Here is a 72,089-nt window from a genome sequence, read left to right on the forward strand (position 1 = left end):
TAAAACAGGCATCCCGTCAGTGGTACCAGAAATTTGATCAAGTGGTTACCTCATTTGGATTTAAAGAGAACCCCGTTGATCAGTGCATATATGTCAAGTTCAGTGGGAGCAAGTCTGTTATACTTACAACAGAGTCCACGGCTTGAACTTGAAATAAAGGAGATGGAGCAATTCCCATATGCGTCAGCAGTGGGAAGTCTCATATATGCACAAGTTTGTACTCGACCAGATATAGCATTTATAGTGGGGATGTTAGGCAAATATGTTAGTAACTCAGGACCATCACAATGGAAAGCGGTAAAGAGAGTGATGCGATATTTGCAAAGAACTAAAGGACATATGCTCATGTATCGGAGATCAGATCATCTGGAGGTGATTGGATATTCAAACTCCGATTTTGCTAGATGCTTGGATAGCAGAAGATCTACTTCAGGCTATATTTTTATGCTTACTGGAGGGGTTATATCTTGGAAAAGCGTCAAGCAGACGCTAATAGCCACTTCTACTATGGAGGCAGAGTTGATAGCATGCTATGAAGCGTCAAATCACGGGATTTGACTGTGGAACTTCATCACAGCATTACAGATCGTTGATGATATTGACAGGCCACTGAGGATCTACTGTGATAATAAAGCCGCAGAACTTTATGCCAAGAACAACCGCAGTTCGTTGAAATCTAAACATATAGACATCAAGTTTCTAACGGTTAAAGAAAGAGTTCAGAGTTGTCAGATTATGATAGAGCACATCAGAATAGATTCCATGTTGGCCGATCCACTCACCAAAGGCTTAGTGCCTAAGGTGTTTCATGCGCATGTTGTGGATATGGGAGTCATTCTTATAGAAGAAGAACTCATCTAGTGAGAGTCTGTATTTATTTTTATTGCTCTACATTTAATAATAAAGACAAACATTTTGTTTTGATTATTGTACGTACTTAAAGTTCAAAACATTAATGGGAATTTATATGTTTGTGTGACACTCTGACTATGAAATCATATTTACTACTGCTGTTTAGCATTTGGTGTTTGTAAATATGATATAGATTCCTTTTGGAATCATACAGTTTGGATCATGATTTGCTATTGTAGTTTAGCATAAAGTATTTTGCAAATATGATCTGACCTCTTTTGAGGTCATCTTAGGACCAGTTGGAAATTGACATGTATTGATCACATTTCATGTAATTTCCACTCTACACATCCATATCTTGATCTATGTCATTAATGATATTGGTATTGTGATTACTGTTATGACTTGTTACAATCATATACAGTAGCTATGACCTCTTTAGTCCTATACCAATAAAGTTAATGGACCAGATTGTTTACAGGGGTATTATATACCAATAAAGTTTGATATCAACTAAAGTTTTACTTGTATTTCACGTACAACTCATATATAGCCCAAGTGGGAGATTGTTGGATATAATTATCCCTATTAGGTGAGCTAATTTGTAAGTTGCACACGTGAATACGATCCGAACCCTTTAAAGTGATCTAACTTATGCCTAGTGGATTTCGGGTAATTGGATGTGGATTTCATATGTGTAGAACATTTAGTCCCGCATCTATTATCATCTATATACTGATAATAAATGTTCAGTATATATGGACTTATAGTCCCACATCTATTATTATCGATGGGCTGATAATAGATGTCCACTATATATAGGGTTGGTCCTCAAGGGCTTAGGATGATCTTGAGATAGCTTTTCGTTCCCCATTGATCTAAAGTTTTTTGGCGCCGTCATCCCCTAAGTCCATCGGAAGACCTACCTTTTTCTTTCCGCTAGCTATTTCTTTTTCCACAGGATCTTCTGGACGACGCTAAAAGACAAAGATATAACTCTTCAATTAAGTTCTTTATCATTATGTTTATGTATTATTAATTTCTTATGTCATGTTCTCGACGAAACCAAGATTCATGCTTATATATTCTTGTTTTTCCTATTTGAATTCTTATTTCGGTTGTTTAGAATTCATGCGGCTTAGGTTTTACAAGAACTTTCAGACCAAGTGTTGATCAGACATTTGGTAAAAAAACTCTTGCAAATCAAGATTAACAAGATGTTAGGCAATAAGAATTCCCAACTAGTTAAAATTGACTAGAGATTGAGCAAAGGAACCTAAAACTCGGATTAAGAGATTTAGAGTTAGACAATCAATTAGGATAATTAATTGATCCAAAATAATCGATTAGGATAAGCGATTAAGAACATTTTCGTAACAACACGGATGTCAGAATCAATTTGACAATCAAGTCTAACAATCAATCCGTCTTCAAATTTCTATTACAAATCATTATGAATAAACGAAACGAGCTATTCATCCATTCTGTCACTCTTTACACGTTCTAACAGACCATGTGCTCGATTACTAGTATGTCAAGCAAAGTATTAGAGTAGTCATTGGTTGACAAAAGAAGAGTTTGAGTTTCGTTGACAATCTCTTATTTTATATTGCACTTTAGTGAGTGGAAATGAGAGAATGCTGGTGTGATTTACGTTGAGGGCAATAAGTAAAATTTGGAGGTGCTATTTGAATAATAGATAAAGAGAAAAAAGAATGCACTTCTAAAAGGAGTAATAACAATTGTATTATATCATTTTTTTTTTCTCCAACTATTTTGTTTTGTAATGTTTATAAAGGACATGTTGATTGGATTAATTAGTTGAGGAATATAAATATTTATGAGAATAAATAATTGTACCAGCTAAAAACCATATGCAAAAGCTGTGAACACGAATTAGACTCGATCGCCATGATATTTTGACTGTTGAGTTTTTTTATAAATAAATTATTCAATAGATTGCATTATTAAGCAAAATGTGTTATCCAACTGTCAATCTGATTGGCAATGATGCACAGCTGGATTCACCAAACACGTGGGACCGATTTTTCTTCTTCGCCCCCTCAAAAAAGGAAAATAATAACTTTGGTGAAGTGATTCTCTCCCGTTTTTACTCAATATTTCATATTGGGTAAATTGTAATGTTGTTTAAATTGGGCTATGCAATCGGCTGTGATCCTAAGTAGTGCAATGGAGGCCCTTTATTAATTGGGCCGAAAGTCCATCTATCATCCCCATAACTAGATCGGACGGGCATCGATGGAGAAGGTCGTGGATTTGCTAAGGACGATGAAAGACCAGGCGTCGCGATCGCCCCTGTCAAAATTTGAAAAAAAAAAAAAAAGCGCTTGTTATCGAACTATATAGATAAGTTTTTAAAATTATTAAATTATATAGGTAGATTTTAAAATTATTAAATTACGTATATATTTCTGATTTTACATAGTCGATGTTTCAGTGTAATCGAGTCGATTTAGCTAGTATCCAAATGCGAAATTTTTAATAAGTTGATGGATTCACTTTTATTTATTTATTTTTTTAATCAAAATTAATTTTAGATAAAATTGGTTGATAGACTAAATGACCTCGGATTGACATAAAACTAGTTCCTATGTGTGTCTCCTGATTATATTCATGTACTCAAACGTCAATTTGACATATGATCATTGATATGAAACTAGTTTCTATGTGTTCCTCTACCTCTCCTGATTATATCTATGCCCTCAAACGTCAATTTGAATCAATATATTAAGAGCAATAATTTTTTAAACACGAATTTATTTGAAAATTTTAATTCATATTTACAAAATCCGACTAATAGATCAAATAACCTTGGATTGATATGAAATTAGATCATACACGTTCGGCTAGTTCTCTTGATTATATCCATACCTTCAAACTTAAATTTGACTCAATAAGTAAAAATTCTAAATCCAAAAAAAATTCTAACTACCTATTTCTATCCCTTTGATAAAAAAAATAAGAAAAAATATAATAAAGTGTTAAGCAAATATTTTTAGGGGTATAAAAAAGCTTTCATTTTAACACAAATAATATAAAATTTACTTTTCTATTTCTAAATACCTTAAAAATATTTTTCGAACCTAAACAGGATAAGTTAGATTAGTGGAAAAATTCACACAAAGAAATACTTTGTATTTGAAAAAAAACAAATTATTTCAGTACATAAACTAATTTTTAAAAATAATTTTTTTTTAAAATATTTTTTCAATTTTAAAAATTTTATTATTTTTCGTGGATGTATGAGACATATTGTTTAATGGCACAAAAATAAAATTTTTAAAATTTCTATTTTCTTTTAATTTTAATATTAATAATTATCTTTTTGAAAAATAATTTATAATAAATCAGACATTATTTGAAAAAAATCGATAATATTTGTAACGATAGAGAGTATTATGTTTTATCACAGAAAAATTATATTTTTAAAAATTTTGTCTGCAAAATAAATTTAAATTTTAAAGTATGATTTTTATTAATAATTTTCTAAAAAAATAACTCAACAGTAAATAAAATTTGAAGAATTTTTTGTTTGTAGATTAAATCATCATATAACAGAGAAAAAAATTTCAACTTGAAATATAAACAGAAAAAATAATAAAAAAATATTTTTCTAATTGAGACAATTTCTATCCTAATAAAAAGAATTGGAGTTTTAATCTAAAAAAGATTTTAGAACCCAATATAGGTTCTTACCTACTAATTTACTAAAAAATTGAGAGGTACATAATTTTTAAGAATTTTCTTAATTTATCACCAGTGATTTCTAATGTATCAGTTGATTCTATCATAATTTCTAAATTTTAGTTTTTTAAAATCATTTGAACATGCATGGTCATTTTTCAACTTTTTAATCTCTATTTTAAAATTTTCATTTTCTATCTTTAAATTATCAAATATATCTAAGAGACATGAATTTACTAAGTTGAATTTTAACTTAGCATTCTCTCTTTCTAATTATACTATATTCTTAGATATTGTTTTAATAAATTTAAAAGATTACTTGGGAGATAGCACATGTACCTCACTTATCGGGTGTTCTGATGCTCTCCCTTCATCACAGTTTTCTTCTGAAGATCTTCCCCCTTCGTTGATGCTCATCTCTGAGGAACTTTCGGCGTCCCTCTGGTGGTCTGCCATTAGGGCTAGTCCGGCGTAAGCTTCAATCTCGGACTCGGAGGACGACGTTTCATCCCATGTGGCTTTCAAGATTTTGTACTTTGATTTTGTTGGGCTGTTAATCTTTCTCCTTCTTTAGTTTAGGACAGTCATTCTTAATGTGTCATTCTTCTTGGCAATTGGAGTACTGAACCTCCCTTTTACTCTAAAAGTGCTTTTTCACCTGTAACTTATTAAATACATTAGATCTAATGAACTTACTAAATTTTTTTACCAATAATATTGCTTCATCTTCATCGATTGATGCTTCGGAGTCTGGATCTGATTCGCCTTTCTGGTTAGCCTTTAGAGCTATGTTGTGGGCTATCTTTTCTTCTTTATTTTGTATGTCTACACATCTTAATTCGTGAAGTTCAAAAAGTGGAAAATAGATTTTCTAATTAACTAATTTCGAGGTCTTTAGATATAAAAAATGAGTCAACTATAGGTGTCCACTCGAGTGTCTTAAGAAATGCATTTAAAGCATACCTTAATAAATCTTGGTTTGTTACCTTTTCTTCGAGATTCGTGAGTCCGATGATGAGTTATTTGATCCTTGAGTGCAGATGTGCGACTTGTTGGTGTAATATTCCCTAGGTCAAGGTTGACTTGGTTGACTACGCTTGAGATGGCTCAAGCTTGAGTCTTGATGTTTGGGTTTCGATGTTTGATAATACATGGAGACTGACAATACATGGAGATTGCAAGTGCAATCGTTCATTTGGGGAGATTGTTGGTACAATTCTCCTCTGGTCAAGGTTGACCAGTTAGGTGTGAAGAAGAGTCAAGTAGGTCAAGGTTGACCGGATACTTGACTGGGAAGTCCTGGTGAGTAAAGCCAGGCAGTTGAGAGATCTTGGTGAGTGAAGCCAGGTGAAAAACCTAGTGAGTGAAGCTAGGTGAAGGTCCTGGTGAGTGAAGTCAGGTAAAAGACCTAGTGAGTGAATCTAGGCAGTTGGAAAAATCCTGGTGAGTGAAGCCAGGTGAAAGCCCTAATGAGTGAAGCTAGGTGAAAGTCCTGATGAGTGAAGCCAGGCAGATGGGAAGTCCTAGTGAGTGAAGCTAGGCAAATTGAAAGACCTGGTGAGTGAAGCCAGGCACGTAGAAATCCAGATGGGTCAAAGGTTGACTAGACACCTGGTATTGAGAAGTCCAAGTAGGTCAAAGGATTGACCGGATACTTGGCACAAGGAAATCTAGATGGGTCAAGGGTGATCGGACATCTGGTGGAAGGAAGTCTAAGTGGGTCATGGAGGACCGGACACTTGGCACGAGATGGTATATCTAAGTGAGTCAAGGAGGACCGTACTTAGTGATCAGAAGTCCAACGAGAAGTTGGCAAAGAGAAAGTCCATATGGGTCAAAAGTTGACCAAACTCTTAGCGGTCGTAAGTCCAATAGGGAGTTGGCATAGAACTAGGAAGTTTGGACGTAGTAAACTTCCGAAGGTCATAACTTTCGACTTGGATATCGGAATGAGATGATCTCAGATGCGAAACGAAGCTAATTTCAAGCTCTACACAGTTTTCTACTTGCCAATCAATTGGGGGGTTCAATTGATTGGTCAATTGATTGGTTGACATGATTTTGTGCAGAAAAGGTCTGGATCGATTGAGTAATCGATCAAAACTTCCCCAATTGATTGGGAGAGTTTCTGAGCGAACAGTGAGCTTCTGAATCGATCAGTTGATCGATTGAAATCTCCAATCGATTGGGAGGCTATAAAATCGCACGATAGTCCTAGAAATCGTGCGAGACATGTTGAATCGATTGAGCAATCTATTCAAGCAATTTCCAAGAGCACAGAGGTGCTCTGGATTGATCAACCGATCGATCCAAAGCCTCCCCAATCGATTGAGAGCAATTCAATCGATTTGGATCCGACCGTTGGCGCTGGATAAAGCTGTTGCGAGCGTTTTCTTCAACACTACTTCGCTCGATCCTTCTCGACACTTCACTGCGACATTTCCAGAGCTCACTGTTAGTTCTTGAAGCTTCTTGGAGCAAGTTGTTTTTGCACTTCCATGGTCAAGAGGCGTTCCAAACAAGAAGGAGAAGCTAGCTAGGGTTCATTGTATAAAATCTTGTAAGATTTACTTGTATTTGCTTCTTCTTTTCTTCTTGTTGTTGTGTGAGTTTGTACAAGGCTTCTCCGCCTTTGGTAGTTACTGTAAAGGAGTGTTTTTACTAGTGGAGTGGGTGTCGCATGTGAATCCTTGGAGTAGTCACCTCTTCTTGAGGTGGATACCAAGTAAATCCTAGTGTTAGCGTTGTATTTGTGTTTCTTGTTCTTTCCGCTGCGTATCATCACCAAGAAGCAAGCAACGACGAGCGCGACGAGCTATTCACCCCCCTCCCCCTCTAGCTACATATCAACCCTAGCACGACTATTTCACCTTCTTCCATCCGGAGGTTCATCAGTTGGTTCTGGAGCAAGTACCGTCTCGCGAGCTTTGCTTCGGAGGTTCCTTCGTGTAGCTCCAGAAATTTCTCCTAAAGTTCCTTTGTTGATTCGTAATCTCTTATCTGATTGACTTCTTGGGGTGGAAGTACGTTGAGCAGGTGAAACTCAGCTCGTCTGTTCGCTATGAAATCAGCTTGGTCTTTTTTGTTCCACTAGCACTCTTTTTTTTTCAATTCCTTGTTGATCCTTGGGGACTACAAAAACATATTTAATAATTAAGAGTAATTTAAAATCTGTTTTGAAAAATACCTCCATGCATTTTTTCCATGTTGTAAATTCCCCCTCAAATTTTGGCAGGTAGATTGTCAGTCTGGCCATTGTTTCAATGCTTCAATCGGAAATTAGTCCTTTTGAGACGTTATGACTCTGATACCACTTGTTGGCACAAATAGGCGGGCAAGAGGGGGGATGAATTGTCTGTCAAATAAAATATACCTTTCTCGATCTTTCAACTCTAATTAGTAGCATAATTATACTAAATTAAATTAACAACTAAAAAGAAGAGGCAAAAAGAGTTACTTGGTTACAACCTAGGTGGTTGTTAATCCAAGGTAAATAAATACACTAAAAAGTGTCCTTCGTTGAAGGCAGAGAAGCCTCTTACACTCGTTGAACGGTCAGAAAATTGCAAGAAAATGAATACAGGAGTTGTTGCATATTTCCTAGCTCCAGGGGTCTTTTTATATCCCCTGAAAAACTCTATCCGCAGCTTAAAGGTGCCTTCAACATGGTCCAAGGTGCCTTCCATTAGCTAAGTTTTATCTGTTGAGGATAAAACTCTATCTGCGGCTAACAGCTACTGGAAGGTGCCTACAAGAGTTGGAAGGTGTCTTCGCATTGTTCATTAAAGGCTCTTTCCATCCATTGAAGGCGACTTCCAAGTGGTAGATCAGCTCCTTAGTGGATGATCTTTTCACGTGGGCAATTCTCCGGCTAACCGAAGTTGAGCTCACTCGAACCCAACTCCGTCCTTCTCCTCGAGCAAGCTTCCTCCCCAGGTTCTCATTCCTCAAACGTTGTGCACATCCTTCTCGTCCACCGATGTACTCTTCCACAGCATCTCATCCCTCAGATGTACCGAGCTCATCAACTCCTTTTCTAGTATTATCCTTCTCGCAAGTCGTGTCTTCTGCTGGATTTCTTGTATTCCTAAGCTCCTGTACATTTAGACACAAGGATCAAATATAACATGACTTAATTAAACTTGGTTGACCATATCAAACTATTCCGGGTACTTACAATTAAATCTTATTCTTGATGATCTTAGGTTAGGGTCAACAATTGTTTCTTCTGATTCACTTGTTCTATGTTTAATTTTACTATCTTCTTCATCATCTATCTTTCTTGTATTTTAATTATTATTTTCATTGATTAAATTAGGTAGGTTATTTTCTTTATCAAAAATTACATTGGTTGTTTCTTCAACTTTTAGAGTATCCTTGTTATAGACTCTGTAACGACCACCCTCCTTACTACTACTCTCTAAGGGTGGACGCTACTTAACTACTCATTCTACTTAACTGATATTGCTTACTCTAAAGATAGTAACACTTAACCCCCTTTAACTGCTCCGGAAAATAAGAACAGAACATGTAACTTACAACAACTAATGCATGCAATTCAAGTGTAATGACTGTATCATATTAAAATTTCCAGGCAACCTTAGCTAACAATAAGGAAAATAGTTAACCCATCAATGAATCCCCTAGCAGCACGAAATAGAAAATCCGATTCCAAAATTTTCTTATCAACTTAAATAAGGAATTAATCTTAATAAATTCTTTAGCAAGGTCCCAAGGCTTCCATAGTCCAGACATCACACATTCATCCCACACCTCCTTGTCGCCTTCCTTCACTGTAGCTTTCCTTTCCCTTTATCTGTAGTAAGAGGAAATGCAACCATAAGCGGATGCTTAGTAAGTGCTATCTAACTCACAAAACCCGGATATGCATGTATACAAAAAGGAATCTAGAAACTGAATGCTTTAAAGGAGAAGCTGCTCATGCTCATCTAATAGCAAAGGAACCGGAATCAAAGAAATCAAAACAGACTGAAATGCTAAATATGTAAGGCTGCTCATGCATGCAAATAGCAGTAAAAAAGTCTATACAGCATGCTAGAATAAAAGAGCTAAACTTGCTGGTTTTTAAACCTATGTGAAGCTTATTTCATTTGTTCCCAAAACTTATACTCTTATACTTCAAAATAATAATCTCTTGGGCCCAAGCTTAGTACCATTGCGCGCTCCCTAATAGAAACTGAGGTAGCAAGCCACCAGTCCTACGAGGGTAAAGACCTTGGTCTTACCAGGGCCAAGACCTCGGAATTGGTCACCTGGATTTATTTAACGACAACCTCGGAAGTCGGGTACTAGCCTTTTCAAATAAAATACATATTATCTTTAAATACTCCTAAAATGAAGTGCCTCGACATTTCTTCAAACACTTGGTGTATGTTTGATCTCAAATTCTAGAATTTGGGATTAAATTAAATCCTTGGTCTTTTCTTACTTATAACTACTCAAATATGTGATCTGTTCATGCTCAATAACTCAACACGAACTAAAAACAAGCAAACTGGGATGCTAAAGGAACATCTAAAACTGCATACTGGAGCGTAGGTAAGGCTGTCCGTGCTAATTGGAAAGCAGAAAAGGTCTAAACGGCATGGTTCAAATAAAGCTGTTCTTATTCATTGCAGTAACAGAGCAAACCAACATGGTATACTTAAAACACAGGCTGTTCATGCTCCCTAAATCAGTAACAAAACTAAAAACTGAAATACTAACATGCACAATCAAGAAGCAAGAAAACTCAACTAACATGCTAAGGGTAAGGGGTTGTTCGTACCCCATAAATAACAAAAGAAAATCTAAACTTGCTGGAATTAGACTTCTATTAATTGTCTGTTGAAAAACTCAAACTAAAGAAGGAAACAAAGATCCGAAAACTACTCCTACTGCAGGCGAGAGCACTTACCTATGTGTTCTTGAACTTACAGCCGAAAAGAGAAGCTTCTAGGGTTTCAGAGGGCTGGAAATCTCGGCCTCTTCTTCGTGCCTACGGGTTCTCCTCGACGAGAGGGTCTCGAATCTGTGAAGAGCTCACGGAATTACCCCTTGGCCGGCCGCCGGAGACGAAGCCCTAGCTTCGGCTTCGTTTTCGCCCGAGCAACACCGTCGCACGCGAGAGAGGAGAGGATGAGAGGGTTTTGGTCGTGAGGAAATAACCCGATTCCTTTTTATACCAATGGGTATTCTCGGTTTCAGTTATTACTTAAATTTATTTCGCCATCACTTTGATCATGAAACACTTGCTTGAGCGCTTGGCTATCGTGCTTCGCTTAAGTCTTGGATCGGGTTGGAGGTCGCGGGTTCGAACCTCGGCCGAACCTCTTTATTTTTTGCAACTTCTTTATTTTGGTAAAAATACCAAACGAACTCCGAAAATTTCATAAAAATACTCTAAAAATTCCTAAATATCTCTAGAATATTCCTGAAGCATTTCTAAATATTATAAGCACTTTTAGAACTCCAAACAATAAAATTTGGGGTGTTACAGACTCTATACGCTCTACTAGTTGTGGAGTACCCTAAAAAGATACTAGTTGAATATTTTGAAGCAAATTTATCTAAATAATCCTTAGTTTTTAATATATGTACTTTATATCCAAAAACTTTTAGATAATGTAGATTGGATATTTTATTATAATATATTTCATAAGGAGTTTTATTGTAAAATTTATTAATTAATATTCTATTTTGAATATAACATGTTGTATTTATTTCTTCAATCCAAAATTGGTTACTTAGTATCGAGTTGGTTAGATTTAGGTTCTTTGGTTTGTGGGTTAACTTAGTTTGTTTACCTTGTTGACAAGCATTATAGATTGTATTTTCTAATTTTTTTTTAACTTAGTAGACCTCTAACTAAGTCATTTTGATTGATTTTTGAAATAAGTCTGATGTGAGTGTAGCCCAGTCTTTTGTGCCACAATTCGAATTTTCTCTTATTGTGTCAAAAGACACTTTAGTGAGGAGGTTGATAGGTCAATTATGTAAATATTATTTTTCCTAATTCTCTTAACTGTAATTTCAGGATTTTAAACATTTTCGATTAAACATTCAGAGTTAGAAAAAGTAACTATGTATCCAGAGTCACACAGTTAATTTATACTAAGTAAGCTAACATTAAATTTATCGACTAATAATACTTTTTGAATAATGAAATCGGAACTCAGTTCGATATTATCTGTTCTGATTACCTTATATTTTCTGTCGTTGCCAAATGCAATTGATCCTAAGTTCTTGAGTTTTAGCTTGATAAACTTCAATTGGTCTCCAATCATGTGTTTGGAGTATCCACTATCCAACATTCATTGGTTCAAATAATTATATTCTTACATATAAAATATTTGATTTGGATCCAATTTTGATGGATTATAAGATATATTGATTGAATTCAATCTCTTCATTTTCCATCTCACCCAGTTTAGGTTGTCAATCATGTTATACCTATTGGTGATTGTGAGATAGTTAATTGAGTTTAACTTAAGTTTAATTGGATTAATTAGATTTAACATTAATTCAATTTGATTTAATTAGTTAATTTTAATTGAGATTTGATTTAAGTTATATTTAATTTAAGTTAGTTTTGATTTAGGTTAGATTTAAATTAGTATTGATTTAGGTTTAATTTAATTTAATTTTGATTTAGGTTAGTTTTAATTTAGTTTTGATTTAGGTTAGATTTAATTTAGTCTTGATTTAGGTTAGATTTGACTTAATTTTGATTTAGATTATATTTAATTTAGTTTTGATTTATATTAGATTTTATTTAGTTTTGATTTATGTTAGATTTTATTTAGTTTTGATTTAGGTTAGATTTAATTTAATTTAATTTTGATTTTACTAATTTTTACTTTAATCTAAATCCATTTCACCCTTTTCTATATTATCAATTAGGGAATCTTATGGATTTCACGAGATGATTAATTTTAATCTTTAATTTAGATTAACATCTAAGGATTGATTTACATTTGAGTTAGACTAAGATTTGACAGTCAGTCAATTAAAAATTTATTTTAATAATTGTCTTTTAGGTTGTGGCGAGGCACTAGACCTTCTTGGATATTGGAACAACAACCACTTCTAGACAAAGCCTTTAAAGAAATTAAATATTTAATTTTCTTTCTGAGAATCCTTGGTCTAGCTAAACAAGTGTCAATCAAGCCTAAGTCCTTATCTATTATAATCTAAGCATGTGTAAGGAAAGCAGTAAATCAAACATCAAACAAATTTATTTAATAATAAAGATAGTATTTCTATTGACTCCCCTAGATCATAACCTCGATATGATCTATCATGGTAGTGAATTTGATCCTTGGAGATCTAATACTGATCAAGTCCAACTTGATTAACCAAGTTAGACTTGGGGACCCTTGCTTGGACCACTTTTCTATTTGTTCGATTAACAAATGATAGATAAGATTTGAATTTGTGTTTAGCCTTATACCCAAGTCTGAATCGGTTGTACATGACCCTTTGTTTCCCAAGAATTAGGTCAAGATTCTTGGAACCCAAAGTAAATCATTCCAACGAGTCCCTAAGTTCCTTGACTTGACTTTTCAAGTTAGAATTTTCTTCCTCAAGTTGTTAGACTTGAGTTGAAGTTCCATCTTGAACAAATTCAGTCAAGGAGCTTGGGTCAGTCACTTCCTTGAGGGCTTTGACCTCCTCTTGGAGTGACTTGACCTGGAGGTTAGATTTAGCTAGTTTTCTAAATAAATATGAAATTAAATTATGTGATCTAATCAGAGAGATGCTTACAGTGGATTGGGAACCTTCTGAATCGGATACGGACCTGTGGCTTTGCTCGGACTCGGCTTCTGATTCTGTCTTAGACTCAGATTCAATGACTTGTTCTCGGGCCGGAAGCGCGAGGAAGCTTGTTAGTTGGAGATCTTCATCGAAATCTTTTGATGAAGATTCATCCTACGTTGCCTGTAATGCCTTCTTCTTCCGCTACTGTTTTGTTTCCTTTTAGTTTGGACAGTTCGCTTTGATGTGCCCCTTCTTGTTGCAGTCGTAGCAAGTGACTTCAGACTTGACCTTTGTGTTTAGACTTGGTTGCGTTGTTTTTGACTGGATTACTTTCTTGATCTTGCATCTTATGAAGCCCTTCTTTTTCTTGCACAGTTTTCGTACGAGGTTAATGAGCTCGACGATGATTTTGCCATCGCCTTCTAAGTCTAATTCATCTTTGGACTCGGGTTTGGTTCGGCGCTTGTTCCTAGATTCCTTGATCTTGTTTGTACCTACAACCAACACAATACCTTTCTCGACTAGATGTGCATTAGTATGTTCGTGAAGTTTAAATTCTGAAAATAGCTCATCTAATATAATTAGAGAAATGCCCTTAGATACCTTGTAAGCATCTACCATCGATGCCCACAAGATATTTCTCGGAAAAGAGTTAAGGCATACCTGATGATGTCGCGATTTCTACTTTTTGTCCGATCGTGTGGAACTCATTAAGCAGGTCTTGGATCTGAGCGTGGAGTTGACTTGCCAACTCACCTTCCTGTATGTTAATATTATATAACTTATTCAATATTAGATCCCGTTTGCTTACGTTAGTGTCGAAAGTGCCCTCGTGCACCTCAATCAGCTTTTCCCATAATTTCTTGGTGCTATTAAGGGGATCGACCCGGTTCAATTCCTCTTTGTTTAAGCCACATTGAAGAGTTTGAGTTGCCTTTGCATCAGCTTCGATCTTCTTCATAACACTTTGGTACCAATTTTTGCAGAATACTGGTTTTCCATTGCCGTCGAGTGGAAGTGCAAAGCCGATTTGGATGATGATCCATATCTCGACTTGTGTTTTGAGGTGATACTCCATTCGACTCTTCTAGTAGCTAAAATCTTCCCCGGAGAAGAGTGGTAGGCATGCAGTTCTATAGCCTTCTTGGTAAGCCATTTAAGAAACAAATCTTGCACATAATAAAATAAGGAAACTTATCCCAAAACTTAATCTTGGATTAGTAGTGCGGTATAAAGAATCAAAAGAACTCGAGTGGTGTTACACCAACTTCGAGAAAAAATTGATTGTGAGAAAAAATGATCGGAAGGGGTAATTATACCGATTCTGATCGACTTTGAAAAATTTAAAAACTAAACCACGAAAGAAATTACTTGAATGGTGGTTTCACCGATTCGAAGCGGACCTGCTCTGATACTAATTATAGGATCATTGCGCTAGAGGGGGGGGTGAATAGCTCTCATGACTTTCATGTTCGTTTAAAATTGATAGAGTAAAATAACAGTAGAATAAAGACAGAAAAAAAGACAAACAATCGCTAACACTTTGATTTACTTGGTTCGGAACCTGTGACGACTCTTACTCCAAGGTCCACACGTGAGAGTGCTTTCGATGGACAATCCACTAGTAGTTTGAAGAAAGACTACAAATATTATGTATAAGAACTATAATTGTAAAACTGTAAATAAAACTATACCGATAACTTGTAAAGATCTGAAGTTACAAGCCTTCGATTGTCAGAGTAGCGTTTGGGCATCGTGGAAGCATTTTCTGAGTAGCGTACAAGAGTAGAAGATGCTTGGAATGTCGTACTTGAGGTGCTAGTTGAATCCTATTTTTATAGCCCACTCCGGGCACCTGAAACCTCTCCCGGGCGCCCCCATAGGGCCGACGTGGTGTGCTCTCGTCGAAACTTGATATGCAAAAATTATCCATCTCTGAGTGCCCGGACCGTCATGTAGGTTCGCCAATCATCGTGCTCCAGCTTACTGTGAAGATTGATTTTTGGTTGTCCGAGCGCCTGGAGCAACTCCAAGTTCTCGGACAGCGAAGGCGCTTGGACATGCACCTTGCTCCGGGTGAAGGCATCTTGGGCACCCGGACCAGCTTCGGTCGCTCAGACTAGCTCCGAGGGCCCGAACTCCGGGAACTCGAACCAACTTTTTCCAGCCCCTTTCTTTTTTGCAAAATAAAGTTAGTCTAGGTAAAAAAAATATAAATAAGGTATGATTTTAACAACATTTAAACTGTCCGATCCTAACTTTGAGTTTCGCTAAAACTCTAGGTTTGACCGATGCCTACTATTCCCTTTTCGAGGAACACGTCCTCATCTACTCCTCTTAGGAGAAATTACCTTTTGCTAGACTGGTCCTCCAAACCGTCTGGAATTTTGCTCAACGTCTGAGACTTTAGGTTTTCATGCTGAACATCCGATCCATGACCCGTTCAGTGTTCCACCTGGTGTCCATGATCCCCAAGATTTCCACCTAGAGTCCTCAACTCTAGGATTTCGCCCAAAGTCCTCGACTTGCTAAGACTCCGCCTAGTCCCTCAAACCAAGATTTTATTGCCTAACCGCAGCTAGGACTTTTCCTGCACACTTAGTTCACCTTATTAAACAACATGACAACTTAACTTTAAACCCTTTGTCATAATCAAAACTTAGATTCGATCATCTGATGCTTTCTGCACCAATAAACACATATGATCTAGTTTTATGTCAATCCAAGATCATTTAGTCCATCAGTTGGATCTTATATATTCGTCTACCTCTATTGATTATATCCATGCCCTCAAACCTTAATTTGGCCCAATATATTAAGATTAATGATTTTTTAAACATAAATTAAATTGTTCAAATATATTCGTATTCAAAAATTATTGCTCTTAATATATTGGGTCAAATTGATGTTTGAGAGCATGGATATAATCAGGGCAACTAGTCGAACATATAGGAACTAGTTTCATGTCAATTTGATGTCATTTGGCTCATCAGTTGATTTTGAAAAAAATGGTTGATGGATCAAACGACTTAGATGGACATGAAACTAGTTCATATGTGTTTGTCTACATCTCCTTATTATATCCATGCCCTCAATTTTTAATTTTACCTAATATATTGAGAGTAATAATTTTTTGAACACAAATATATTTGAATAATTTAATTTGTGCTTAAAAAATTATTATTCTTAATATGTTGGGTTAAATTGATACTTGAGGATATTGATATAATCAGGAGAACTAGTTGAACATATATGATTTAATTTTATGTCAATCCAAGGTCGTTTGGTCCATCAGCTATATTTTTTAAACACGAATTAAAATTTTCAAACATATTAATGTTCAAAAAATTATTGCTCTCAATATATTAAATCAAATTGACATTTGAAGGCATGGATATAATTAGGGGAGGTAAAGGAACATATAGGAACAAGTTTCATATAAATCCAAGGTCATTGGTCAATCAGCCAATTTTAGACAAAATCAGTTGATGTACCAAATGTTAAATTGATGTTTGAAGGTATGGATATAATCAGGAGAGATAGACGAACACATAAGAACTAGTTTCATGTCAATCCGAGGTCATTTAATCTATAAATCAATTTTATCTAAAATTGATTTTGATAAAAAAAAATAAAAAAAAAATCAGTTGACTGATTTGATTAAAAATATATCGTTTTGATACAGACCTAAATCGATTCGACTGTTCTAAAATATCAGTCAATTGATAAGAGTAAAATTGGAAATAGGTTAGTAATTTTGAAATTACCTATATAATTTGGTAATTTTAGAAATTGATCTACGTGGTATGAAAAGTTGAAAAAAAAAATCATAAATTGAAAAAGAAAAAAAAATCAATATTTAATTATAAAATTTAAAACTTTTTATATTTTTTTTCACAAAAGTCTAATTAAAAATCTATTTTATTTTTCTTCTCTAGTAATTTTTTTTTCTAATTCCTCTAATCCTCTTCTTATTTTTTTTAATTCCTCTAATCCTCTTCTTAATTTTTTTTTTCTAATCCTAATTTTATTTTCAAAATCCTCCTCATTATTACATCATACTATTGTTGCCAATGCTACCATCATTTACTGCCAATGTCACAATCATCATTTTGTCAACACTCCATAATGAATATTTTTTAATTGAGATGAAGTTTTATTATTTAATCTATTTAGATTACGGATTTAAGTGTTGAAAAAATATATAATGTTAAATTTTTATATATTCATGTTTTTATTTGCTAGTTATTTTTTTGCTAATCATTTTATTTGTTATTTATTTTTGAATTATTAGAAAAAGATAATCATTAAATTAGATAATTATATTTTTATAATATTATACTAATGATAAATTAATTAAAATAATAATATATTTTAAAATGTGAGATGAATCTACAGGTACGCCCCCTCATCTCCTTCTCTTCTGTCTCCTTTATAGTTTCTTAATATTAACTCACATGAGTATCGATCCTTGATTAAGAAAGAATATCTTTGAGTATAATATAAATAACGGATCGTTATTTCAAATAAAATCAATGTCTAAAATCTAAATTTTCAAATTTAAATTTATTTTCCACTACCTAGATTCGAAATTTAGACTTTTGAATAATGAAAATAGATCTACATTATGTTTTGAAAATCGCCCTTGCTGATCTAAACCGCAGTAGACGTCGACGAGGAGGAGGCTTACACCTCGTTGCAGCCCCAAGCCTCTGTTTCCCCATGACCGGCCAGCTCGGATGGGGAGGAAAAGAAAAGCAGAGGAAGAGGAAGAGAACATTGACATCGAGTTCGACAAGTTCCCCTCTCGCGGCGACGGGACAAGAGGGCCAAGATGTAGTAAGTTTGCAGCGTACTGACATGTCCCGAAAATTGTTTGGGCATCTAGGGGTAAAGCACTGTTTCAGTGCGGGCCGTGAGAGCGGTATCAAATCGAGGCAAACTCTGAATACTATATATGACCCCTCCCCCCCCAAAAACAAAAATAAGAGGGATCAAGGTCAGCTAGTGAGACAATGGGGGATAAGCTTCATTGTCAAGAGGGAAACAACCCAAATCACCAGCTAAGGCCCCTAAATGACCCCTCAGTAATAAAGGAGGTAGGGGTGCAGAGACAGTCAGGAGGTTTGCCTAGAAGCAGCCACCCTTGAAAGAGTGCGTAATAGCTCACTGATCAAGCGCTCTTGCGCCGCAGATGAACGGGGCTAAGCGATCTGCCGAAGCTGTGGGCTGTAAAAATGCATCGGTAGGGGAGCGTTCTGCCTTAGAGCGAAGCACCCGTGCAAGCAGGTGTGGACGAAGCGGAAGCGAGAATGTCGACTTGAGTAATGCAAACATTAGTGAGAATCCAATGTCTCGAAAACCTAAGAGTTCCTCCGCAAGGTTCATCCACGGAGGGTGCAAATTTTCCGATTTTTGTTCGCGTGGTCGACCTTCTGATTCTAGTGTTCTGTGGGATCTTTAGTTCATTTGCGTCAGTTCTACAACAACTCGCTTTCCATTTTGTATTACGTGCTAAAGGCTGTAAAAGCAATAAGCTTACAACATTTTCAACTCAACATCTTTCTCTAGATAAGGAAAAAATTTAAGTAGATCAAAAATTGATCACACATTTGATGATCTAAAATCTAACTTAAAGTTAGCCCGAGATAAAAAATTCCAAGTAGATCAAGGGTTAATCAGACATTTGATGAAAATATTTTAGTATGTCAAGATTAATGAGATGTTAGATAATGAGAATTCTTATCATATTAAAGTTGACCAGAGATTGGACAAAGGAATCCTAAACTCATATTAAGGAATTTAGGATTCGACAATCGATTAGAATAATTGATTGACCCAAAGTAATTGATTAGGATAATCGATTAAGAGTATTTTAGCAAGAACACGGAAGGTACCGGAATTGATTTGGCAATCAATTCCGACAATATCAATCAATTAGGGTAATCGATTGGGCAATGTGTCTCAGGAACAGAAAGGTTGTGAATCAATTTAGGCTTCGCCAATCGATTAGACTAATTGATTAAGGCCCTTTTCATGAGAGAACAGGAAATTCAAGAATTGATTGGGCAATTGATTAGACATCTTTTCTCTCACGGACAAAAACTTCGGAATCGATTGGCTTAATCAATTAGAAGTCGGTAATCGATTGGTATAACTCACCAATCGATTGTTAGGTAAAATGAGTTGTTCTATAGGTATTGAACAGTCGAACTAACGTGACAATCAATTGGGGTAAGCTAATCAATTAGGAGGCGTCGAATGAATCTTAGAAAGGAGTTTTTATGGACATTCGAAGATGTCGATTCTTGGTGATTTTGGAGCAAAGCGCTACTGCACTTCTGAGTTAACAAGAGATCATTTTCGAGTAACAAGATATCAAGAATAATGTGTTCATTATATTTATATTTATTTCCTTGTTCTTATTATATTCTCATATTCAGATTCTGTATTCTTGTACTTCAATTTGTACGAGATTTCTCTACTTCTAGAAGAAAAAAAATTTCATAGTACATCTGTGAAAATAAAAAATGAATCCTTAGGTTAGTCATCTTAAAAACGTAAATATAAATATTAGCATTGATGAGTCCTCGTCAAATTTCGATTACAAATCATTATAAAAATATAAAATAAGTTATTCATCCCTTCTCTGACTCTTTGTTCTAACAGATCCATTATCATCCCTACCGAAGTCCCGGCCATGTGCTCGTTTACTACTATGGCAAGCAACTATTAGAGTAGTCATTGGTCGATAAAAGAAGAGTTTGAGTTTCATTGACAATCTCTTATTTTATACTGTTCTGTACTTTAGTGAGTGGAAATGAGAGAATGGTGGTGTGATTTACTTTGAGGGCAATAAGTAAATTTTGGAGGTGCATTTTGAATAATAGATAAAGAGAAGTGTTTGAAATGAAAAAATGCACTTCTAAAAGGAGTAATAACAATTGTATTATATCATTTTTTTCCTCCAACTATTTTGTTTTGTAATATTTATAAAGGACATGTTGATTGGATTAATTATTTGAGGAATAATTGTACCAGCTAAAAACCATATGCAAATGCTGTGAACACGAATTAGACTCGATTGCACATTTTGACTATTGAGTTTTTTTTTTATAAATGAATTATTTAATAGATTGCATTATTAAGCAATGTGTTATCCAATTGTCATTGGTGATGATGCACAGCTGGATTCGCCAAACACGTGCGACCGATTTTTCTTCTTCTCCCCCTCAAAAAAAGGAAATCATAACTTTGGTGAAGTGTTCTTTCCAGTTTTTACTCGTATTTCATATGGGGTAAATTGCAATTTTCTTTAAATTGGGCCATGCAGTCTGTGCTTCTAAGTAGTGCAATGGAGGCCCATTACTAATTGGGCCTCCATCTACCATCCCCATAACTAGACCGGACAGGCATCGATGGAGAAGGTGGTGGATTTGCTAGGGACGATGAAGGGCCCGTTCGAGCCGGCGGCGAAGTAGCAAGATTCGCCTCCGGAGTCGCCCATACCCGCCGAGGAGGACGCAGCGGTTGCCGTAGACGTTGACGGAGGCCGAAGCCCCGTCGCAGCCCCAGGCCTCCGCTCCCCCGGGACCGGCAGGCGTGGGTGGGGGAGGGAAAGGGAAGGAGGAGGAGGAGGAGGGTGAAGAGGAAGAGGAGGAGAACACGGATGTCGAATTCGGCAAGTTCCCCTCTGGTGGCGACCCGGACAAGATGGCCAAGATGCAGTAAGTTTTCACCGTACTGAAATCTCCGGGAAACTGTTGCAAATTTTCCTATTTTTTGCTTGCGTCGTCGACCTTCTGATTCTAGTGTTCTGTGGGATCTTTAGTTCATTTGCGTCGGTTCTACAGCAACATGCTTTTCATTTTGTATTACGGGCTAAAGGCTGTAAAAGCAATAAGCTTACAACATTTTCACCTCGACATCTTTCTCTGTGCATGTGCATGTTGCTTGTGCATTTGCTATTTATCTTTCGAGGCCTTCATTCAACTGCCGTTCGGTGATACTTTCTAGAACATTCTTATACTTCCTAGTTGATTTTTCTTACTACATCGGATTTGGTTCTTTGTTAGCTTCATTAAATTTCCATTTTTGCTCAACGTTCTGTCATGTCATTGGCCACGAAAGTGTTTGTTCTCTTGATGCTCCATTAAGTACTTTTTATATTTGCTTGTATTGATTTCTTACAGGGTAATATTTTCACAATTTATCGAGAAATAGATGGTAGGATCGAAAAGAAATTTAGATATCTTCATAATAATATGATATTTTTCACTTTGGACCTAAACCCTCATGATTTTATTATTGGGCTCTATTTAAAAGGTCTCATGCCAATGGAGATATATTTTCTCTTATAAATTTATGATCTTTCTATGTATTTTTAATGTGGAAATATATTTACAACCTTACAAACCCAACAATCCTCCTCTCAAACAAAGGAACACAAATTTCCCACGTCCGATCCTCGACCCATCAGGTTTTCTTGGCCCTCAGTCCACCCGACCTACTAGGACTTCCTTGCCTAGTCGCAACTAGGACTTCCTGCCTGGTATCTAGTCTTCTTGATCCGAACATAGGAGCCACTACTTTCTTTGTTCGAGATCAATATTGTACACACATGGCACAATCAGACCATAGCTCTTGTGCACAATCGACAGTTAAACCTTCTGGCAGTCTGAGCTCTGATACTAATTGATAGGACCTTTACGTTCGATTAGAGGGGGGTGAATAGTTTTTCTTTGATTTTCACCTACAACTTGTTAGCAAAGCAAATAGAATAGAATACAAATAATGGAATACTAAGAAAACAATGTTAACTCCTCGATTTACTTGGTCTCCACCTCCTTAAGGTGACAAATTCAAGGCACACACCCACACAATCAAGCTTCACTAAGACTTTCTCCTTTTCGAACCAAGAACGAAGGTGGAAAAATCTTTACACGATTATCTCTTCCTCTTACAAGATGAGAGCTAAGCTTAGGAGGAGGAGACTGAGATTCTATCAGCTTAGGATTCACTTGGAGATCACTTTCGATTAGAACAGTAAGTGAGAGTTTTCTCTAAGCTCCAAGAACTAGTTTTATAGTTTTTCTCGACATCAGTCGACTGATGGGCTTCAACGGTGCTTAAGATTTGGAGAGATTTTCTGCCGTCATCCCATAACGGCCACTTACCAGTCGACTGGTATCGGTACCAGTCGACTGGCATCGGTACCAGTCGACTGGTACCGGTACCAGTCGACTAGTACTGGGCTGCAATCCGTCTTGCTGCTTTCTGTTCGTTTTGTTATCTGGTACCAATCGACTAGTATAGGTACCAGTCAACTGGTACCTTATAGCTTGAGTTTTACAGTATTTTGCAACCTAAGAATTACAGCACTTGACATATATATATTTTTTTACTTAAACCGTTCCCTTAGCTTAGACTTTATGCCTCCAAGCATCTTCCATAAGCCTTGCGCCCTTAGGATGCTTCCGTTTCCACGGCTTCTCATCCTTGCGCTTGCCTTCAAGTGCTACCTTCGGCTTTGTCATGCTAAGTCTCCTTTTGCCAGGAGGCCGCACCTCCGGGACTTCATCCGCCAAGACTAACTTCTTGGATTTTCCTTGCCAAGTCTTCATACTTAGTCTTTTCCTCGTAACTGCTTGCTCAACATTTATGTTAGATCACAAATAATGCCTAACTTAAATTTATTTAACCAAACATCAACAGTGAGTGTCTAGAGCAAGATTGCTCCAACAATCTTTTCGTTTTTGATGTTTGACAAATTGTTTAAGTTAGGTCTTTAAATATGCAACAACCATAAAGCATAGTAATATGGTAATATCCATGAAGCATAGGCATAATGAAGCATCTAATTTAAACTATCTATATCTCTCCCTTTGACACACAACAAAAAGATAGAGAAAACCTACGCCAACATGAATCTAGACTCCCCCTTAATCCAAAATCTCTTCCAAGATCAAGAGTCAGAAAATGAAAACAATTAGAAAACAACCAAATAAGTTATATCCTGAAATAGATGTACTTATCAATAAGCAAGAAGGAAAGACATAGATAACCATAGGCAAATGATAAGAACGACTGCAACACATAACTGTCATACAATCTCATAGGAGGCATGCAACTAGTACAATCATGAAACATAGCATACTAGAATAGTGACAATAGTGCTGGACATAAACAAGAAAGACATATGTCTATGCCAAAACATCTCGACACTAACTGGAACTTAGGCAACATGTCTAAAAATCATCACTAGAAGTAGGAGGCGGAGGGGTCTGGTAAGCTAAATCCCAGCGTTGCATCATCTCGTACATCTCTATCTGACGCTGCTGAGAGGCGGTCCAATCTTGTCGGAAACCATGAAACTCCTGAAATCCCTGACGCATTTGTCTCCTCCAACTGAGTCAGCCGATCCTTAATGGTCATAAGAGCAGGAGCTGGTGCTAATGCTGGAGCAGGAACATTCGCCTCCTCCTTAGAGTCCTCTGCAGCTTGACCACGCCAGATATCACTCTGCGGCGTCTCTCAATCCCTGCCAGATTACGGGTATGTCATTTAGGGACTTGTCTTTAGGGTTTAGAGGTTATGTTCTAGTACTAAGCCAAAAAAAAAAAAAATTAAATTGAAAAAAAAAATTAAGTGTACACGAGATATGCGGTGTAAGGTCATTAGGGACACACACACAAGAATATTACCCTACTTATCTTATGGTACTCACCTTATGAGTATCGAGTATATTTTTTTTTAGAGTTAAGGGTTTAGAATTTAGGATTTAGAGTTTAAAGTTTAAGGTTTGAGTTATAATATTTAAGCTATTTTTAAAAAAGTAACACATATATGGTGCTCATCTCCCCGTGCTCGATTCACGATTCACGCGTGACTCTCAGCACTTCCAAGCATCCCATGTGGGCTGATCCTCTCAGTCATGCATGAGAGTCAGGAGGTGAGCATATATCATTCCCATCAATGATTTGTGATGAATTGGAGTTTGTAATATGTGGATCAATAAATAAGACATCTTTGGGCATATTCACGTAGTAAATATGATTCCCCTTCACAAGCGGGTTAATCACGTTCGCTGCATGAATCTAATGGCAGTATAAGAGGTCATGACATAGCTAAAGTGGTAAATGGTTGGAGGTTTGCCACTTATCCTCTATTTGGGAGAAGGTGAAGGAAGGGGAGGGAGAACTTTTAACCTCGTTTGGGAGAATTAATTTACAAAGATGAAGGGGAAGGAAGGGTAAACCTTAACCTTGTGAGGGGGAAAAAGAGATTTAATTTCTTACACCCCAAATCGGAGTGTAAGGAAGGGGAAGAAGAACTCAAATAAAATTTCCTCCAATATAATCCTCTGCCAGAGCTTGAGGAGGAGGAGATGTCCGATGCTCTCTTGACGGATAGCAACTATGGAGGTGATGCATGATGGCGAGAACGTGCTCGAGGAGGAGTCGTCGGCGATGAGGAGACGTCGCTGCCTACTGTTCTCCGACTGCTTGAGCAATAATGGAGTAGACGTATGGCGGTGCGAGCGTGCTCCAAGAGGCGACGTCGATGGCTATTCTCTGCTTGATGGGGAAGAGGAGAGTAGGCAACGAGTGGGTCGCGTAGGCGCGAGGAGAGCATGACAAAGTTAAGTTTTTAATTAAAACTTTAATTAATTATTTTAATTAATTTCTAATTTAAATGAGATATATAAAATTATTTTAAAATTATAGAATTTTTTTTAAATATATTTATTATTATTAATTTAATTTATTCTAAAATAAATTTAGGATATTTTACTCCCATTCCTTATCCTCTTTCCCCATCTTTTGTCATCCGATCCAAATACGAGGACGGATCCTCTGGTCCGCAAAGGTTTAATCAATTCATGATCCAACTTTTGTATTGGTGGGGGACAATGACCCCCATCTATTAAGAGGTGGTAGTCATTATCTCCCACCAATTTCTTTATCTCGGTCCAAGAGCGGATCAAGACAAAAGGACGAGTGGATCCGGTTCTCTAAATACAGGGTCCAGGTTGAGAGATCGAACTTCAAGATTGACGAAGCATAAATTCCTATACCCTGTATAATTCATTCTTCTTCCGGCAATTTACCAAAGGGCGCACGTGGAAATCTAAATTTACCAAAAGGCGTACACTACTTTGGTATTTACCAAAGAGCGCACTTTTTTAAATGCATTTTCTATTTTACCCTCCTGATAATTTAACTTTTTCTATCGTTTTTCTTTTCTTCTCTCTCCTCTCTATCGGCAGAAGATAGAAATAACATTAGTCAATTTTTAATCACATTTTAATACATTTGAAGAAGCCAAAATAAATAATGGGCACCATATTTGGACTCCTTGTAATTTTAGAAATCCACAGGAACTGAAATGGGTGCAATCGGAGCTTTCTAGATCGATCAGTGGGTTTCGGTCAAAACCCACTGATGGACCTAGAGAGCTCCGATTGCACTCATTTCAGTTTCTATGGATTTCTAAAATTACAAGGAGTTCAAATATGGTGTCCATTATTTATTTTAGCATTTTATAGATGTTAACAAGTAAAATCAAAGAATCGGCATAAAAGCCCACGTTGGGCTTGATATGGAATCATATCAGGCCCAACGTGGGCTTGATATCATTCCATATCAGGCCCACGTTGGGCCTGATTTGAGTCTATATCAGGCTCAATGTGGGCTTTTTTGCCGATTCTTTAATTTTACTTGTTAACATCTATAAAAAGTCAAAATAAATAATGGACACCATATTTGAACTCCTTGCAATTTTAGAAATCCATAGAAACTGAAATGGGTGCAATCGGAGCTCTCTAGGTCCATCAGTGAGTTTTGACCGAAACCCACTGATCGACCTAGAAAGTTCCGATTGCACCCATTTCAGTTTCTATAAATTTCTAAAATTGCAAGAAGTTAAAATATGATGTCCATTATTATTTTTGGCATTCCTAGTGGTGGACCAGAGGTTTTGAAAACCCTAAATCTCTCTTTATTTCTTTTTTTATTTTTTTATTTTTTGTTGTTACTAGGCCTGATATCTCCCATATCAGGCCCACATTGGGCCTGATATGGGGAGATATCAAGCCCAACGTGGGCATGATATCTCTTCATTCAGGCCTAAACAAAAAAAAAGGGAAAAAAAAGAGAGATTTAGGATTTTTCAAAACCTCTGGTCCACCACTAGGAATGCCAAAAATAATAATGGACATCATATTGGACTTCTTGCAATTTTAGAAATCCACAGTAACTGAAATGAGTGCAATCGAAGCTTTCTAGGTCGATTAGTGGGTTTCGATCAAAACCCACTGATGGACCTAGAGAGCTCCGATTGCACCCATTTCAGTTTCTATGGATTTCTAAAATTGCAAGGAGTTCAAATATGGTGTCCATTATTTATTTTGGCTTTTTATAGATGTTAACAAGTAAAATTAAAGAATCGGCAAAAAAACCCACATTGGGCCTGATATGGACTTAAATGAGGCCCAATGTGGGCATGATATCTCTTCATATCATGCCTAAACAAAAAAAAAGAAACAAAAAAAAGAAAGAGAGATTTAGGGTTTTTCAAAACCTCTGGTCCACCACTAGGAATGCCAAAAATAATAATGGACACCATATTTGGACTCCTTGCAATTTTAGAAATCCACAGGAACTGAAATGAGTGCAATTGGAGCTTTCTAGGTCGATCAGTGAATTTCGGTCAAAACCCACTGATAGACCTAGAGAGCTCCGATTGCATCCATTTCAGTTTCTATGGATTTCTAAAATTGCAAGGAGTTCAAATATGATGTCCATTATTTATTTTGATTTTTTATAGATGTTAACAAGCAAAACTAAAGAATCGACAAAAAAGCTCATATTGGGCCTGATATGGACTCAAATCAAGCCCAACGTGGGCTTTTATGCCGATTCTTTGATTTTGCTTGTTAACATCCTATAAAAAGCCAAAATAAATAATGGACATCATATTTGAACTCCTTGTAATTTTAGAAATCCATAAAAACTGAAATGAGTGCAATCGGAGCTCTCTATGTCCATCAGTGGGTTTTGACTGAAACCCACTGATCGACCTAGAAAGCTCCGATTGCACCCATTTCAGTTCCTGTGGATTTCTAAAATTGCAAGGAGTCCAAATATGGTGTATATTATTTATTTTGGCTTCTTCAAATGCATTAAAATATGATTAAAAATTAACTAATATTATTCCTATCTTTTGACGACAGAGAAGAGAGAGAAGAAAATAAAAGCCGTAGAAAAAAATCAAATTATCAAGAGGATAAAATAGAAAATATATTTAAAAAAAATGTGCTCTTTAATAAATACTTTACGTGTCTTTTGATAAATTTAAATTTCCACGTTAGCCTTTGGTAAATTACTGTTCTTCTTCTCAGTCACCGTATCTCCGTGTTGATCTCCAGTCGAGTGGCCAAACGGAAGATGAAGCTGGTGAAAAATCCGTGTTTGCGTTTGATGCCTCTCTGCCGCAGCCGTCACGCTTCCTCCTCCTCCACCACCACCGCTGTCACCGACGTCAATTGCGATTGTGGCGTAGGCACCCGAGCGACGTGAAGCACCTCTTAACTGAGAAACTCCCACAATGCCTCGATTGGCCATCTTAACTACCAGCTACGCTCCCTGCTCGACTCCGCCTCTCCCGGTCGCCTCTCCGCCGCCTTGTCGATCCTCGGCGGCATGATTTCCCCTGACTCTACTTCCCTGCCTGACGCCGCCACTCGGTCGATCGTTTTCTCCGGCCTGGCCAAGCGAAGCCATCCCCGTAACGAGGGGTCCCTCGCCCTCCTCGTCAAGATGGCCAAGATGGAAAGTTTCCCGCCCAACGCCGTCCTGTTCACTGAGCTCATCAACAAGCTGTGCCGCCACGGCGCCACCTCCAGGGCTTGGGATTTCTTCCATGAGGTAAAGGATGCTGGCGGCTCCATCGAGGCCCCTGTGTGCAACGCCCTCTTGACTGACCTCGCCGCAATTCAAGACTTCGCAAGGATGAATCTTCTGTTTTCGGAGATGAAAGGCTTTGGCGGGCGGCCCGACGTAGTCACCTTTGGTATACTCATCAATCACCTCTGCAAATCCCGTCGCCTCAACGATGCACTGAACGTGCTCGACGCAATGTCAAGCCCAGATTCAGGAGTATCCCCTGATACAATCATTTTTAACACTCTCATAGATGGGCTCTGCAACGCAGGAAGGCTTCAGGATGGTCTCTCCTTGCTTGATAGGATGAAATCTAGCCATGCTTGTGATCCTGACAGTGTGACCTTAGGTATATTCATCAACCACCTCTGCAAATCCCGTCGCCTCGACCATGCACTGAACGTGCTCGACGCAATGTCAAGCCCAGATTCAGGAGTGTCCCTTGACACAATCATTTTTAACACTCTCATCTACGGCCTCTGCAAGGCTGGAAGGCTTCAGGATGGTCTCTCCTTGCTTGATAGGATGAAATCTAGTCATGCTTGTGATCCTGACAGTGTGACTTACAACACCTTGATCGATGCCTTCTGCAAGGCTGTAGAGTTGGACATGGCTCATGAATTGCTTACCAGGATGGAGAAGGAAAGGGTGGCCGTCGATGTGGTTACTCTGAATACCTTTGTAAATGGAATGTGCAGGCTTGGGATGATCGGAAGTGCCCTTGATTTTTTCGAAAGAAAAAGATCGAGTGGCCGGAAGTTAAAGGCAATGCTATCACCTATAACTTCCTGATTGGTGCTTTTCTTCATTCTGAGAATGTAGGATGGGCAACCGCATTGTTTGATGAGATGATCAAGGAAGGGGTTTCCCCTGATTCTGGGACATGCTCCACTCTAATCTGTGGGTTGACTCAAGTTGGTAAACTTGATGATGCTTATTCGAACTTGTCATTGATGAGACAGAATGGTTTTTGAGTAGACATCAAGAGCTATAACACTTTGATCAATGGGTTTTCCAAGAAGAAGAGGTCGGATAAGGCATTCGAGATACATGACGAAATGTACAAGGCAGGGCTTAGGCCTGATGTCTTCACATACACTTCTCTGATTGATGCTTTCTGCAAGGCTGGTGATTTTTCAAAGGTTGATAAATTCCTCAACGAAATGGTCGACAATGGATGCAAACCTAACGTTGTGACTTATGGAACTCTGATCAATGGTTACTGCAAAGCTGGTGATCTTGAGCAGGCCATGAAGATCTTCAAGAGCATGGATGTGTCAATGGTGCCGCCCAACACTATTATTTATACCATCCTCATTGATTCTTGTTGTAAGAATCAAAAAGTTGATGCTGCGATAGACCTCTTCGATGAGATGCAGGAAAAAGATATATTGCCCAACGTCATGACCTACACTGCTATTTTCAAGGGTCTTAAGAACCATAACATGTCTGATAAAGCCTTTGAGCTTATGGACAAGATGAGTTTGCAGGGATGCAAACCAGACTATGTGACAATGGATGTTCTTACAGGATGGTTAACTGTCATTGGTGAGACGGAGAGACTTAGACTATTTGTGCAACAAAAAAAAACGACATCTTCTGATATCGACTCAGGCAATCCTGATGTTTAATCTTATAATGTTTCTTATTTAATGTTGAGTTGTACCATACGTGAACAAATGAGACGAGTGATTTTTTAGTTGCAGAGTTTATTATTCATTACGGTATGATTTCTGAAGCTCCTTTCATAATTCAAGCAAAAACCTGTAGATCAGTAGGTGGAAATTGGATTTAGTAACTCTCTTACAGTTTTTTGTTGGACAAAATCTATGTATAATTGGACATTTTAATTTGTAATCTAAAACTGTTTAGTTCCATAAGTGTTTCCTTTTCTCATTCTAATCAAGTTGCAGTTTTGTTGTGCTAAGTGTAGAACAGTAGTAGTGTCGATTTTCCCTTGAATATAAGTTCCCTATTATAGCCCATTTCGATCGAGTCATCTAAGCACAACGACGCTATCATCTTTCATCTTGGACATTCGATTCTTGCTCGTCTCTAGGGCCTTCTTTTCTTTTCTTTCACCTATGCCCAACAATATTTGGCATAGACAACGCTAAATCTGTTATGGTCAGATTGATATTGCATCAAATAGTAAGCTAGCTTGGGCAAATTGTTTGCTCCTATTTTTATTCTAGTTATTATATTATAGTAAAAGATGATTCAAGATCCCTCACATTCCCCCAAGTTATGTATGTTGTATACATGTGAATGAAGAAGATGTGGAAAAGGGAAGAAATTTCATTATAAATGAGACTTTAGTCCCACATTGAGAATTTTAAGACATATTGATTGATTTATATTGATTTACATACATTAATAATATGAATAATTATATAGGGAGGGTTCTTTTTCATGTGTAGGTGTGCAAGGATGCAAATTTGGGATGGATTTCTCTAAATTTGAAAGTTACCATTTATTACATAAAAACGAATTTAAATACTGCAACAGTCTATATTCATTTTTTTTTCTCCTATCACTTCCCTTTCCGAATCAAACCAGAGGAATGATTTTGATGGATCAAAATCAATTTAACAATATTAAAAGCATCATTGATTACTGTAGTAGTAATTAGTGGTACAGCATAATAACAACCATTTATTGATTGTAATGCTACTAAATGATTGCTATAATAAGTTTATAAAGATATTAACTTTTAAAACGATATTGATAAATAAGTAATTTTAATTAAGTTGATAAAAAAAAGGTTAAATTGTATATAACAACATCAAAATAAGGATACTTTTAGGATGAAATATTGCATTCTTTGTTTTTTATATAAGAAATTCTAATATACATAAAAACGGTAGATTGATTATTCCATCTATCTAATTGTCAATCTGCTCGGGCTACGGTGCAGTAGAAAATAGGTTAAATTATCATATCCCAGTTACGATGTATTTATAAGAATTTTTTTTAAAAAAATTAAGCATACAATCATGAGATGCTCAGCTTCTGGATCACCTGTCATCAGTATTTCCCAATTTACCCTGACAATCTATAGAAATTTTCTATGAAACCAACTCATCGCCCTAGATCGGTGTTCTTTGATTCATTATTTTATCTAATTATTGACCTACTAACTAGAGGTATAAATGAATCGAACCAGTTTGTAAGCTTTTTTAGTCGGCTCGATAAATATTTGATTCGTATTCGAACTTATCGAATTCGAGCCAAACTCAAATATGTTCGAACTTTTTTTTAGCCGAACTCGAGCCCAAATTATTTAGTTTCATAGTTCGTGAGTCCCTCGCGAGACTTAATATTTTATTAATATAATATAATTATATATTAACTAAATAAATTTCAAACCTTTTGAGTACTTAGTTATGAGCAATAGTTCGAATCGCCCATGAATATGTTCAAATCTTTCAATCCGAACTCAAACCCGAACTCTGATTCGAGCGAATCCGAGCAAAAAATTTTAAATTTTTTGAGCTTCGAATTGAGCTCGAACTCTAATATAACCAATTTAAGCCGAATTAGAGCTTTAGATTTTTTTTTTCATATTCAGTTCAATTCAAATCGTTTACACCCCCCTACTAACGTTGTGATTTTGGCCCATTTTTAGAACCCTGTTTTAAGAAAAAAAAATTCATGTGTTTACTTGCCTCTTCCAAGTAAACAGATAAAACAATTGCTAACCTCATAGTTTCAAAACCGGATCCTCTGATCCATTTTTTATTGATCAAGGAATGATCCATAATATAATTACAGCCAGATCGTGATCACAATCAGTGCTGGACCTGAGATTTTGAGGCCTGAGGTGAGCACAAAACATGATACTTGTTAAAGCTTAATATTCATATATTTTTTATCAATATAAATATAATAATATTTGAAACATGAAATCTAGAAATAAAATATAGACAAAATATATAATCAAAAATAATGTTGTAAGCAAATGTTATAAAAACAAAAAAAGAATCCAAACAAAATATAAAATTCTTATTCCGAACCAATACATAGTCACTTGAATATTATTTGTCTTCCATTTTTTGAATAAAAGGTATTGATAAAGTTTGTATAATCAACTTTCTCAACAACTTTTTCTCGATAGATAACATAACTAACCCATTTAGTCTTTCTTGCGATATAGTTGATCAAAGATAAGTTTTAATCAATTTCAACTTGGAAAAACTCCTTTCGGCAGATGCAACTATAACTAGTATAGTCAGCAAAACTCGATATGCAATATAGCCATTTGGATAACAACCATCCATTATTTTCAAATAATTCAACGCATCAATCGCTCTTTTTGTTTCTCTAGGTAATGAGTGTCTTAACACATTTAGTTCTAGAAATAAATCTGATTTATCAACATTGAAATGCCCATCATGTGTTAATGGATTTTGAAGATTGACACATGAGCTCAAGAGACATCATCATCAATAAACTACAACTTTTCCAAACTAAATAAAAATCCAAAGATTTTTTTGTACTTTTGAAATTACTCGAACCGAATTGGAAGTGAAGAAAAAGCTTGATCAATTATAAATTGAAAGTGATTAACTTGAAAATATTCTTTAAGAGATTGAATTACCTTTTCATGGTTGATCTCATCAAATTGTCTTTTTCTTTGAATAATGCGCTTTTCTTGAAAAATAGATTCGATTCCCATTTCACTTTCAATATGTTCGACTTCAACCAATGTTTGATCAAATCTAGATTTTCTAAACTCTTGGGGAAAAGAAATAAGCTCCTCCCTCTCTTCAGCATGTGAATGTTTGATGAATCTGTTAATTTCTTCTCTCTTATTCAGTATTTTTTGAATCTGTCGATTTCTTTTCTACATAATCACGTTTAAAACTAAGATAGAATATTTTTTGAGATACAAATTAAAATATGACTTATGTTATCAACTATTACTTATAGGCTGACTTCTTAAAAATGAGCACATGAACATATCAAACTAATAATATTTTTTTAAAAAAAATTAGTGCCCTAAATATTTTTGGGCCCGAGACATTTGCCTCACTTGTTACACTCAGTGGCGAATCCAGGAATTCAAGTATGAAGAGATGATCACGATAAACAAAAGACGATATCTTCCATCTCTATCGATGGAACCCCATAATACTAGGGGTTCCACCGTCGGCAAGGAGGGACGACCGCTGATGCCCCCACGCGTCCCCCCCCCTCCCGATTCGCCCCTGGTTACACTAGAGGTTCGGGCTTGGTTGCGATTAAGCTATAATTAATTATGATCCCTCTCTGGGTTCACCTTCCCATCTAGGTTCGGGATGGACGAACGAAGGTAGCTCAGAGCCCCCCCCCCCTCGCTCAACGGCTGACAGTTTGAGCACCCACCCACTGTCGACAGCTTCCGGGGAGCCTTCGATCAGCCTTTAGCTGTCCATCCCGATCTAAATTATAATCTGAATGGGAAGACGAATTAAAAAAAAACAATTAATTACTATTAAATTACGATAATAATCTAATCATCATTATAATGAATTACATTATAGATCATCCTTTTTTTTATTTTTTTATTTTTACCAGAGGATCTTGCTCCATAGTTTCCCTCTACTATTAATACTTGCATAATAAGACGGCGCACGCAAGTTTCTTTATTTTGTTTTCCTTTTACACTTGGCGGATGCCCGACTGCCCCCTGCCTAGTCCGACTGTTCCCGATCCAGTCCACGCCCAAACCGCGTTAGCTGATGCGACATTGAGGCTCGATGGCGGACGACCAGCAGAGCGCCGGAGGGGACGCCGCCGTCGTGATCGTCGTCGTTGCGGAGGACATGGCGCCTTCGGCGGTGGGATCAGAGGCGAAGGGGGCCGAGAAGGGGCTGGAGGCCGCCTCCGTGGCTGTCAACGTGGCGACCGGGCCTGGTGGCCGGGCCGAGAAGGACAGCGGGAAGGATCCGGAGTCGGAGACGACCTGTCGGATCTGCCATTTGAGCAAGGAAGGCTCCGAACTCTTCGAGCTGGGGTGCGGGTGCAAGGGCGATCTCGGGATCGCGCATCGGCACTGCGCTGAGACCTGGTTCATGGTCAAGGGCAACAGGTTTTTTCTTCTTCCAGACCTGATTTTTTTTTCCCTTCCTTTTTTGTCTTGTTGGATTTCTCCCCTAAAGATGTTGGTTTGTCGGATTACGTTTCTCGCTGTGTGGAAAAGAAGGATTTTAGTACTTTTGATCCTCAGTCTACCATTAAATGCTTGTTCTTTCTGATTGCTATGGGAGGGATTGGGAATATTGAGCTCACGATAAGTGTTGATTTTAGCTAGTAGGGAGCCGTTTGGAGTCTCTCTTCTCAAAACTTGGCTTCTTGTTGATTTCATTCCTATTGCAGTGTCGAAGGGTTAAACATGGAAGGGTCAGAATTCATTTTACTGTCCTGTCATCTTTGCTGAGTCCTTTAGCCTATTTCTTTGTCGGAGTTTCTTATTTGAGCTATAAAAACTTGTCTCCTCTGGTTGCTCGTTGCCTCATCAATTGGCAGTTATTTAATATGGTGAACGTGCTTTTGAGAATAATCAGAGTGGTGAAACAGTTTTTTTCCAAGATTTCTTAGGTATTGATGTGATACTAGTCAATGTTCATCTATTATGTTTGCTACTAAGATTATATGTTTTGATTTATGAATTTTTGGAATTAAAAATTTCAATCCAATCATCTAAAGAATAGAAATAAATCCATCAATTGTTATTATCAAGTTTCTGATTGAAACACCATTTATCCCCTTTGTTGAAGTTATTGCTTTGATCCTGGCCTAACACCTGATGGTTCAGTTAGATCATTGTTAGATCATGAACCAAGTAGAGAAGCAAGTGAAAAACAAAGTCAGTGTCTAAGAAAATAATATCAAGCTTACCAAAAAAGTATGAGGTGTCATTGTTGAACTTGTGGCTTTACTTTATTCTGACAGCTGACGGATTAGATTTTGAATCACAAGAGAAAAATAAGTTATCCGGAGAATATCTACATAATTAGGGAATTCCAAGTTCATGATGTGCTTGCTCTATAGGATGTGCTTGCTCTACATAATTAGGTTTGGTTTTGCGACCACATACAAAATAATCATTGTGTTTATATATTGATACAATGTGTATAACTATGATTATGATCTACCATTTATAAGCATTGTTATATATGCTGATTAGGAAAAATGGTCAATACATTAGAGGAGTACACACTTTTTTATTTGGAAAGAGCACATTAAAAGTTGAAATTCACATAATTTGTGTAATTTCAAGGTTTTTGCAGTTGTTTTATTTCTCAATATTGTAGCGCTGGAACCAGAAATTTTTTTGTCCATAGTCATCATATCAAGTTGATTCCTATATTTGGTAATCAAATAAATGTTTTTCTAACTTTCTACAACCTTCCCATCCGAAAACTATATGCAAAATGGTCTCCAAGTTTTACATAAGATAAACAAGAAGAATATGCAACTGGGATTTTACTGCCAAAACTTTCACATGATAAGAGAAAATAAATCTGGCAATTTTGAAACTAATAAACTACACTAGTAAAATGCCTATCGATAGCTATATTATATGCCTATAAGGACATTTTTTAGTTACAAGTTTATGTTGCTTAAGCATGTTTTTGTTTCAGACTTTTTATTAGAATGAATCAAAAATAGGTTTCGTAGTTGATCACTGAGAATCATGGTTGTCAAATTGGTGTTAGTGGTCTCAACATCTAACGGTTAGAAAATCTAAGTATCATTTTGTATTAGATTGGTTGGATCAATGAATTTGGATGTGTAGAATAATAATAATAATAATAATAATAAAATTCATATAATTACCAAAAATGTTAAAAAATACAAGGATGCATATTATGCATTAGTCAATATATGACTTCATCATCGTAGTTGAAAGCTTCATCAGTGCGTTTTGAAGAGTTTGAGATGTTGCAATGGCCACGGACAACCAACTACGAGATGAGGTTTCTTATTGCGGTTTCATCGCAGAAAGGTTCCACATGCCAATTAATGGACGGAACAAGATGTTTCACCTGTGATGATCAGAACTGGACGATATTTAAATCCATGTTCTAGAGTGTCAACCTATATCTATACTCATTAAGAAACTCAATACTCATACCCATCTCTACCCCTCAATCGTCTTGGGTACCTATTACTGCTACTTTTACACTCTGTGGCTAAAGTTTGTTTCAAGGCATTCATAAAAATAAATCCAATTTACTATATGAAAACAACTGGCCAAAGTTTGGATTGGCCTTAGTCACTAGGCATGTTATTTGTTTGATGCTTCATTATCATTTTTGTTCTTGATTTTCCTTTTGCCTCTTCATCAATCAGCACTCTTCTTTTTTTTCCCTAAGCAATTTAGTTCTATTTTTCATTCTTGTCATTTCTATAACCACTAGTTATAAAGATGCATAGTCTGCTATTAATTCTTTGATGTTAGGTCAAACTTCTAACTTATGTACATGCTTAGACCATCCACATCAGCTTTCCTATCCAAAATGCATAATTTAGGGTAAAAAAGTTACTTTATTAAATTTGGATATCCACTTTTTAATACATCATATATCAGCTTCCCTATTTCTTCTCTCTCCTCTATAATGTTTAGGGAATGGAATCCATTCCCTAAATTTAGAGAAGTACTGTTCATAAATGCATAATTTAGGGAATCGATAGGGTAGCTGATGCAAATATTTTTTAACTACCTTATCCAAAATTTAAGGTAAAATTTAAGGTAAAATCTTTGAATAGGGTATCTGATATGGATGCTCTAATGATGGCATTAGTTAAGTATACTATTACAGTTTATTATATCACAATCACTAGACTATATTCATGCATAGATTGTTACTGTCCCCGTACTAAGCAAATTTTCAACTACACTCATGAATTTGATATCTTAGGCCTTAGATAAGAACATGATCTTGCTATGATATCTTTGCCACAAAAAACTCAACCAACCTTTTTCTCTCTTGTCTATCTTAAGTTCTTAAATGCTACAATAGGACAACTAGACAGTGATTTCCTCTGCGGTGCAGATTCTGTGAAATTTGTGGTGCAAACGCAAAAAACATCACCGGCGAGAACGATAGCAAATTCATGGATGAGTGGTACGAGAGGGGAGAATCGAGCAACCGAGACCCCTCCGAAAGGTGTAGTTGCTGGAGGCAGCAACCTTTCTGTAATTTCGTGATGGCTTGCTTGGTGATTGCATTCATACTTCCATGGTTTTTCCGGGTAAACATGTTCTGATATTTCTTTCTCCTGTGCCACTCTCATGCTCATGAACTATAATAGGTTGAAAACATGGCTGTAAATATTAAAAAGTAGCTTAAATCATTTGCATTTCTGTTTATATGTTTGGTTCTTCTAGTGTGTGTGTGTGTGTTTTTTAGTTCTAATCTGTGTTGGATGCTGTATTTGTTATTACCATATAAGATTCCTAAGAAATATTGCTAGCTCTAGTTTGTGAAATTGCAAATGGAGAAAATTTTGTCAAAGTCACTTTTAGTACAATCATCATGTCTCATGAACGTGTATCTCTGATGTTGATTTGATTTTAAATTTAGATCAGTCGACAGTTTATCAAAGCTAAATTATTTATGTTAACTTAGCTTTAACATGAATAATTACTACTAGTTTGAGACATTGTATTATTGGTTTTTTTGAATGTATTTTTAATGTTCTTGTATTCATAACAAAATGCACATGCAGTTCTTTTTTGCATATTAAAGCATTTATTTAATTTCAGTGTTTAGATATTGCTTTATTATATTGAAACTTTATTGGAAATCCAGTATTTTCAAATCTAACACATTTCAGATAAGAATTAACTATATACACTGTTTGAATTTGAGTTTACTTAGTGGCAATTATAATTATATTGAACTCTTAGATAGTGCAAATTCATCATGTACAAACTCTATTATAAAAAAGTAGTTTTATAGTTCTCAACCAAAACTTCATTCATTGTTGAGAATCACATTGACTTCTTATCAATGTACATACACATATACCTCTATATGTTGCATGAAGAACCTCTATTATATATATTATCAAAGAAGACTGTTAATTTCTTCTTTGTGCTTTGAATTACCGTTTTTTAAATATATATTTAGAGAGTGTGTCGCGTTGAATCAATTGAGCATCCTGGCACATCTGGTGATGATGGTGCAGCCGCGCCGATAAGGGTTGGCCTTACCGTGCTGCTGGCAGTTGTAGTACGACTGCCCTCGCTGGTTGCACGGCACTCTGTCCTTCTTCAGCGCGTCATAGCTCACGTACCTAGTGGCCGCCAGCGCTCGCCTGCTCGACTCCGTCGGCATCGCCGCCTCCTCCTCCTCGCTGCTGCCGGCGCACTCCCCACCGGAGCAGGTTTTCGCAGCAGCATCAAGCGTGGCCTCTGACTCGGCAGCGAGGAGGACGGTGGGGGCCAAGAGGAGGAGGACGACGACGTACTTCAGCGGGAGAGACATGTTGAGGATGGAGTCGATCGATGGCGATTAACGGATCAATGCGTGCATATAATAAGGCGTGTTTAAGAGGCGCGAGGGGAGGAGAAGGTGGACGGCGTCACGTTGCTCGAGACTTCCATGGAGGAAACTGATGGACTGGCTTCCTCCACGGAAAGATAATAAATACGTAGTGGGAGCTTCCCTACTTTTGTATACGTATTTTTAGAGGAGAATACCTATATCTTCTCTCTCGTAGAGCATTTTCTTCCTAGGCATTTTATTAAATCGCGCATGTAGATATCAAAATTTACGCTTATCGTCTAACTCTCGTAATACTAATATCATACAGCACATCACCAATATACCTCTTCTCCTTTTAACCGCTCTAAAAAATTTCTCTTTTTTATTTAAAATTTTATTTTATCCATTTAAGAATTTCTTCCTCTCAATTTAAGCTATATTGAAGACATAAATACATTCAAAAATTAAAAATTTAAATATATATATATATATATATATATATATATATATATATATATTTTTTTTTTTTTGAATCAGATGAGTCCTAGAATTTATTGGTATTGTTGTTTAGCCAATATCATTGTTGATTTATAAAGAGTTTGTAATAAATTTTATCAATTCTTTACCGGTTTAAAAATTCACCACTCTCAATTTACGCTTAATCCTATCCAAAAGCGATAAACGTTGTTGGCTAAGAATGTGACTCTAATGTTGACCGAATAAAAACTCCTCGCTATCTTGGATGTCAGAAAGAGCGTTAGTGACTGGGTCAAGGAAAGAGTTTTCGACATTAACCCTCCGACGCTCAAGTTAATGATTGATTCAAAGGTGGTGAATCATGAACAATAGTGAATGAGCGTGTAAATTATGTAGCGTCGCGTACCTTCACCCGTAGATGGAGACCCCTTTTATAATGTCACTGTTTATACACGCATCTAAAAGTGTTTCTAAAAAATGACATATCATAAAGAAGCTTTGACATCTTTCCTAAAATGAGACCGCAATTGATGCGATGATGATGAAGGGCCCTACCCCGTTGCCACGATGGAGGTCAAAGGAGGTCAAAGTCAAGGCGATCACGCGTAGAAGGCATCAGTCGGTCGAGCAAAACATGCCCCGACCTGGGAGAGGGCTCCGACCCATCGTCAACTTCGGCACGGGGAGCATTCAAACAACCGACACTCAAAGGAGAACAACGCGTAGAAGCCGAGCCAAGTCGCTATCCCGCTTGGCCAGACAGCGAAACCTAGCATCGATAAAGTTCAACTTCGGCCGAGCGACTACTCCGCTCGGCCTGACAGCAGACTCGACAGTGGCAGAGTGGAACTTCGTTCAAGCATACAAGGAGTATTGAGATTCGGCCGACCGGACGGGGCACCAGAGCGGCAAATAGATGGCCGAGCGGCCAACCCGCTCAGCCTGGTGGTACAATACGTTGATATCCCTCAACATCTTTTTGGGAGTTAGTACCGCCGACACCAAGCACGGGCTGCCAGAAGATCGTACGACGGAAGCTTCCATTGTCACTTCAGAGATATACTCGACCCGTTAAGGTATTGTGTTAGGGTCACTTTACTGACAAATCTTTTTAGGGAAAGCATTGAGAAGCGTGCTCACCTTGGAAAGCATGCACGCGCGCTACCAGATCTCTATATAAAGAGGAGGCCAAACATCTGCGGAGGTACGCAATACATGTGACATTCACTGTTTACGCTACAGTAGTCTTCTTGTTGCTCCTCTTTCCACTTCATCGTCGATGACTAACTTAAGTGTCGGAGAGTCAATGCTGAGGACCCCTTCCCTGTCTCAGCACTGACGTAGTCTGTGTTGCAGGTCCGTGCGGAGTCCACAGGAGATCAGCGTGAGCGCCACATCCCTAGCTTTCCGTCTCTTCAACTTTCGGACAGGATCATATTTGGCACCGTTTGTGGGAACGCCACATGCATCCAAGCCAAGAAGATGGAGGACGCTGGATGACTCATCACCATGACACTCACTCAGGAGGAGCTTGAGATGCTCGTTTAAACCCGAGCAGTAAAAATGATCGAACAACAACAGGCCCTAGTCGATCGGTAAGTGACATAGCCTGCAACATTGGCAACCGACTGACAAGCGGGGCTGGAAGACCGAGCGGAGCAAATCTCTGTGTGGGGACAGAATCAAAGGCCGACCGGCACACAGGGGGAAGCGCCGCCTGCGCCGATCCCCTTTCATCGAGCCTTGTTCCAAACCCCCTCGGAGATAGCCCAAGTGCATCAGGAGCGGGGGATCATCTTCAAACAATGGGCCCGTTCGAGATGCACGGAAAGGCAAAGCACCCCGGAGCAACACGTCTCTCGAACAGATCAATCGACAGTTCTCAGAAGAGATCTTACAAGATCCTTTGCCCCGACACTACACCTCACTGGCGATCGGGATGTACAACCGGTCGACCGACCCAGATGATCATCTGGATCAATTCGATAACGAAGTCAGGCTGCACCAATATACAGATGGAGTGAAATGCCGAGTTTTTCTCACGACTCTCTCCGGATTGGCGCAACGCTGGTTCAGAAGACTGCCGGGCATCTCGATACAAAGCTGTAAGGATTTTTGAGCCGCATTCCAGCATCATTTCACCAGCAACCAACGCTACCAGGAGACGAGCGTCAGCCTCTTTGCCCTAAAACAAAGGCCCAAGGAAATGCTCCGAGCGTACATCCAGCGCTTCAATCAAGTCGCCATGGACATCCCCTCGGTCTTGTCCGAGATAATGATGAACGCCTTCACCCAGGGGCTCGTCGAGGGAGATTTTTTTCGATCGCTCATTAGGAAGCCGCCCGGGGACTTTGACCACATGCTCAAGAAGGCCAATGAATACATCAATGTGGAAGAAGCCCAAGCGGCTAGAAGAAAGGAGGCACCGACCGAACATTCGACGCTGACTGAACATTCGGCGCCAACCAAAAGCCGATGGTCAAGCAGTCATTAGTCACCCAAGGGGCCGAGGGCTGAAGGAGAAAGGCCGCACCAGGAGATCAGGACACATGTCGTACAACATGCGGCTTCTGGTCGACCGAAGGCGTCGAAGGGCAAGGTATGGACGCTGATGTTTTATTCGTTTCGCTAGTCGGTGACTCACAACACGCGGGATCACCATGGATTCACATCAATCGTCAGTCGACCAACCCCAAGAGGATACCGCCGCCAATCACCTTCTCCCGATCGACAATAGAGACACAGATCCGCTGAGCGACGGACGACAGAAGGGCGCTCGAACGCCACCATCAACACCAGCGGAGGGATGGCACTGATCCCTCCCGAGTCTCGGCCAAGCGAAACAGGTCATCTGCTCGGGAAGAAGAAAAGAGGAACAACGCTTCCCGAGGAGAGATAGGCATGATCGCTGGAGTGCCGACCGGCAACGATTCCAACCGAGCCAGGAAGTCATACACTCAGCGGTTGGAGATCCACGCCGTGGGATGCATCAAGGAGAAGGCCGAAGGCCCCCACATCAGCTTCGGCCCTAGCGACCTGAAGGGGGTGGAGATCCCCCACGCTGATGCGTTAATTATCCGAGCGATGATCGCCAATTATACTATTCATCAGACTTTTATGGATATAGGGAATTCGGTGAACATTATTTTCAAGAAGGCATTCGATCAGTTACAAATTGATCGAAGTGAGCTGCTGCCCATGACGACCCCGCTGTACGGCTTCACGGGGAACAAAGTATTGCCGCTCGGACAAGCCTGCCTGACCATCTCACTTGGAGAAGAGCCATTGAGGAGAACCAGATCCACCAACTTCATTGTGGTGGATGCGTCGTCGACCTACAACGTCATCCTGGGCCGATCGGCCCTCAATGAGTTCTGGACGGTAGTATCAACTTACTGCCAAAAAATCAAGTTCTCAGTGAACGACCGAGTGGGCAAAGTCAAGGGCAATCAGCTGGCCACTCGGCGATGCTACGTCGAGATGGTCAAGTCCGAGGCTAGGAGTGCTCAGAAGACTCCACGACTGGAGGTAAATGCGATCACTGAAAAACCCCTACCTTGGTATACGAAGAAAAGGAGGAGGTCCATATCCACCCTAGCCGAGCGAAGGCAACAACCTTCATCGCTGTCGACCTGGAGGATAAGAAGGCAGAGTTGGTCGTCTGCCTTAAACAAAATCATGACGTATTCGCTTGATCGACCCATGAGCTTCCCGGCATCTCCCTGAGCGTAGCTCAGAACGAGCTTCATGTCCGACCGGACGCTCGGCCGGTGAAGTAAAGAAAAAGGGATTTCAGCGCGGAGCAGAATGTGATCATCCAGATGGAGATAGAGAAGCTACTGGAGGCCGGCCATATCAAGAAAGTCTAATTCCTGAGTTGGCTAGCCAATGTTGTGCTAGTCTTCAAGCCGGGCAACAAATGACGAGTCTGCATCGACTTCTGTGATTTAAACAAAGCGTGCCCGAAGGACTTCGATCCGTTGCCCAGGATAGACCAAATGGTGGACTCGACGATGGGCTGCGAGTTGATCTGTATGCTCGACGCATATCAAGGGTGCCACCAATTGCCGCTCGCCCGCGAGGACCAGGAGAAGGTCAACTTCATTACGGCCGATGGAACATACTGCTACAACGTCATGCCATTCGGACTCAAGAACGCCAGAGCTAGAGCCACCTACTAAAGGATGATGAACAAGGTGTTCCAACGACAGATCGACCGTAATATGGAGGTATACGTCGACGACATACTGATTAAATCCCTCCGAGTTGCTAACCTGTGCGCAGATATCAACGAGACTTGCCAGATGCTGAGGATATATGGAATAAAGCTGAACCCGAGCAAGTGTCTGTTCGGCGCGAAGAGTGACCTCTTCCAGGGCTACATCATCACCGAGTGGGGCATTGAAGCCAACCCGAGCAAGGTCAAAGCTTTACAAGATATGTCGCTGCCTCAGAACTTGAAGGAAGCTCAACGGCTGACCGGTCGGATCATGGCGCTATCCAGATTCACATCCAAATCATCCGACCGGAACCTGCCATTCTTCAAGGTGCTTCGCTGAGCCACGAAATTCCAATGGGACGCCAAGTGTGATTGGGTCTTGGAAGAACTGAAGCAATATTTGAACTCCTTGCCTGTATTAGTCAAGCCGGTTGTAGGTGAGCCACTATGGATTTATCTGTCATCCAACGAACATGTCGTTGGATTGGCTCTAGTTCGAAAGAATGACTAGGAGCAGCAACCTGTATATTTTTAAGCCATATATTGAAAAATGTTGAATCTCGCTACACCAGTCTCGAAAAACTAGCGTATGCTTTGATTCTAACCGCTCAGAGGCTTCGTCCATACTTCCTAGTGCACACGATCATCGTGCTAACTAACAGTGCCCTAGGACGAGACCTTCTCAACCCAGAAGCATCGGAAGGCTAATCAAATGGACGACCAAGCTGAGTGAGTTCGACATTCAGTATCAACCCTGAGCGGCGATCAAGGCTCAAGCCTTGGCAGATTTTGTTATAGAAGTCCAAAGTGACAAGCCGGCAGCAACATGGAAGATATATGTGGACGGCTCATCCACTCGACAGGGCAATGGAATCTACATATTGCTTATCTCACCGCGGAGGATCGGATGCAGCTGTCTGTTCGGCTGGACTACCAAGCCACTAATAACGAAGCAAAGTATGAGGCGCTGATAGCTGGCCTACAGGCAGCTCGGCACATGGGAGCAGTTAAAGTCCTTATCCATTCGGACTCCCGGCTCGTCGCCCAACAGCTATCCGGGACATTCGAGATAAGCAACGCTCGGCTAAGGCTCTATGCAGAGGCTTTCGAGAAACTGAAGGTCAACTTCCAGGAGGTAATTATACATAAGATCCCCCGATCGGAGAATCAGGTGGCGAATGAGTTAGCGAAACTAGCCAATTCGCTGACGCCGATTGTCATAGGTCAGTCAATCAAACAAGTCTCACTTGTGGCGCATATTGATTGAATGGAAGGAATAACTTTCCCAAACTACTGAAGGATAACTCTGACAAAGTTTCTGTGTTCGGGAGCTACATCTTCCGATCCGGAAAAAGCCCATTTATTGAAGAAGAGGGTCGGCGGTTCACCTTGACCAGGGACCATCTTTACAAGAGAGCCTTCTCCAGGCCCCTCCTCAATACGTCGGATCGGAAGATGTCGAGTACATCCTGAAGGAGGTGCACCATGACTCTTGCGGAGGTCATCCGGGCGGCCATTCATTAGCTCGAAAGATACTCCTAGCCGGATATTTTTGGCCGACCCTCCAAGAGAATGTCGCTCGGAAGGTGGCCACCTGCTTGTCTTGCCAGAAGTATCACAACATACCGCACCAACCAACCGAGAAAATGAAAGCGTCCACGGTATCATGCCCATTCTGTTGGAGCAATCCCAATAGTCCGTGTGCCCATGTGTTTTGGTGTTTGGGCAAAGGGTTTAAGTTAGGTTCACCCTTGTATTTGATATGTGTATTTGAGTTGTGCAGGTTTGCAGGATACACATGTGACTCAGGTTGATAGCTTCGGGTCCGGTGAAGGATGGAGCATCCGAGGGACCGTGGAAAAGGCAGCGAGGACAAGGGCCGAGGGAAGCGACTTCGAGGCATACGCGAAGGATGGCATTGGGGACGAGCCGCGGGCTTGAATGCATCCGAGGGACGAGAGCCAAAGGAAGTAGGCTTGAAGGCAAGAGGTCAAAGCTGCAAATGAAGTGTCAAATGAGTCATAAGGGTGAGGGTACGAGTGTATGAGAGATTGTACTCGGAGTAAAATCCTAGTTTCAGGGTTTTACTGTAGCGCTACTGTAGCAGTACTGTAGCAGCCGACTGCATGTTTTAGCAGTCGACTGCATGTTTTAGCAGTCGACTGGGGCAGTCAACTGGCAGCGAACCGAATGTCTCTGTTTGTATGGAATCGAGCCATTGTGATGTAACGGTCGAATTTCCACTGAGGGCAGTCGACTGCATGTTTTAGCAGTCGACTGGTAGGCAGGGTTTTCCAACCCGTGGCCTATATAACCAAGCCTTGGGAGCTTGGTTAAGGTTGACAAAATAGAGGTGGTTAACCCCTATTAGTATTCTACCTGTGCCCTAGCTTGTAAGAAGTTCTTGTGAGAGTTGTGGTGAGGTTTCTCCATCCACAAGGAGCTACGTGAGCTAGCCGGAGGTCTTCCGGGGAGTAATCCACCGACGGATAGGGATCGTCCACCTTACGGACATGCCGTGGAGTAGGAGCTTTATCTCCGAACCACGTAAATGATCGTGTAGCTTGGTTTGCATTCTTTCCTTTAGTATTTAGCTTTCTACTTGCTTTGTTTGCATTTCCGCTTGCGCACTAACGTTGTAGAAAGAAGCGAGTATTTGGGGGCACCGTCTATCCAACCCCCCCTTCAAGTCGGCCGTCCGATCTCCAACAAGTGGTATCAGAGCGAAGGTCGCACTTCATCGGACTAATCGCCGAGAAGAGCAAATACAAGAAGATGACCGGCTTGATTGAACCTCCAAAGTTTGAAGGAGGAAGCCTTGGGGACATCACCTATTGGATGATGAAGATGGAGATCTTCTTCGACACGGATTGGGATATCATGATGGTGATCAAGAAACCGTTCGAAGTCCCGAAGGACAAGAAAGGAAAGAAGCTCCGATCACGACATTGGACAGAGGAGCAAACCACACGATCAAAGGCAAATTCAAAGGTAATGTCAATTGTAATTGAAATATTGCCTAATGATGTTGTGAGTCGTGTAGGTAAATATGAGAATGCCCATGAATTATGGAGCAAAGTGAAGAAATTTCCATGGGAGGAATTTTTGCCTACACAAGAAGAAGAAGAAAAATCCGAAGAAAGTGATGAAGTGGTCCAAAAGGAGAAGAAGGACCAATCGGATGTGGAGGCCAAGGAGATGGGCTTAGTAGCTCAAGAAGAGGAGGTGAAGCAAACGAAAATTGAGTCACGCTCAACATCTGAGGAGGAGAAGGAAGATGAGGCATCATCTACATCCTCAAGAATTGAAGAAGATTCCAAGACAAGTGAAGAAGAAGAAGTCTTGGAAGCCAACATAGCAAGCACCTCCACCGAAGTGAAGTCAAAGAACAACATAATTTGCTTCGGTTGCAATGAGAAGGGACACTACAAGAGTAGATGTCCATTGGGTAAGAAGAAGGTAACTCCTAAACCCAATCAAGTTATTTTGAATAGTTACATGGGTTGTAGGAATGAAGAAGCCCAAAGGAGGAGAATGTGCATTACATGCTTCACGTGTGGGGAGAAGGGACACTACCACACCAAATGCCCCAAGAAGAGAGAAATCAAGAAGCTGGCACATTTAAAGAAATGGGAGAAGAAGAAGAGGAGCTTGAGTCAAGGGGGAGCTTCACGGGTAAGGGAGGTATACCCTAATTTGAATCGTAATTCAAATTCAAATTCTTATGTTCCCATGCATACTAGGAAAAATAATGATTATCATTATGTAGCAATGAAAAATTTTGGTTTTAGATATCTTGATAGGAATAGGGTAAATGTCGATCAAAACCCTAGGAGACCTATGCATGATAGATCTAGGCAAGTTAAATTCTCATTACCTAAGGAGAAGAAGGTAATAGAGAACCAAGGCATTAATCCCAAGAAGGGGAGGCACATGCCTAGAAATGGTAGGTCTAGGAATGTCCAAGGTGGACATGTTGACTCTAGGGTTAGGAACCTAGAAAGGGAAAATCAAGCTTTGAAGTCAAAGCTTGATAATTTGGAGAAATTCCTTAAGAGATTCACTATTGGATCTAAGGGATTAAATATGGTGTTGGGTAGTCAAAGACCCAATAATGATAGATCGGGTTTGGAATACCGATCTAGCACCTCAAAGGCCAAAGAGAGATCATATGTTATGGTGGCAAATGATCATGGCAAGGGAGGATCATCCAAGGCTAAGGGAAAGTCTTATGCTAGGGTTGCATATGACTATAGCAAGGATGATGTGTCCAAGGTCAAGAAGATAAGGAAATCTTCTAAGAGACATCATTGTGGTTTAGCCACAATAGATGAGTCACCTAAGGAGGTGGCTAAGGTTAAGAGTTCTAGGGGGAGCTCAAAGAGTCAAATTGGGACCCATGACAAATGAATCTCAGGTGGGTACTACTTGGGAGTCTAGAGGAGCCATGGAGTGTGCCAAATGGTTTGGAGACGGACTTGAGTCTCAAACCTAGGGAATTGGCACACATGGGTTATGTTTCATACTTGAAAATATGACATTGGGGTCATATAGAATGATAATTGGTTTTGGATGTATAGATGCCATATAAACCAATGCTAGGGATGCATTGTGGGTTAGTATGGGCAAATACATCAAGAGGAAGCCAAAACTAGGACTTTGGTCAAGGTTCAATTGAACTTTTTAGCTAGTTTTGTGTTTTATGTCAATCTTGGGATTTGTGATAGATATATTTTTATATATATTTTTCCCAAGTAGATATTGATATAATAGACCTCTCCACAAAATTTGGGGATTTTTGGAGGTATGTGGAATTTCTGGCGTATTTCTGAAGTTGGCCAGAAAAGGTTGATTTTTTTTATGAATAGTGTACCAGTCGACTGGTACAGTTACCAGTCGACTGGTAACACTGTTCACGAGCACAGAATGTCTCTGTAAGCTCATTTTCATGGGGGCAGTCCACTGGTACTTCTTGCAGTCAACTGATACCAGTCTGAAAGTGTTTTCAACACTGGATTTTGACCGGGTCAGCTCATATAGATGTATGGGTTCCATGGGGGATACATACATGAGTTTAGGGTCATTTGTATGACAAGTTTTCAATAATTAGGATATTGTTGGAGAACTTTTTGGATGTTAGGCAAAGGGGAAAAAGTAAGGTTTAGTTGGGAAAATCTGAAAGTACCTTTGTGTAGGGGGAGCCTTGAGATATGTTCTTAAAAAGCCCGTTGTAAAAATCCTAGCTCATGGGGAGCGTAGGTGTAGGGGGAGCCTTGGGATAGGTTCAAATGCATGTTGCATTATTTTTTTCATTCGGCAGTGTAAGTCCAAGTGTGTAGCCTTGGCATCGTAAGTCCATTCGGCAGTGTAAGTCCAAGTGTGCAGCCTTGGCAACATAAGTCCATTCGGCGTTGTAAGTCCAAGTGTGTAGCCTTGGCATCGTAAGTCCATTCGGCAGTGTAAGTCCAAGTGTGTAGCCTTGGCAACGTAAGTCCATTCGGCGGTGTAAGTCCAAGTGTGTAGCCTTGGCAACGTAAGTCCAATTATTTTTAGCATATTGTTTTGCTATTTGTTTTCCCTAACTTAAACGTATTGCCAAACACCAAAAAGGGGGAGATTGTTGGAGCAATCCCAATGGTCTGTGTGACCATGTGTTTTGGTGTTTGGGCAAAGGGTTTAAGTTAGGTTCACCCTTGTATTTGATATGTGTATTTGAGTTGTGCAGGTTTGCAGGATACACATGTGACTCAGGTTGATGGCTTCGGGTCCGGTGAAGGATGGAGCATCCGAGGGACCGTGGACAAGGCAGCGAGGACAAGGGCCGAGGGAAGCGACTTCGAGGCATACGCGAAGGATGGCATTGGGGACGAGCCGCGGGCTTGAATGCATCCGAGGGACGAGAGCCAAAGGAAGTAGGCTTGAAGGCAAGAGGTCAAAGCTGCAAATGAAGTGTCAAATGAGTCATAAGGGTGAGGGTACGAGTGCATGAGAGATTGTACTCGGAGTAAAATCCTAGTTTTAGGGTTTTACTGTAGCAGTACTGGGGCAGTCGACTTACAGCGAACAAAATGTCTCTGTTTGCTCGGTTAGTGTGGAATCGAGCCGTTGGGATGTAACGGTCGAATTTCCATAGAGGGCAGTCGACTGCATGTTTTAGCAGTTGACTGGTAGGCGGGATTTTCCAACCCGTGACCTATATAACCAAGCCTTGGGAGCTTGGTTGAGGTTGACGAAATAGAGGTGGTTAACCCTTATTAGTAGTCTACTTGTGCCCTAGCTTGTAAGAAGTTCTTGTGAGAGTTGTGGTGAGGTTTCTCCACCCACAAGGAGCTACGTGAGCTAGCCGGAGGTCTTCCGGGGAGTAATCCACCGACGGATAGGGATCGTCCACCTTACGGACACGCCGTGGAGTAGGAGCTTTATCTCCGAACCACATAAATGATCGTGTAGCTTGGTTTGCATTCTTTCCTTTAGTATTTAGCTTTCTACTTGCTTTGTTTGCATTTCCGCTTGCGCACTAACGTTGTAGAAAGAAGCGAGTATTTGGGGGCGCCGTCTATCCAACCCCCCTTCAAGCCGGTCGTCCGATCTCCAACACATTCGACCAATGGGGCATGGATATCATTGGGTCTTTCCCCATGGCCACCGGGCAGTGGAAATTTTTACTCGTCGTAGTGGACTATTTCTTAAAGTGGGTAGAAGTCGAACCGCTTGCAAGGATTACTAAGCAGATGGTTGTCAAATTTGTTTGGCAGAGCATCATTTGCTGGTTCGGCATCCCATGCCAACTCGTATCTGACAATGGAAGATAGTTTGCCGGTCAATGACTTCGAGAATAGTGCGAAGGCTATGAGATCCAACAAGCCTTTACCTCGCCGGCCTACCCTCAGGGCAACGGGCAAACCGAGGTCGCCAATAGAGAAATCCTCAAGGTCTATGCGCTCGGCTCGACCACGTTGGGGGTAGCTAGGTCGACGAGCTCCCAATGTGTTGTGGGCTCTCCACACGACTCCAAAGGAGGCGACTGGCGTAACCCCCTTCCATCTGGTGTACGACGGCAAAGCAGTTGTCCCCATGGAGGTCGAAGTAGAATTTGATCGGGTGTAGCACTACAACGAAGGAAACGCAGAACGGAGGCTTACGAAGCTCGACTTGGTGGACGAAACGCAATCAAAAGCAGCGGTTCGGCTAATGGCATACCGGTAACGAATGAAACAGAACTACAATTGACGAGTGATCCCGAGATCCTTCCAGGTCGGCGATCTCGTTTGGAAGAAAGTGAAGCCGGTCGACGACGTTGCCAAGCTCGAGGCCCCATGGGCAGGACCGTTCAAGGTCGTGCAGAATCTCCATTCGAGCGCCTACTATCTGGAGGACGAAGAGGGAAGGCAGCTCGAGAGGGCATGGAGCGCAAACCATCTTCAACCCTACAGGGCTGGATGAGAAGTGCGCAAGTGAATATTATGTACTGTATTTCTTATATGTCTCTCGAGTGTAGGGCAAAATTTTAATAAAAAAGCAAAGGCCTCTTGAAGTACATCTTTCTCAACGGTCGAGCGACGACCTTAAATGCGAGTCATCATCAACGGTCGAGCGGCGACCTTAAACCCGAGATCATGTCAACGGTCGAGCGGAGACCTTAAACGCGTGTCTCCATCAACGATCGAGCAACGACCTTAAACGTGTGTCTCCATCAATGGTCAAGCAGCAACCTTAAACGCGTATCTCCATCAACGGTCGAGCGACGACCTTAAACTCGAGTGGTCCGGTGGTAAGGACGGGGGACCCTCGTTGGCGGGAGGTCAACGACACGTGGAGGTCAATGGTCAAGAGGGTCAACACCAAGGTCGTGCCGAGCGGACAGAGGTCATGCCGAGCGGACTGGCGGGCCGACCGAACATCCAGCCATGGGTCTCCCAGGCCGAACGAAAGACAGCTCGACCAGGGATCGGGTTTCCGATGCTCAAGGTAAAAGAGTCTCTGGGCCGAGCGGACAGGCCGCCCGGCCGAGCCACAAGACAATAAGGCGCAATCCCATCCGAGCACATGAGTAGGGCTTCCCCGCCCGGTCCGAGGTACCGGAGCATTCCCGAAGGCCAGGAGCGCTGAGCGGCTGGTCCACTCGGCCCGGGAACAAGTAAGAGCGCAAAGAGACAAAAAGGACAGCTGGTAACTTCATCCTCGAGACACCTGCCGCCGACAAACAGCATGGTCGGCGGCCGGAGCGGACAGAGTATCGTACGGTGGAAGTTTCCACCGTCACATCAGGGATATGCTCGGATGATTGCGAAATGGCGTTAGGCATGCTTTTCTGACACAATCCTATTGAGGTATGTTTGGGGAAGCATGCACGCATCGAGAAGTGTGCCCGCGCCTCCCCGGGGTCCTATATAAGGATCCCCAGACTTCGACGGAGGTATGCGATTCTCATCAATGTAGCCACAGTAGCGTTGCCTTGCTCTTCTTCTTCTTCTTCACTACCTGACTTGAGCATCGGAGGGTCGTCGCAGGGAAACCCCTCCCGGCTCGGCTTCTTTGTAGGTTCACCGGAGATCCACATCACCAGTCGAAGACAGCGGAGAGTGCCACGTCCCCAATGTCCATCAACTCATCGCTCGGACAGGATCATCGAGTCTTCGCATATTCTTCAACAACGGTGGAGCGGTGATGTGCGCAGTCTGTCACACCCGCAAATCAAATTAACAATTTATATCCATGAACCCCTTAACTACACAATGATGTTGTACTAACGAGCCCATGATCGAATCTTTCGAGGAACTAACAGTAGGATGATAATCTTAGGATTGTATGTTATTCCTATTTTTGGGGTTTTAATATATAAATGGGGGTTTAAATTTTGAATCTAAATCTAACAAATAAAAAGCACAGCAATTAAGAACCTAATCTAATGCATAAATGAACCTAACTAAATGCCAACGATTAATCCACAACACATTGTCACACTACGCCATGAGTTTCATCATCAACACAATTATGCTAAAGAATGAAATAACAAGACATAATTAAATCTAATCTTAAACATAAAATAAAATAACAAGACATAGGATAAATCTGATCTAAATCTTCAATTTAAACCCTAACTTAAACTTAACAACCTAACAATTAACCAAGCATAAATTAAACACAAATTAAACTTCAACAAGAAAATGAAATGCTAGATTACTTGCTAAAACATAACAAACATCAAAAGAAATATGTTCTGGCTGTAAAATCAGTAATAAAAAGAACTAAAAGGATAAACCGATCCAACTCACAACCAATCCACTAAAACAACACTTCTTGCCGTCACACAAGAAGCCGGAGATGAGAACGCCCAATTCCGGTCATCAGTGGAGAATCTCAGCTGCGTCTCAGTTCCAAGATTGCTCAGCAACACCGACGGAACGCCTCCGGCGAGCTAGAAACAACCCTAAACCCATAAATGGCCGAAAATATGGAAATATGCAATTCGGATCTCTGGATTTGAAATGGAAGCTACGGATGATGGATGATCATCGGATGAAGCTCAGGAACACTGGAGGAACGCCGCCAAATGTCGCTGATGGGAGGAGAATCCCAGATCTGAGGGAACACCCAACAAATCTATGGAAACAGAGATTCGCCGGAAGCAGAATTTCGACGGAGGGAACGCCCGCCAATGGCTCCAGATGATCGGGATGAAGTTGTCGTGAAGCTCTGCACTGATGATGTCGCCTGAGAGGATGATCGGAGGTGGAAAACGGGGTCAGAACTCGTCGAAGATGCCCGTGGGACGCGAAGAACAGTGTGAGGAGATCGACAAACACGAAGCACTATAGCTTCTCGTTTTAAATCAGATCTCAGATCTGAACGGACGGTTGGGATGCTTCGGAGCTCAATCAACGATGAAAGATCGCCTAAAATTTGATTCGAATGTATTGATCTTGATCAAGAGTCTGGATCTACTCTCCTTTAGGTCGGATGGACCAGATCTTCAATGGATGGTTCAGATCTGTCCAATCTTTGATGAACGGTCCCTAATGCTCCGTAACTTTATCTTCTCGTTTAAACTCTGATTCGAGCACAAATTTGGTTCGAATAAATTCATATCCAGGATCCTTTGATGTCTACAAAATAAGAATAAAAAATTAGCATCAAATAACATAAAAATAAGATAATTTGTAATTAAGTCCAAGAATAAAGACAATACATGAAATGTGATGCAAATATAGGTTTTATCTATGAACATAACATCAAACCGCGCATGTATGAATCAAAATAATACAGTAAAATCATGGTTATCAAATCCCCCACACTTAGTCTTGAACGTCCCGTGAAAATAAAGAAAACCTAAAAATCATCTTCACAAAAAATTCCCTAGCAATACCTAGAAGATAGTAAAAGGAATTTAACTAAGACCATCTAAAGATCACAACCAATCATGAATATAATCCAAACAATAATCAGTAGATATGGTAGTTTCAATCCAATTGAAAAATTAAGTAAGTTGCAATCTCACAAGGTATTCACCTATTCTATCTCTCACACTCAATATGTGTATAAGTGGAGCTCACTCAATGCAACTCACAATATTTCACTACCATAAGCTTGCTTATTTTCTAATTCTCCACCACTATAAAACATAGCATACATGAATCAAAAGGATTTTATCAACAAGAATTAAAATAGAATCAAGAGAAACAATTAAAGTGAATGAAATTGGCAAAAGAAAAATATTTAATGAAAAAAGCGAAAAGATGAGAGTATTGGAGGAATATACTTGATGAGTTGACCATTTTGAGGTGTAAAGAGATGAATACCATTTGTCGTTACCAATTCAAAAGATCAAGCTAACCTCCCCTTCACTTTGATGGTCATCCAAAATTCTTGATACTCTTTTTGATTTGCCATTTTTTCCCTTTTTTTTCACTGTTTTTACCCTCAATTCCATCACTTGGAGACTAGAACAATCTTAAATCACCTTATCGAGAAGAGTTCCCTCCCCCACACTTAAAATGTTGCTCGTCTCGGACAATGAAACACAACATGCTTACCAATTCCTTATCGGATTTCCCAAAACACTTACTGTAATTTTCAAATTCCGAGTAAAAATCAGCAACTGCATTCTTCCAAGCTTCTGAATATATAACCTTCCCTGCAACAAATAGCCTGAAGAAAATTCTGTTATGCAATTCACAATTTCAGATCCAGAATTTACATCTTAGAGAACTTCAAGTTAAAGCTTGCACGGTTTAGCTTAGGAGAGTGAATCATTTGGTAGTGCATATTCTTATTGCTATCATAGATCAAAAGCTTCACTTGGACTTCTTATTGCTTAGAAACTGCAAATAATAACTATGCACCTTAAAATCTCAGACATTATGAAGGATTTTGTAGAAGTTGTAACACCCTTTCAATTTCCACCCTACAACAGTTTCAAGCAATGATTACTATCTTTATGCAAGGTATCTGATTCAGATGTCAAATTCAAAGAATCTGATTTTTTTTTCTACAGCTAATACTCAATTTTAACCACTAATTCAGAGCCAAAGAAAACTCCCAATTCAGAGCCCTACCTTTAGACTTCTTCTTGAAGTTGATTCCAATATTTAACTTAAATTCTTAATTTAGTAAATGCAACTTAAGTTGAGCAGTTTCCAGCAGTTTCAAATTAACAAATCAGATTCAGCTTTAGGATATGCATCTTGGTAGCTAATTCCAAGTTTGGTGAGATTCAAATTGAGAACTTGAAATACCAAACTTCATCCTTCAGAATTTTTATTTCCAAAGAATCCCTTACTAAGCATTCCAACTTATAGATTTCAGCTCTGAAATACAGCTGGCCAATTCCATAAATCAACATTTTTTGCATTTTGCAATTCCAGCAAGCTCAAGAATTTGATTCAAGTATCAGATTTAAAGAAATTGCAGATCTTCACAATTGCACCCAATCAGTCACTCTTGTGTCAATTTTTTTCTCTTCCTCCTATTCCAACAACTTAAAAATCATAACTAAAAACAGAACTAATGCTGATTTTTAATTATGTTTCCTTTGCGGCATATGCTAGTGATCTTACTTGCTGTCCATAAACAACAAATGGTCCATTTCAACATTCAAAATTCAAAGACAAGGTGTTAGATATGCCATTAACACTCTGAATTTCAGAATTTCTGCCAGTTTCTATTTTCTATTTGTATTTCATATGTCTTCCTTGCCTTCATAATATGAAATTGCAGGATTTCAGCTTATAAAACCATAAATCAAAATTTTCATAATTGAAACTTTAAGTTTCAGAATTTGAAACCTAAGGTAGCTTAAGTTCAACCCATATAGAATTCATCTGACTAAGGGTATCAATTGATACTGGAATGAAAAGAGAATGAGTTCATGACGCTACTTCCAATCAAGAACATCATAGAGGTTTGGCACTAAACATGTACTTGTTGATTCATTGGTTTCATTTCTGCAGATGCTGCAGAAATTTCGAGTTTGGATTCTCAACTTCCAAATGCTAATAGAGCTCCACCAATATAAAATCTCCACCTCTAAATTCCTGCAATAATCAGATTCCACCTTGCTTTACTTCCTTCTTGAAAAACTTGATAAATTTTTTATTTCAAATGTAAGTTGCTGTTGTTTTAACTCTTAATTTCAGAAATGTAATTGCAGTTTCAGAAATCAAATTCAATAAACTTGCAGCTTTTGATTAATCAGGACTCAACTTGAAAGGAAGTTGCATTTGTCACAAGAGTATAGGATTGTAATAGGCTCCTCACTGCCAATTTCAATACTTGGAAAAATTCTGCAATTTGATTCTCCACTTGTGCATCAACAACAACATTTCAGATATAAACTATTCATTCCAACAGATTCAGAAATTAGGGAATGCAAGCATCAGCCAACACAGCATTTTCAGAATTGATCTTCTGCCAAAATTAATTTGAACTTTTGACACAAGGTTGTTTTTAAACGGGACTGAATACATTCCAGAAATTACTGAAATTCTAACAGAAATTTTTGCATTTTAATTCCAGAATTCAGATTCAGCAGAAATGCTTCCAGAAATTTAGTTTACAAGCTTGGTACAAAACAACTTAACTCATTGTCATAGTTTACTCCTTTAAGCAAACCAATTATAACTCTTTGGATTAAATTCCAGAAACTAAGAGTTGAGGTAATTCAACTAGCTTGTGTAATGAAGAACTCAACTAGCTGATACTCTCATTAAGCACTGATAAGCTTGACCAGTATGTTGGCACAAACAATTTCCAAAATGGCACACTCAACTATCACTTTTTCTTCATTCCATTTTCTTAATTTCCTCTACTGTCCATTCATCAAAAAGTATTTCTAATCATTTCTTTACTTCAACAAGAGCAAGTATAATCAAATTGTATAAAAAATTTTAGCTCCAACAGCACTATTCAGTCTCAGTTTATGAAATTCTTTCACTGCTCAATTTCCAGCACAAAATTGATACTAAACTCTTCACTTCCATGTTACTGCAATCTTCAATTTCCTGCAGATTCATGTTCTTCATCTGCAAATTCCTGCCCTTCTCAAACAACCTCTTCTACTTCAGATTTCAGAACCTTGAAGCTGTCCAGAACAAGCAATGTTCAGTAAACCAAATTTCTGAAATTCACAATAGATTTTTCAGCATTAGGCTTCCACATGTTGCTCCTAAAATTTCTGCTAAAAATAATATTTCAGATTTAATCAATTCCATAAATTCAGTTCTTCATTAGCATTTAATTGCAGCACATGCAGATTTCTACTTCATTTCTCATCTTTCTACAGAATTAGCACATTCACATCTTCTTCCCACATATGTCTCCTAGAGTTTTGAATGTTTCAACATAGTACCAAGTCTCAAAATCCAAAGCACTTTGAGCTTACTCCTGACATGACAAAACTCAAAATATGGATACATTTAACATACAATCTTAAAAATACTTCATTCACAATAGCATTCTTCCAAAACTCCATCATTGGCTTAAATTTGAATCCCTGTCATTAACAAATGAATCCAAAAATTCAAAAACACTATACACTTCCCCCACACTTAATCCTTTGTCCATCTAGTCAATTCAACTCATCAAGAATTCAACCAAAACTCCCAATGAAATGAAGGCAAAGCAAAGTGATCATGAATTAGAATGCTTGATGAAAATATTTTAAGAAATTGTGGGGAAAGAAATTTAAAATTATGATGGAACAAGAATGACAAATATTCTTCATTTCCATGCATACATATGCTATTGTGACTTTAAAAAGAAACAAAGCAAGTTCTAGAGTTTCAATTGTTGTAAATGCATGTCACACAAAGAAAATAATATAGTATAGGCTTAAAGTGGTCCTCACTAGGTAATATTCATGCAATCATGCTCAATTGATCAAAATGGAATCCACCACCACACTAACCAATATCATGCAAGTAGAGCATCCAATCATGTCAAATGACCTAGAATTGATGGCCAAATTTAAGAAATTTTTACCATCTTAAAAATATTACTAGAACAATTCTATGGAGACTTTTATTCAAAAAGATATGCTATGTATACTAAACAAAATGCAAAGTATAGAAGCAAAATGCAAATGTAAGGAAATGAAACTTAAGAAAATCGTACAAAAAGAATTTATTAAAACAAAGCATGAATTAAAATGTAAAAGAAAGAGAAATTGGAACCAACTCCCCTTTAATCCCTGATGGTTGAAGAAGATTTAAAAGAAGAAGTCACCCTGGAAGTGAAGTAATCGTGGATACAGACAAATCCTTTTTATTCTTCATTTTTTCCATTGCAAATGTCTTCTGGAGGATGGAGGCGGTTCAGATCAAGTAACTATTTCAAAATCCTATGGCTACCTGCAAGATCAAAGAAAAACACCTCTCATGCACTCACATGATTAGGAGAAAATGGAATGCAATTAGTGTCTAAACCAAATGGATAAAAATTAGTATCACATGCTATAAAGTTAAAAATAGGTACCTTAAAGAAATTTCTTGGAAAATCACAAGAAATACTAATCTTATCATGCTCGAAGATACCTGTGGGGTTCTAAAATGATTTCTGTGCCCTCCTCATCATCAAGGAATGGTTCAGGTTCTGGTTCTGGAAAATGTACAACCAAAGGTAGTAATTCTTAGGTACTTGGCTCCATAGCACAAATCCCTACACTCTCTTCATCATCGTCATCAAATCCAGGTGATCCTTGGGGTATTGCTTCCAGTAAGCAATCCCTTACACTTAAATATCTTCAGGTAAATTTTCAATTCCTGCATCTTCAACAACATCTAAAGCAACAACATTAGTAGAATCAGAAATTTGAACAACTACATCATCATCAAAAATTAAACTAGAGAAACTTTGTGAAGAAATAGAAGTAGGGTCAGTCCTGACAGAATCTCTACTTTCCATCTCCCTACTGGAGTTTTGTGTTTTGCAACTGATTGATAGATGCTACATTTTGATCTAACTGAGTCTATATATTCTGTATCTTTGAGAATTGATGCTCTTGATGTTCTCTCATTTATTGCATAATCTCATTAAATTTCCATGTTGACTCTGCAAATTGTACTTGTGCATCCTCATACTTGAAATATGAATGATCCACTCTATTAGAATTATAGGTATTAGGAAATGACTCATAACCTATTTTGCTGCTCCATAGGAGGGTAGTACTGATATTCAGGCTAATAGAACCCAGACTGAGGCTGATAATAATAACTCGCATTTCTACCTCCAAAATACTGATAATATGGATCCATGGTCAAATAGATTTCCTATTCTTACACTGACAACTAGCAAATAAAATCAGAAGACTCAGGAACAACTAAAATCAAACACATGGATATATGAACATGAAAGCAGTCAAACAACAAAATTTTTAAGTTTTCCAAAGTAAAGAACAATCCTAAAATTATCAAACACCGCTACAAGTTTTCCCCAGCAATGGCTCCAAAATTTGATGTGCGCAGTCTATCACACCCGCAAATCAAATTAACAATTTATATTCATGAACCCCTTAACTACACAATGATGTTGTAATAACGAGCCCAGGATCGAATCTCTCGAGGAACTAATAGTAGGATGGTAATCTTAGGATCATATGTTATTCCTATTTTTGGGGTTTTAATATTTAAATGGGGGTCTGAATTTTGAATCTAAATCTAACAAATGAAAAACACAACAATTAAGAAGCTAATCTAATGCATAAATGAAACCTAACTAAATGGCAACGATTAATCCACAACGCATTGTCACACTACGCCATGAGTTTCATTATCAACACAATTATACTAAAGAATGAAATAATAAGACACAATTAAATCTAATCTTAAACATAGAATAAAATAACAAGACATAGGATAAATCTTATCTAAAGCTTCAATTTAAACCCTAACTTAAACTTAACAACCTAACAATTAACTAAGCATAAATTAAATACAAATTAAACTTCAACAAGGAAATGAAATGCTAGATTACTTGCTAAAACATAACAAACATCAAAAGAAATATGTTCTGGCTGTAAAATCAGTAATAAAAAGAACTAGCCAATCCAACTCACAACCAATCCACTAAAACAACACTTCTTGCTGTCACACAAGAAGCCGGAGACAAAAACGCCTAACTCCGGTCATCAGTGGAGAATCTCAGTTGCGTCTCAGTGCCAGGATTGCTCAGCAACATTGGCGAAACGCCTCCAGCAAGCTAGAAACAACCCTAAACCCATAAATGGCCGAAAATTTGGAAATATGCAATCCGGATCTTTGGATCTGAAATGAAAGCTACGAATGATAGATGATCGTCGGATGAAGCTCAGGAACACTGGAGGAACGCTGCTAAATGTCGCTGATGGGAGGAGAAACAGAGATTCGCCGGAAGTAGAAATTTGCCAGAGGGAACGTCCACCGATAGCTCTAGATGATAGGGATGAAGCTGTCGTGAAGCTCTGCACTGATGATGTCGCCTGAGAGGATGATCAGAGGTGGAAAACGGGGTCAGAACTCGTCGGAGATGCTTGCGGGATGTGAAGAACAGCGTGAGGAGATCGACAAACACGAAGCACTATAGCTTCTCGTTTTAAATCAGATCTCAGATCTGAACGGACGGCTGGGATGCTTGAAAGATCGCCTAAAATCTAATCCGAATGTATTGATCTTGATCAAGGGTTTGGATCTACTCTCCCTTAGGTCGGATGGACCATATCTTCAATGGATAGTTCAGATCTGTCCAATCTTTGATGAACGGTCCCTAATGCTCCGTAGCTTGATCTTCTCGTTTAAACTCTGATTCTAGCACAAATTCGGTTCGAAAAAATCGATATCCAAGATCCTTTGATGTCTACAAAATAAAAATAAAAAATTAGCATCAAATAATACAAAAATAAGATAATTTATAATTAAGTCCAAAAATAAAGACAATGCATGAAATGTGATGCAAATATAGGTTTTATCTATGAACATAACATCAAACCACGCATGTATGAATCAAAATAATAAAGTAAAATCATGGTTATCAAGCGACGACCTAAAACTTGAGTTTTCATCAACAGTCGAGCAGCAACTATAAACCCTTGAGTCAGAGACTCCCGAGCCGATCAGTTGGGTTTTGGGTTATATTGGAGCCACGAGCTCTAGAATTTGAGTGGTCTTCCCTAGTCTCGGATCAGCATACAGGATTCCTTGTCTCCCTCGTTTAGGGTCGAGCAGTCTTTGAAAGTTCAGTGAGCGGGCAAGAGTCGATGAATAGCCTACCGTGAACCCGGGCTACTCAAAAGCTCGAAGTCTTCATAATATAGCGACCGTTCGGCGCTATTCTTTAAAATACTCCCAGGCCCGAGCGGGAGATCGCGAAATAATGGACTCTAAATACCAGAGGGGTCAGTCAGCTGATAAATAATCATGAACGAGGCCACAAGCTCTTGTAAATAATCAAAAGGAGTTGAAAAACATACAAGGAGGTAAAGCTCGTCTGAATGAACGAGCATGTATTTAAACTTCAAAAATTTTACATCTTACAGGAACGCTCGGGCTCACTCTGGAACGCTCGGCCTCACTCAATATAGTCCAGGACATCATTAGGCAGAGCGATAGTGAGCTTATCCCGACTAATGATGTTGCTTGTCAGAGCTGTCGGCAGATGGCCTCCCTCACGGAGCTAATCGATCGTCCCATCGATGGCTAGATCAAAGAGGCGTAGAGACCGATCGACGACCTTATCATTGAAAGCATCCGAGCGAAGGTAACTCTTCTTCCTAACCTCGAAATGGCTAGACTCGACTTCTTGGTAGGTCTGCAAGGCCACTCAGGAGGCCTCCAGCTCATCCTTGGCGGCGACCAGTGTAGCATCCTTGGAGGCAAGTTGGTCGTGAAAGGTCGTTTCTTCGGGCGAGCGGTTGTTCCACTCGGCGATCAAGAAGTCCTCGGTTTTCTTGAGCTTTTGGGAGAGGGTCCGGACCTCTTTATTCTTCTCATCGAGGTCGGCGATGGCCCGGTTCTTCCACGCGTTGGCCGACTCAATTTTATTATCAAAAGTAACGACCTGTTTATTGAGCCGCTCTAGCATCGTGGCCTGCCCGACGCTCTTGACCCGTTTAGCCTCAAACAATTTATCGCTCTTCTCCAGAGCGGCCTGCATCTTGGCCACTTCGACGTCTATTTTTTTCCTGAGAGGCGGAGTATTAGCCTCCCGACACCTTCAGTTGCTTTACTTCCTCCTCCAAAACGTAAGCCTGTGGCACATGGCCAGACTCTCCACCTAGTATTGCGGACAAGCAAGAAAAGGTCAGCGCCGATCAGAGGTAATGTAAGAAAGTACAATAAAGGGAACGCTTACCCTAGTAGACATCTGGGTGTGGTTGTTCGCGAGCGTGCCCGGAGGCATCATCGTCGCACAAGCTCGTATTGCAATGCCCCGGCCCGGGCGGCCCCACCCGGACCGAACCGGGCTGAGAACGCCACCAGAATTGCCCATCGGGTTGACGACTAGCTCCACAAACCACCGAAGGTCCTTTCATATTATAATACCCCAGTTCTGAGATTCTGGTTAAGTATGGCTTAAAAGGTTAGATGTTATTATCCATATCACCAAGGTGCATCTTCCTTTTCGGAAGCCCAAACTTAAGAATTCCAAAGTTAAGCGTGCTTGGCTTGAAGAAATCTGAAGATGGGTGACCTCCTGGGAAGTTTTCCAGGGTGCATGCGAGTGAGGACAAAGCAGGCTGAAAGGACCTCCGGTGGTTTGTAGAGCTAGTCATCAACCCGATGGGCAATTATGGTAACATTCCCGGCTCGGTCTAGGTGGGGTCCGCCCGGGTTGGGGCATTACAGATGGTATCAGAGCGACCTTGCGACCGTGAGTGCGCCTGTGGCAGGAGCACCCAGGGCACCACCTAGCGAGGGAGATTCTGGGATTTGTCTATGATGTGATTCGTGGTTACACAACGAGGACATTGTGTCTTTAAGTGGAGGTGATTGTAATACCCCGGTTCTGAGATTCTAGTTAAGTATGACTTAAAAGGTTAGATGGTACTATCCATATCACCAAGGTGCACCTTCATTTTCGGAAGTCCAAACTTAAGAACTCCAAAGTTAAGCGTGCTTGGCTTAGAGAAATCTGAGGATGAGTGACCTCCTGGGAAGTTTTCCAGGGTGCGTGCGAGTGAGGACAAAGTGTTGGTGCAACCTTAGGTCAAGGTTGACCTGGTTGACCTGACTCGAGTTGACCTGACTCGAGTTGTATTTTGATGTTTGACTTAGGAAGATTGTTGGTGCAACCTTAGGTCAAGGTTGACCTAGTTGAGTTGTATTTTGATGTTTGACACTCGTGGAAGAGTTGTATTCTTGATATGGGACAAGAATAGATGGTTGGGAGATTATTGGTGCAACCCTAGGTCAAGGTTGACCTGGTTGACCTGAAAAGTCCAAGTATGGAGACTTGGCACTGGAAAATTCCAAGCAGGGAGCTTGGCACGCGAAAAGTCCAAGTATGGAGACTTGGCACTAGAAAAGTCCAAGCAGGGAGCTTGGCACGCGAAAAGTCCAAGTATGGAAACTTGGCACTGGAGAAGTCCAAGCAGGAGCTTGCACGGGAAAGTCCCGTGAGTGAAGGAGAAAGTCCTAAGCGATGTTAGGCGGTGTGGAAAGTCCCGGTGAGTGAAGCCGGTGAAAGTCCTAACTGGATGTTAGGCGGTTGGAAAGTCCCGTGAGTGAAGCCAAGTAGGAGAAAGTCCTAACGGGATGTTAGGCGGTTGGAAAGTCCTGAGTGAGCTGACAGGAAAGTCCTAACCGATGTTAGGCGGTTGGGAAGTCCTGGTGAGTGAAGACGAGAAAGTCCTAATCGGGATGTTAGGCGGTGGAAAGTCCTGGAGCCGGGCAAGGGAAAATCGAGATGGATCAAGGGTGATCGGACATCCGGTGATGGGAAGTCCAAGTAGGTCATAGGAGTGACCGGATACTTGGTACGGAGAGAAAAGTCTAAGTGGGTCAAAGGGATTGACCGGACACTTAGCGGAGTCCTAGCAGGTCAAGGGAGTGACCGGATGCTAGGCGCAATGTACCAACAGTCAAGATTGACCGGATGTTGGTTTGGACTTGGTTTGGGCGAAAACCATGGTGGATCGATCCGGTGATCGATCCGGATGACGAATATTACGATCGATCGGTGACCGATCGAACACATCGAGCATCTTGTGTGATAATCGATCGGTCTCTTGACCGATTAGGAGTCGATCGAAGCGAACAGAGCGGGCGAAGAGGGCCGATCGATCGGACCGATCAGGAAGTTCCCTGATCGGTCCGTGGACCGATCAGAAGCGAAGGCTTCTTCCCTGATCGGTCCACAGACCGATCAGGGTTCTAGCCGTTGCGACGCAACGGCTAGTTTCTACGCTGTTTCTTCTTCACAGGTATAAAGGATCGAGGGCATCTTCTGTGCTAGAACTCTCTTCTTTCTTCTCTTCTGCTGAAGATTTGTGGGCTGTGATAAGAGCTCTGTTTGAGTTCCTTCCGAAAGCTTCGCGTGAGCTTCCCCGACTGGAACAGCTGCTGCTGTTAGGGTTTTTGAAGCTGCTGTTTCATCCGGACTCCAGTCGACGAGAAAGCAAGATTGGTAGAGTGCTTGTGTATTCTTATTGTATTTCTTGCTTATTCTTTGTACTTGTACTCCTGTTTGCTGTTGCAAACAAGTGTGGCGAGGTTTCTCCACCCAGAAGGAGTTTTTATTAGCCGGTTTTCCGGGGACTCATCCACCGACGGATTGATTGGGTTCGTCCACCTTACGGACACGCCGAGGAGTAGGAGCATCATCTCCGAACCTCGTACATCGCTGTGTTAAGGTTTGATATTCTTCCTTTCGTTTCTAGTTTATTTTTCCACTGCGCTAACGAATTGTAGGAAGAAACGAGCGATTTGGGGCGGCTATTCACACCCCCCCTCTCTAGCCTAGTACGAAGAGATCCCAACAAGTGGTATCAGAGCAAGGTCGCTCTTCGCCGGATTAACACCCGAGGGAGCACAAGCTAGAGATGGATCAACTCGGAGAAGACATCACCATTCCACCCTTCTACGATCGCGACGACTTCGCGTATTGGAAGGTAAGGATGAAGTATTTCCTTATGACTAACATTGAAAATTGGACTTGTGTACAATTAGGTTTCACTCCTCCGATGGATAAAGAAGGAAAACCTCTTGAGAAGAAGAAGTGGACGAAGGAGCAAATCCACCAATCCGCAATCAACGACGAGGTAATGAAAATATTTGAATTCTCATTACCTAACGATATATTGTGTAGGATAGATGGATACAACAATGCCAAGGAGTTGTGGAACAACTTGGCTAAGTTCCATGAGGGGAACTCCACTTCAAGCCATGAAGAGGAGTCAAGTGAGCCAAGTAGCTCACATCATGGAGAAGAGGAATTAGAAGTTGAGGGCTACTCAACATCTAAGGAAGAAGAGGAGGAGAGTTCTTCTTCAAGAATGGAGCAAGAGGAAGAAGCTTCTATCTCCGGAAGGGATGAAGAAGAAAGTATACATCCCACCTCAACCCTAGGTAACTCAAGCGTTTCAATTTCAAATAAATTACACATAATGTGCTTTGAGTGTAGGGAGTATGGACATTACAAGAGTAAATGTCCAAAGAGGGTTAGAAAGACTCCACCGGCACCAAAGGTCAAGGAAGCCGGAGTCCCAACACGCAAGGGCAAGGAGCACGTGGTGTGCTTCCAATGCAAGGGACATTATCGGAGCCAATGTCCGAGAGGGAGGCAATCTCACAAGGACAAGAGATCGAGCACATGTATAGGGGGAGCTAGGGCAAACCCTAAGGTAATCTCTAAGGCACATTCTTGCAATTCTAGTAGGATGCATGCTAGTAGCCTTATTGCTATTGTCAAGAATGATAAGCATGTTAATTATAGAAATCGATACACATGCTTAGGTGCCAAACATGTGAGCCTAGATAAGGATAACACTAGGAAAGCCAACCCTAGAATTAACTCATCTAAGGCTAAGGAAAATCTAAGTAGAAATTCCAAATCATCTAGACATATGCCTAGGAATACCTCAAAGAAAAATGATAAATTAAAGCTTGAGGTATTAGAGAAAGAAAATCAAGTCTTGAGGTCAAGACTTGACTCTCTAGAAAAGGCTCTTGGGGATTTGACTCTAGGGTTTAAGGGTCAAAAACCAATGTCCAAGGACAAGAAAGGTTTGGGTCACAAACCTAAGTCCCAAGTGGTCAAGCCCACTTATCATAATGTTCCATTCGATTATGGAACAAAATCTAGGGCTAGGAAGACCATCACCAAGGTCACAAGGGGAGTCACCCCTAGAGTTGATCTTGATGAGTCCCAAATGACCAAGGCTTCAAAGCCTAGGAGGGTCATTAGAAGGGTTGCTAGGGAAGTCATCCCTAGTGAATACTTAGTGAACCCAATGAGCTCCAATAGGTATTGGGTTCCTAGGAGCGTGATTTCATCACGCTAGATGAGTTAGGGTGTGCCAACCTTACTTGAATAGGTAGTTAACCTAATCATGACAAAAGGTGGCACTTTAGGAATTTTCAAGGTGCCATCAAGCCTTGAAAATGAAAGTGAATATTATTCCTAAGGTGATTAGAATGTGCCAACCACATTTGAGGAATTTTCTAGAATCAATCTAGTTGGCACATAGTGATCTAAAAGTCTTAAGGATATGATTTTAGGTCTATTACACTTAGGAATATAGAACTTATGGCAAAATGGTCAAAATTATCAAAAATGGCAACTAAGGCTAGAATTAGGTATTTTCTATACCTTTATTTGCTATTTGCCATATATTGTTTGTCATATGTCATGTCATGACATCATATTTATTTTATGATCATTTAAAATGTCATGATAATGCTTAGGTTATTTATATGTCATGTTTTATTTAAGTTTCATACTTTATGCCATGACATCATGACATTGGCACATGTTATTATGTATGATATCATTTTATGCCATGTCATCATTTCTTGCATTAATAATCAATTGAATTGATTTAAGGATGAAAAACACATTTTGATATTGAGATCAAATTTGTGTTTAGAAAATGCATGAGACCTTAGTCTAAGTTGACCTTAACCCATATCTCACATCAAATTGACTTGAATGTGGTTTGATACACCTTAGATGTGTGTGAGATATTAGGATCATGAGTTAGGATCAAGGTGCATAGTTCTTGTACCTAGATGAGCCTAATTCAAGAAATGGAGGATCATAGGGAAAGCTTGTGTACAAGTCATGTACATTTAGTCCTAAGATTATGGTCCTAAATTAAAAGGTTTAAAATCATTTTGAAATTGATTTGGAAAACCTTGATGAAGCCATCTTAGTGATTGCATTCATCATTGAACATTGTGATACAAAGTTGAGTTAAACTTGAACTATTTCAAAGTTTTTGAACTTTGTATCAAGATTAAAAAATGGAAGTTATTTTCATAGAAAACTATTTTTTCCTTGATAGAATATGGTATGAGGAATGTATCCTCAAAATTTCACAATTTTTCGAATTTTCTGGAATTTGTTGTGAGTTTCTGAATTTCGGGAGAGAAGAAATCAGAAACCGCCTGATCCAAGGCTGGATCGGTCACTGGACCGATCCGAAGGCTGGATCGTCCGGGACCGATCAGGGGTCCTGATCGGTCGGTGACCGATCAGTGTCTTGAACTTGCCTGAATTTCACCGTGGTCTGAAATTTCATGGGAGTTGAGTTTCGGGTTTCTAAAGGTTTGAAACTCTCCAAGACATTGTTGGTGCAATGGTCAAGGGGAGTTGACCTTTAGGGGAGTTTTACCTAATTGTCAAGGGGAGTTGACTTTTAGGGAGTTTTACTCCTTAAGACCTTCGAGGATTAGTGATATGGGATTATCACTAAGTTGATTGTTGAGTTTAGTATCAAGGGGAAATTAAAAGTTTCAATGAAAGGTATGAGACTTTCATTAGGAAGAAACTCTTGACCTTGATACCCTCCTTTTTCTTTTTGATGTGTGTCAAAAAGGGGAGAGTGTTCATTGGAGAATTATTGGAGAACCCAAGTTAGGTTATCGGGTTAACCTAAGCTAGGGGAAGAATGTCAAGGAATGTTCGAGGAAGAACATTGGAATTCTTTTTGATGTGTGTCAAAAAGGGGGAGAATTATTGGAGAACCCAAGTTAGGTTATCGGGTTAACCTAAGGGGAGAATGTCCAGAGAATGTTCAAGGAAAGAACATTGGACATTGGAAGATGGTTGGAAAACCTAAGTTAGGTTATCGGGTTAACCTAACTTGATTATGGGTTTTGTCAAACATCAAAAAGGGGGAGATTGTTGGTGCAACCTTAGGTCAAGGTTCACCTGGTTGACCTGACTCGAGATGACCTGACTCGAGTTGTATTTTGATGTTTGACTTAGGAAGATTGTTGGTGCAACCTTAGGTCAAGGTTGACCTAGTTGAGTTGTATTTTGATGTTTGACACTCGTGGAAGAGTTGTATTCTTGATATGGGACAAGAATAGATGGTTGGGAGATTATTGGTGCAACCCTAGGTCAAGGTTGACCTGGTTGACCTGAAAAGTCCAAGTATGGAGACTTGGCACTGGAAAAGTCCAAGCAGGAAGCTTGGCACGCGAAAAGTCCAAGTATGGAGACTTGACACTGGAAAAGTCCAAGCAGGGAGCTTGGCACGCGAAAAGTCCAAGTATGGAAACTTGGCACTGGAGAAGTCCAAGCAGGGAGCTTGGCACGGGGAAAGTCCTGGTGAGTGAAGCCAGGCAGTGGGAAAGTCCTAACTGGGATGTTAGGCAGTGTGGAAAGTCCTGGTGAGTGAAGCCAGGCAGTGGGAAAGTCCTAACTGGGATGTTAGGCAGTTGGAAAGTCCTGGTGAGTGAAGCCAGGCAGTGGGAAAGTCCTAACTGGGATGTTAGGCAGTTGAAAAGTCCTGGTGAGTGAAGCCAGGCAGTGAGAAAGTCCTAACTAGGATGTTAGGCAGTTGGGAAGTCCTGGTGAGTGAAGCCAGGCAGTGAGAAAGTCCTAACTGGGATGTTAGGCAGTGTGGAAAGTCCTGGTGAGTGAAGCCGGGCAAGGGAAAAATCCAGATGGATCAAGGGTGATCGGACATCTGGTGATGGGAAGTCCAAGTAGGTCATAGGAGTGACCGGATACTTGGTACGGAGAGAAAAGTCTAAGTGGGTCAAAGGGATTGACCGGACACTTAGCGGGGAGTCCTAGCAGGTCAAGGGAGTGATCGGATGCTAGGCGCAATGTACCAATAGGTCAAGATTGACCGGATGTTGGTTTGGACTTGGTTTGGGCGAAAACCATGAGCTGGATCGATCTGGTGATCGATCCAGTGATACAGCGAATATTCTAATCGGTCTGGTGACCGATCAAGAATATCGGTGATCATATGATGGATAACTGATCGGTCCGGTGACCGATCGGTCGATCGAAGCCGAACAGAGCGAGGCGCGAGAGGGGATCGGTCGGGGACCGATCGAAGCCCGATCGGTCCCCGACATCGATCAGAAGTTTCGATCGGTGTGGACCGATCGAGAGGTTCCCGATCGGTCCATGGACCGATCGGGGACGGAACGAAGCGAAGGTTCCCGATTCCTCTCACGCCGAAGTTCTAACTGCCTACGGCAGTTTCTTCTTCTTTTCTTCTTATAAAGGATCGAGGGCATCTTCGGTGCTATGACTCTCTTCTTTCTTCTCTTCTGCTGAAGATTTGTGGGCTGTGATAAGAGCTCTGTTTGAGTTCCTTCCGAAAGCTTCGCGTGAGCTTCCCCGACTGGAACAGCTGCTGCTGTTAGGGTTTTTGAAGCTGCTGTTTCATCCGGACTCCAGTCGACGAGAAAGCAAGATTGGTAGAGTGCTTGTGTATTCTTATTGTATTTCTTGCTTATTCTTTGTACTTGTACTCATGTTTGCTGTTGCAAACAAGTGTGGCGAGGTTTCTCCACCCAGAAGGAGTTTTTATTAGCCGGTTTTCCGGGGACTCATCCACCGACGGATTGATTGGGTTCGTCCACCTTACGGACACGCCGAGAAGTAGGAGCATCATCTCCGAACCTCGTACATCGCTGTGTTAAGGTTTGATATTCTTCCTTTCGTTTCTAGTTTATTTTTCCGCTGCGCTAACGAATTGTAGGAAGAAACGAGCGATTTGGGGCGGCTATTCACACCCCCCCTCTCTAGCCTAGTACGAAGAGATCCCAACACAAAGCACGCTGAAAGGACCTTCGGTGCTCTGTGGAGCTAGTTGTCAACCCGATGGGCAATTTTGATGGTGTTCTCGGTTCAGTCCGGGTGGGGCCCGCCCGAGCCGGGCGTTACAGATGGTATCAAAGCGATCTTGCGACCGTGAGTGCGCCTGTGGCAGGAGCACCCAGGGCACCATCTAGCGAGGGAGATTTTGGGATTTGTCTATGGTGTGATTCGTGGTTACACAACGAGGACATTGTGTCTTTAAGTGGGGATAATTGTAATACCCTGGTTCTGAGATTCTAGTTAAGTATGGCTTAAAAGGTTAGATGGTATTATCCATATCACCAAGGTGCACCTTCCATTTCGGAAGCCAAACTTAAGAACTCCAAAGTTAAGCGTGCTTGGCTTGGAGAAATGAGCTTCCGAAAAGGAAGATGCACCTTAGTGATATGGATAGTAGCATCTAACCTTTTAAGTCATACTTAACTAGAATCTCAGAACCAGGATATTCAATTACCCCCACTTAAAGACACAGCGTCCTCGTTGTGTAACCACGTATCACACCATAGACAAATCCCAGAATCTCCCTCGCTAGATGGTGCCCTGGGTTCTCCTGCCACAGGCGCACTCATGATCGCAAGGTTGCTCTGATACCATCTGTAACGCCCGGCCCGGGTGGGCCCCACCCGGACCGAACCGAGAATGCTACCAGAATTGCCCATCGGGTTGACGACTAGCTCCACAGACCACCGGAGGTCCTTTCAGCGTGCTTTGTCCTCATTCGCACGCACCCTGAAAAACTTCCCAAGAGGTCACCCATCCTCAGATTTCTCCAGGCCAATCACGCTTAACTTTGGAATTCTTAAGTTTGGGCTTCCGAAAAGAAAGGTGCACCTTGGTGATATAGATAGTAGCATCTAACCTTTTAAGTCATAGTTAACCAGAATCTCAGAACCGGGGTATTACACGTGTGTCCTCCCAAATCTTAGCGAGCGACCCCTAGATGATGATCTAGTGCTCAAGGGCTCAAGACCCGACGCTCGGCTCACTGTAGTCTTCGGTGGGTAGATGTAGGATCACCGTTATGTGGCGTTGGTCGCTCGGGGCTGATTGAGCCGAGGTTGCTCGGTCGGACGATCAGAAGGAGGATGCCGGACGGATGCCTGACTTTTTTACCTTCGAGGACTTCGAAGGCGGTGGTGTAGGACCGTGATCGTTCGATAGAGGGGGGGGTGAATATCGATTCGACAACTCGAGTGTAAAAGTACGCAGCGGAAAAGTAAATGAACACAATTGATTTTACTTCGTTCGGAGCCTGTGACGACTCCTTGACCACTTTCGTTGACCACTAGCAATTCGAATGTGATTACAAAAAGAGTGCAAGAAATGCTAATGAAACAAAACACAAAGCTATACCGACAGAAAAGAAAGCTTAAAGAGCAAGGGTGCGTTGTCGGAGCTTTGTTAGCGTCGCTGGAGCACAGAGCAGCAAAGCAATCTGGGAATTCTGAGATGATATTGAAGCTCCACCACTGGGGCTTCTTTTATATGCTGCTCCGGGCGCCTGGATCCCTTCCGGGCGCCCTGGTGCGACGTGGCAAGTCCAGTCAGGATGCTCCACGTGGTGAGGCGACGCAGAGGATAAAAGTTGCCTCCGGTCGCCCGGACCACCTTTTTCCAGAGATTCCTTCTTCTGCAAAACAAGGTTAGTCCGAGGCAAAATATATCCTGCAACACAGATTGTTAGCACAATTTATAAAGTATGAATTAACAGAAAAAGTATGACTTAGATTCCGTCTTTCTGAGACCGGAATCTAGTCACGATCTCGACTTAGATATCCGAAATGGATCTAAGCCGGATCGACGCCTAATGTTCCCTTCCTGGGAACGTGTCCTCGCAGTCACTCCCCTCTAGTGGCTTACCTTACTTACCTGCCAGACGTTCGGTCTGTTAGAATGTAT

The 72,089-nt window shown here is 40.1% G+C and overlaps 2 protein-coding genes and 1 pseudogene across 2 annotated transcripts; 2 read left to right on the forward strand and 1 right to left on the reverse strand.

Annotated features, from left to right (window-relative positions):
• Positions 1-20,756: 20,756 nt before the first annotated feature.
• LOC122045258 lies at positions 20,757-30,089 on the forward strand (annotated as a pseudogene).
• A 3,800-nt stretch (positions 30,090-33,889) lies between these two features.
• LOC122045259 (E3 ubiquitin-protein ligase MARCHF1-like) lies at positions 33,890-37,729 on the forward strand. The gene is made up of 2 exons (XM_042605396.1): positions 33,890-34,332; positions 37,304-37,729. The coding sequence occupies exons 1-2, from the start codon at positions 34,001-34,003 to the stop codon at positions 37,515-37,517; spliced, it is 546 nt and encodes a 181-aa protein (XP_042461330.1). The 5' UTR covers positions 33,890-34,000; the 3' UTR covers positions 37,518-37,729.
• A 557-nt stretch (positions 37,730-38,286) lies between these two features.
• On the reverse strand, positions 38,287-38,881 carry LOC122048982 (rapid alkalinization factor-like). Its single transcript, XM_042610488.1, has one exon. It carries the CDS (start codon positions 38,738-38,740, stop codon positions 38,402-38,404), a length of 339 nt encoding a protein of 112 aa, XP_042466422.1. The 5' UTR covers positions 38,741-38,881; the 3' UTR covers positions 38,287-38,401.
• Between the last annotated feature and the right edge of the window lie 33,208 nt (positions 38,882-72,089).

This window comes from Zingiber officinale, chromosome 2B (assembly GCF_018446385.1).
Source record: "Zingiber officinale cultivar Zhangliang chromosome 2B, Zo_v1.1, whole genome shotgun sequence".
In the NCBI taxonomy this organism is placed as follows: domain Eukaryota; kingdom Viridiplantae; phylum Streptophyta; class Magnoliopsida; order Zingiberales; family Zingiberaceae; genus Zingiber; species Zingiber officinale.

What these genes read in the sequence shown, in the direction of transcription:
- LOC122045259 (XM_042605396.1), top strand. Translation starts at nt 34,001, where the DNA reads ATGGCGGACGACCAGCAGAGCGCCGGAGGGGACGCCGCCGTCGTGATC. An exon ending in TTCATGGTCAAGGGCAACAG is followed by an intron (nt 34,333 to 37,303) that starts GTTTTTTCTTCT and finishes TCTGCGGTGCAG; the next exon opens with ATTCTGTGAAATTTGTGGTG.
- LOC122048982 (XM_042610488.1), bottom strand. Translation starts at nt 38,740, where the DNA reads ATGTCTCTCCCGCTGAAGTACGTCGTCGTCCTCCTCCTCTTGGCCCCC.